The 71,281-nt window shown below is 39.3% G+C and overlaps 8 protein-coding genes across 10 annotated transcripts in view; 4 read left to right on the forward strand and 4 right to left on the reverse strand.

The window, feature by feature from the left end:
- Positions 1-847: 847 nt before the first annotated feature.
- On the forward strand, positions 848-1,645 carry LOC117137423. Its single transcript, XM_033298855.1, has 2 exons — positions 848-864; positions 1,192-1,645. Exons 1-2 carry the CDS (start codon positions 848-850, stop codon positions 1,643-1,645), a joined length of 471 nt encoding a protein of 156 aa, XP_033154746.1.
- Positions 1,646-6,587: 4,942 nt separating this feature from the next.
- Positions 6,588-7,676, reverse strand: LOC117150212 (vitamin K-dependent protein C). The gene is made up of 4 exons (XM_033317009.1): positions 7,484-7,676; positions 7,383-7,428; positions 7,165-7,325; positions 6,588-7,072 (listed from the first exon to the last, which is right to left on the reverse strand). Exons 1-4 carry the CDS (start codon positions 7,674-7,676, stop codon positions 6,588-6,590), a joined length of 885 nt encoding a protein of 294 aa, XP_033172900.1.
- A 6,627-nt stretch (positions 7,677-14,303) lies between these two features.
- On the reverse strand, positions 14,304-15,609 carry LOC117137432 (serine protease grass-like). Its single transcript, XM_033298867.1, has 4 exons — positions 15,549-15,609; positions 15,447-15,492; positions 15,219-15,397; positions 14,304-15,141 (listed from the first exon to the last, which is right to left on the reverse strand). The coding sequence occupies exons 1-4, from the start codon at positions 15,607-15,609 to the stop codon at positions 14,348-14,350; spliced, it is 1,080 nt and encodes a 359-aa protein (XP_033154758.1). The 3' UTR covers positions 14,304-14,347.
- A 334-nt stretch (positions 15,610-15,943) lies between these two features.
- Positions 15,944-17,220, reverse strand: LOC117147056 (serine protease grass-like). The gene is made up of 4 exons (XM_033313813.1): positions 16,986-17,220; positions 16,863-16,908; positions 16,626-16,801; positions 15,944-16,570 (listed from the first exon to the last, which is right to left on the reverse strand). The coding sequence occupies exons 1-4, from the start codon at positions 17,218-17,220 to the stop codon at positions 15,987-15,989; spliced, it is 1,041 nt and encodes a 346-aa protein (XP_033169704.1). The 3' UTR covers positions 15,944-15,986.
- A 10,140-nt stretch (positions 17,221-27,360) lies between these two features.
- On the reverse strand, positions 27,361-29,432 carry LOC117150564 (serine protease grass). Its single transcript, XM_033317515.1, is given in 5 exon segments — positions 27,361-28,725; positions 28,822-28,973; positions 29,036-29,081; positions 29,203-29,326; positions 29,328-29,432. Coding segments are annotated over 5 exon segments (894 nt in total). The 3' UTR covers positions 27,361-28,258.
- Positions 29,433-35,296: 5,864 nt separating this feature from the next.
- LOC117150563 lies at positions 35,297-36,235 on the forward strand. The gene is made up of 2 exons (XM_033317514.1): positions 35,297-35,926; positions 35,978-36,235. The coding sequence occupies exons 1-2, from the start codon at positions 35,399-35,401 to the stop codon at positions 36,020-36,022; spliced, it is 573 nt and encodes a 190-aa protein (XP_033173405.1). The 5' UTR covers positions 35,297-35,398; the 3' UTR covers positions 36,023-36,235.
- Positions 36,236-38,552: 2,317 nt separating this feature from the next.
- LOC117150561 lies at positions 38,553-40,449 on the forward strand. Of its 3 annotated transcripts, XM_033317512.1 has the most exons (3): positions 38,553-38,629; positions 38,700-39,204; positions 39,269-39,340. In XM_033317512.1, exons 1-3 carry the CDS (start codon positions 38,624-38,626, stop codon positions 39,292-39,294), a joined length of 537 nt encoding a protein of 178 aa, XP_033173403.1. In that variant the 5' UTR covers positions 38,553-38,623; the 3' UTR covers positions 39,295-39,340. The 3 variants fall into 3 exon arrangements, with proteins under 3 accessions (XP_033173403.1, XP_033173401.1, XP_033173402.1); XM_033317510.1 differs by having other exon boundaries at positions 38,700-40,449; XM_033317511.1 differs by lacking the exon at positions 38,553-38,629 and having other exon boundaries at positions 39,121-39,204; positions 39,269-40,449.
- A 30,395-nt stretch (positions 40,450-70,844) lies between these two features.
- The window catches only part of LOC117150562, a 1,268-nt gene continuing 831 nt past the window's right edge, over positions 70,845-71,281 (forward strand). The window contains exons 1-2 of the mRNA XM_033317513.1: positions 70,845-70,930; positions 71,009-71,281. The exon at positions 71,009-71,281 is cut by the window's right edge and continues 831 nt beyond it. Of these exons, the coding sequence (XP_033173404.1) occupies positions 70,867-70,930; positions 71,009-71,281 (337 nt within the window). The 5' untranslated portion in view covers positions 70,845-70,866. The remainder of the gene's footprint in view (positions 70,931-71,008) is intronic.

The raw sequence follows: 71,281 nt of genomic DNA on the forward strand, positions 1-71,281 counted from the left end.
TGCTATTTTGTCATGCAAATTGTATTTATTGCGGCCAAAAACCAACAACAACACCGAAGCCGCACAGAGATATGGGGGCGTAGACGGCCTCGCCCCGCCTCCTGTAATTGTTTGCTATTTGTCATTGTGTGCGTGTGTGAATGGGGTTGGGTGTGGGTTGTGGGGCTGCGTATGTGTGCCCTATTGTAAACAAGAAAATTGACTGCCGCTGGTGACCTGTAAACTTGGGAGCACTCTTTCGAGTTCCCCGAAACGCCATGGACTTCCCTAAATTCAATGGAGATTCTCTAAATAAAAGAAGATCCTAAATAGAAATCTGGAGAACCGGATTATATTTCTGTTAACTCAATTTCAAAAGATCTTTTCAAGAGTAATAAGGGTTAGACAAAATCCCAGTTGATTGTGTCTTGATAGCTTTCGAATTCAGCGAGCTTATTTCCCTTTTTTTCTTGATAAGCATATACTTATGTCGATCATAAAAAACTGAGAGCTTCGTCCGATCGAACGACAGTATCGCGATGAAAGCACAACTAATCGCAATGCCAGTAGTTAGTATTCTTCTATTGATGTGTATACCCTCTTCAGTTTTAAACCAATTTCTCACCCAATTGTGGTGTTCAGCAAAATGGACGGACAGTAAATCGTGCCTCGAATCCCGGGATAGCATTCCTCCACACGACTGATTTGATATTCGTGTGTACTGGAACTTTGATCTCTCACAGTTCGTAATAAAAGCTATATTAGCTTGTAAGTATCACATATTCCCATGTACATATATGATTGATTGCCTAATGATAATACGGAATTCCTGTTTTTAGATCTGATACTAACTGCTGCGCATTGCGTAATGTCCAACTCGAAACTGTAAGGAGCTGCTCAAATCGATAAAAAAATCGTATTTGAATAGATGTTTATTTTCCAGAGTAGCTCGGCTTGGAGAGTTTATGGTAGGAGAAGAAAAAAATTTACCACTTTTGCACGATGTGAGGGAAGCCAGCAAACATCCCTATTTTGATATGATAACACATGCGTTTGATATAGCCGTTCTTGAGCTTGCAACAAAAGTTGTTTACACAGGTGAATATATATGATTCTATTCGCATATGAAGAGTGGTTTTGCTAGAAAATCTTTTAACATGAATCAATTAGATTTTTAAAGAGAACATGTTTTCTTGGAATAGACAACATCAGACCGATCTGCATTGTGTGGGATCGTTCGTGGAAACGCTATATCGATAGCATTCAGATACTAAGTGGCTCTGTACGGGGCAAGCCAGAGAACGAGAATGACGGTGGAAACAGAATCCTGGACATCCGACGCCAGCCACCAGAATGGTGTCACAACTATATGAGCACCTTTAGGGAGAACACATCGAGCAGCATGATCTGCGCTGGGGACACGAAAAGTAATCTATGCAACGCGGACTCCAGTAGTCCTCTGGGAGCCATGGTGGTTCACAAAAAGATACAGAGATATGTCCAGATCGGCATTGCCACAATGAATCAAAGGTGCAACATGCCCAGTATATACACGGATGTGCTAAGCCACATGGACTTTATCCTGCGAGCATGGCGGTATTATAGCAAAGGTCACAGTTCCTCAGAATCTAGTTCAGCGAAAAAGTCACCGACTAATAAAAAATGAATTCCGGTTGAATTAAAAACTTTCAGTGATGTCTTTAATATTTCAGATAAAGGATAACAATTTTTGTATATGTAAATTTTGCTTATTACTGACATATCAGGGATGGCAAAATACTCTTTGAAATGTCATCCGGGGTAAACGGATTTGGCCAACTAATTTGATTGTCAACAAAATTTACGTTTACGATTGTATGCGCCGTTTAGCTTGACTGTTTTATGTAAATCGCTGTAATAAAATCAAATGCAGCTGTGGCGTCTTCACAATTGCCTACTAGATGGCATAATTGAGCCAAGAGAAACTTTTGGAGAAGGATTTTAACAGCCAGCAGCAAAAAACAATTAATTTAGTAATGCGCTGAGGCAAAGTCATGTGAAACTGAAAGCTTACAGTCGATAAACTTTAATGATTCACTCTGCTAGCTAATTCAAAGAGCACCAAATTACAGAGGACTTTACTATTCAAATACATGTAATTTTGGAGAATATGAGGGCGACGATTTTTCACCTGCTTTCTGCTTTTGAATTTAAATTGACGTGTGGTTTTCGCCTGATTAAATTATTTACCTCTTGCAACTTATCAGATAGCTTAAATATTAATTTATCTAATAGCTTAAATATTAATTTCATTAGCCCTCCAGTTGGCTATTTCAATTAAAATGTGTACTTCCGCAAGCCACTTGACAATTAACACACTCTTTAAATGACAATTTCTTTGCCTCGGCTGTTGATAAACTGCATAATTTATGTAATTTGCTTCACCAACAGACACACTCACGAGCACTTATTGATGACAATTATTTGAAATACTTTTAAGTGAGTGGGCAAAAATTTATTGAATTAATAATTAACTGCAATTGCGCAATACAAAATTTATTTTATTGCTGTCATCAAGTGGCTGGGAGAAGCCAAACCGGGATGGCCCTGTGCATCATTAAATAATTTTAGTCGCATTCATAATTTAATTGATTTAAATGGGAATAGCGATTTCTCTGTCAATTATCGCACCCCATGTGCACGAATGTGCTGTTTTAGAATAATTGATGACATTTAATATTAATTACACTTTACAATCCAACTTGAAACCTTTATTTGTAAAGGGCACATTCTATTTTTTCCCGTTGCATGCCGGCAGTTCTCGAGGCTTTAACTAATTTTATTACTGTGCATTAATCATGCACCGCATGTTAATAAATATTAATGTCCTTCAGCTAGCCAGCGAGCTGCCAATTTTAGCCATAAAATTTCCGGAAAATTTTGCATAAAAGTGTACTGATTTATGATATTGCCAAACAAAAAAAACAAACAAGTTCATTCAGCCAGTGGGTTTGCAAAAAAATCCTGCACAAATTGCAATTAATTATCTAGTAATGAAACGAAAATGCTTAATTAAACATTGAATCGACTTTAATGTACCTTTTAAAAGTGCAGTTTGTTGCACAGATATATATGTTTTGAACAATAAGAACATATAACAATTGCATTCAAAGGATTATGCCCACCATAGCTTTTAAATTTTGAAGTATATTAGCAGAACTAATCAAAATACTGTATATGAAATACTGTACCGATATGCCATCTTTTTTTCTATTAAAAGAGTATTCTTTTCGTGGTTCCTGTGGCCATTTGTTGCATTCGCTGCAATCCTGGATGTTTCAGTCTTTTGGTCATTAAACGCATCTGTGTGACAAAATAAAAAAATGGTGGAAAAAACTATTAAACTCCTTTGTAAGGACACAAAAAAATGAGAGACAAAATAGACGTTGGTAAGGGGTAAAGGGGAATGTTGGGACTTCAGTCTTTTGAGGGAAATGGCAAAATCTGTGCTTTTGCGCACGACCATTTCTATTTCCTTTGGCCATTTCTAAAATTTGCATTTTTCATGCCACAATGTATAAAATTCATATTTATAAATCTTTTAACTGCACACACCACACCAAACACAAAATGGGACACATCAAAAAGCCAAAGCACAGACAGAAGTAAAAATGTGAAAATAGGAAATGAAAACGAAAAAAATAAACAAAAAACGAATATCGTTCAGTCAGGCCGACTACAAACAACTCTCTACTTTAACAATTCAATATTGTATGAATATACCTTTATAAATGACTGCAGAGAAGTTCTTAGATGAAATCAATGAACGCAAGTCTATTTTAGTTGTTATCCTTAATTGGCTGCATATTTGAAAGCAAGGTGCGGTTCCAAAAAGTTGGGTTTACAATAAATTTCGAATAAGTGTATATGAGAAACTTGGATAAAAATACAAAACCATTCACACTCTTTGCCCAGAAAAAGAGCAACACCAAAGGAGAAGATATAAAAATGTGTTGCAAGTCAGAAGTGAATGAATGAATGTGAATGAATATGACTTTGCCACACCGAGCAGAACACAATAAAAATGTTAGGACCTCGCTGGCCAGTGGGTGAGCGGAACCCAAAAGGCAGGAAGCGGAAGAGAATGCGGGGAAAGCGGAAGTGGGGCGCACGGAATGAGACACCGCTACACGGCGCTGTGATTTTTCATTTGGAGCGATTTTCCTTGGACTGCCTTGGGCAACAGTTGTGGCCAAAAGTGGTGGGGGAACTGAACGCGTGCGGCATGCAACTGCAAAGTGACCAAGCCACCACGTCTGCTGCTGCATGTATTAAAAAAATTACTTAGCCTTTCAGCCTCTCACTTCTGAATATATAACGGAATCCCTTATTTTTGGCCTTTGAATAATAAATAAGTCTCTGAATTTTGGGGCTTTTATATCATGTACTCGTACAGAGGGTTGCCGATGAACATTTTAATCTTTAAAATAAAAGCAAATATTTTATAAATTTTTATACATATTGTTAGATATTTTAGTGCGATTGTTAGTCATTTAGACTATTTTATATTTTTATAATAATTTGTATTTGTATTTGTCTGTATGATATAAGTAAGTTAACATACAAAAAGTTTTAAAAATTGTATCAACTTAGAACGTATAACTTTTTGCAGAAGCCTGCGCAAATTTGGTCGCATACCTTGCAGCGCACGCCACCTTTTATTTGCTGCTGATTCAGAAAGCATCTCTGGCGTTGCTATTTTAATTTTAGCCTGCCACGCGTTTGCTGAAATTAGCGTGATGCACTTCCCCCATTACCCACCTCACTGCTGCTACTCAGATACATTTAACGTTGGGTCTACGTTCGAGGCGTTGACGTTGCATTTTTACTTGCACGCTTAAGAACTTTGCTGCGCCAAAGTTGTTCAAATAAAATGGTAGAAAGGAAGTTTGGCACGGAGGCTGGAAGTCAAGAAGGCGCCCCTCATCAAGTTTGCCTGGCTGGCACAAAATTTTCAGCACTGAAAATAAGTACGCACGACTTTTTTTGATTCTATTTAAAATATTAAAACATTTATTTTCAAATGTGGGTTTTATGTGGTACATCTTAATTTTGTATTTGTATAATTTGTGTGACAATTTCTTTTTATAAATACCTTGTTAACAACATCCCATTTTTCTGAGTGCAGGATGTGGGATGCTGCAGATGACTATCCCTGCTACTTGGTTTCCTCTACCTGTCTCTGGCATTCTAATTAGCGTCGACTCGACCCACCTGCTTCCTTCTGCCAGAAAACTGCGACTTCTTCGCCGATCATGGAGCACTTCGTTAGTCGCGTGCGTGTGACATTGTGTACATGAAACAATTATGCAACATTTACGCGGAACTCATAAAAATGTCCGTGTGTGCTCATGAGCTCGTTTTATTTATATCAAAGAAAGCTGATTTCAGTCAACACGAGCCTTTTGGTAATGCAAAGGGTTGGAAATTGAGTTTGATATTAGGGAACTCAAGCACCGCGTTATTAGACCAGTATTTTTGTGCTTAATATGAGCCGTAAAATATTTTGTAATAGTTGACAGTATTCTTTGAGAACAAAGAAACTAGCTCAACTAATTTTAAACACTTCACCCAAATTATTAGCGTAAAGTTTAAGCAAAGCGGAATTAAAAATGAATTGCATAAAAGAGAACGCCAAATGCGGGAAATCTTTTCCCCCAATCGGAAAACTCCACCCGCCAAGCTCAATAATTGCTAGCCCAGCGTAAAATTTTGCGCTGACTTCATTAAAAAAAAAACAAAAAAAAAAAATGTCTAACAAAAAAGAAAAGAAAAATAAAATTGCAAGCAAAATGAATGAGTCTGGGCCACAGAGTGTAGAGCGGGAATGGCATCGATTGAGTTCAATTGGCGGGCATCGGATGGCGGGGAGGCAATTGTAAAATGGTCAGACCATGAGCTAAGCCAATAATCAAGGGTCTGGAGTCGGGGACCACCAGTGTCTGGCAGGTGGGCGGGGGTTCGGTTCATTTGGCGGTTGTTCAAGGGGCGGGGCCGGGCTTTGCGGTCCGGGAGGCGGCAGCTAATTTATTACGAGCATTTAACAAGCATACTCCTGGGGTCTCTCACGAGTCCGCTTTGATTTATTAGGTGTTTGGTGAAAAAAAGCAAGGCAACGAAATGAAAAGCACAAGAGGACGAGCACGAGCAGGCCGAATTGAGGAACCAGGAAGAAGGAACACGGCACACGGAGCAAGGACCAAGGAACCGACCGGATGGGCAGGCTGCAAAATTCCGAAACACTAATGTGAATGTAATTTGTAGTTAATGTGCTGTCGGTTGGCATGTGGGCGGGCACCTCGGCTATTCAGGCATTTTAATTGTTCAAACAAAATCGGGATTTTCCGGAAGTTTCGAAGGCCTTCCTATTTTTCGCAGTACCGCCTCCGTCAAAATGGACGCTTTCATTTATGCAGGCTAACGGTGAGAAGGTTGCGGCATTTTTTGCTTTTAAAAGTAATTTTGTATTATTTTAAAATTCTTAAAGTAAGAACCACATTTTAAAACATTTTGTTCAGTGATTGTACTTTTTTATTAATACTTAATATGCTGCAAAAGCTTAAATACTATTAATCTTCTGAATTAGCATTCAATGTAGTATTTTCCACATCGTAATTATTTTGCAGATCCCACGTTTTGGGAGATCTTTCACTTTTGTGGTACTGTCGCCATACTGAAAGAATAAAATCGGTGTGACTTAGGACATCCGTATAAACGCTTGCCCTTTTACATTTTTGGTTAGTGGTTGCAATGCCGATTAGAACATAGCGCCGAAAGTTCTTGAAGGATATAATGGCTCCCAGAGGACTGCTAAAGTCTACGTTGCAGAGTTTGGAATCCGAGTCTCCAGCGCAAAACTGACTGCTTAAAATTGCAGTTCCGTTTTGGGTAGAACACATATTTGCTGGTTGACGTCTGATCTCTATAATTCTAAATGCATCGCTTTCATTTTGATAATTGGGTAGACCCCATTGTGCACCGCTTAGCACCTGGATGTTGTCGATATAGTTTCTCCAAATGGTCCACCACACTATGCAAATAGGCCTAATGGTTTCTACGAAGAGAACCAATTCGAATTAAGCAAATGCAATATACTTCGGATTCTTAATAGATTAAAAAGAAAGGAAATGCAATAAATAAACTCACTTGAGAACACAATATCTGTAGCCAAGCCGAGAATAGCTATGTCATTGGCGTTTGTAGTCGTATTGTATAAGGGATGTATAAAGGTTTGGCTTACTTGGTGCTCGGATAACATCGTGTCATTAGCATCTTCCGTTCCCATAAACTCTCCAACATGAGCTACTCTGTAAGCATATATATTAAAAGAAATTTATTGTTGGTAAATATTTAAAATCACGTGCAATTGTTCGTTGGCCCTTGTGCAATGCGCTGCAGTCAGAACTAGTTCTGTAATATAAAAGAATATGTATCTGAATTCGAGGAAGTGATTGCATTGACGAACTTTCAGTTATCACAGTTCCGCCGCACACGTATAGCAATTCCGAAGTATGAAGATAAGCCATCCACGGACTCGAGATATTATTCGCAATCTTCCCATTCGACAGAAGTCCGCACCTTCCGTCGAGATATTGCGATGATCCCGGGACGGGGAGCAGAAACAGCAGTGCTGAGATTCCAATTACAACTGAATCCATTACGCTACTGCGGATCAATCGGTAGTGCATTTCTTTTTAATAAGCTGGACAATCGGTCTTATCAGGCTATTTATTCCGAGAATTTTGAGTCATTATTATATCAATATACTGCATTGCAGTTGAACTTGATCATTGAACATAATCATTAGCACCGTTGCTAATATCTTAAGATCACAATATATTTAATAAAATTAAGTAATTTCCCTATATAAATAATAAAGAAATGCAAGAAAAGATAATCCCTAAGCCGCACTTAATTAAAAGCAATAATATGTAATTCGTTGCACATTATTTCTATTAAGAATGATGTCTTTTCTCTGATTAACTTCAAGGCACACCAGTCACCACAATTTCCGCATTTATTGCTGCCTTTTCTCACTTCGTTTTTTGTTTCACATTTTTTGCAGCTGCCCAATGTTAAATGTTAAATTTTCATTGTCGAATTCCTTCTTCCTTTATTGTTCAACAACGACGGCCTTCGCATCACAAGCTTTTCCATCGGCGGCCATTAAAGGTCATAAATCACAACATAGCATAGAAATAAATCAACCCTTTATTATCAACACATCGCAATGTTTGTTATCGAAAGGGTTATTTATAGTTCTCCTGGGAGCGAAGGGCCAAAGAATCGGCCGGAGCCAGCCGGAATTTGTGAATATATTTACCGGAATTAACTACGGCTCACAGATTGAGTTCAAGGTTGAAATTCGCTGACCGAATTGCCTACTTATCGGTGTTTGTATGTGTTGTGTGCTTTTTTTGTGTCCTGGCAAGCTCATTAAGCAAATCGCATTATTTGCTCATACGAATTCAAGTATCTTTCCAGTGCACTAAGCACACAGAACGCTCTGACAGCCCCACAAGGAGCTTCATTTGCCGGCAATTGAAAGCCTGAAAAGACACACTGGGGAGGAGCAAGAGCTGCACATAGAAAATGAATACATCATTAGCTGCATAAAATGTCCTTGCCAACTCAAACGTACTGATGCACAGTAAAAATAGTTTTGTTCAAAGGTTACAACACATGCGTTTGGGTTTAGAGCAATTGGAACTTATATGTCGACCCAAATTGGTTTACAATTCCACATTATTTCGTATGTTTAAATACACTAGTAAACTATAAGGACTTATAAAAGCAGGCAATTAATTGAGTAAATTTTAAATAAAAATTATTACTCATAGTTAGTCTTGGGATGGACGTTTAACCTTTGCCTATTTTTCTTATATCATTAAACCTTATAGAGAAAACTATAATTTTTATCCGTGTAGATACCCGTATACACGTTTATACGAACGTGTACGTTAGCTACAAGTGGACAAAGCCGACTATAAGTGGCAGAAGAACGAAAACCCGAAAGGAGGACGAAAACATCAACGCTCCATGGCTACTTAAACGGCTTAGGTCTGAGGACTTATGCAACTTGTTAACTAATTACGTGCACAGTACCATAAAGTGGCTTAAAACACACGCACCTGAGGCCACTTAGGCATCGAACACAGAGGGAATTTTTCATAATGCCCTGGCAATAACATCAAATAAGCTGATAAGACCGAACTGATAATTTTATGGAAATACGTTATAATCTCTCAATGATCATTCACATTATGGCCTTCACATTAGGTCCTTATTAGGAAGTGTGGTGAAGATACAGCTAATTCCAATCAATGAGTTATGCTATTTTATATGTAAATAAATAAATACATAAATATTTCATTAAATAGAAACCAAATATCACTGTTAAATTACAGAAATATACACCACGTCAAGGCTTATTGATTGAAATATTTTGAATTTCACAATTTATTGATAAGTATTCCATTTATTCCTTACAAGGAAACGAAGTTAATAATTTTAGCTTTTCGATCATACTCTCTTTTCATATTTTGATATCAAAGAGTATGAGAGTTCTGATTTCCCTTTAGATTTTTTTACTTGATAATTTTTTCTTTTTCCTTCCTGTTTATTTTAACTGGATATCCATTGGTGTTATTTCTAGACTTTTTAATTAAGTTTTAATCACCATCAAAGTTGATGGAACGTTCCGAGAATTGTATGCGTTTGGCAGGTGTTCAATAAGCTAATTTCCTGTCTGATTACTGATTATTCGTCACTGTTGCATTTAACAAGGTGGTGGTTATTGAGAAAGATTTAAATTAATCTCATTTTGTTAACTATGCTTTTTATATAATTTAATTTAATTTTAAAGTCCTTTAGGCAAACGTCGTTTAGCATAGACAAATACATTTCATTTCGATTTGTCTGGAAAGAAAAATCTTTTTGGAAGCAATATAAAATACAAAAGTTTGCAGACAACAAAAGGCAAAACATAAGGAAATCAAGAGCAGAAAGGGGTCCAAAAGGAGTTGGAAAAAGGCCAAAAGGAGTGATGAACCAAACAGCCATTGAATATAATAAATCACACCTTTGTCACTCAATGCGAAAACGTATTTTTCCAATTAAAAGCCAAAGAACGGTCCCCTGCAAATTACTTTAACCTTTCGTCGGCCATCAGGTTGCCGACATGTAATTAGTTGACAAAGGTGTTCGTGCCAGTTGTTTTTAGTGTGCTTGGGACGGGCTTAATTGAATTTTTATCTTGGCCAATGTGGCTTCTTTCCACGTGTACTTCAAAAAAGTGTAGACAGAAAAATCCCTAGTAACAAAAAGTAAAATGGCGAAAACGAAAGAATATGCAAATTTAAATGAATTGATCAATTTTTTTAATCTAGTGTAGTAGCAAAAGGTTAACGAGTTAGCTAACCAATTTTAAGGGAAATTTTCTTCTCGGCTGATTAGGACTATGGATAAGTGAAAGAAGATTATAAATTTCTATTTTAAAAGCATTATTTAATTGCAATAAACTTGGTACTTCCGTGCCTCGCCCAAGCACGAATCTATATCTGTCAACATTGTTGATTTTCCGAAGAGCTCTTCTTTGTTTCGCATTGGGAAGATATGCTCGGTGATTGTTGTTGGCTTTGGGTGATTGTTGTTGGCAGGTGGTCAAAGGGAAAGGTCCTGGGAGTGGCAACAAACCGCAGCAATGTCAACAGAATAAGCCGATTGCGTGGAATTCCGCCATTGTCCCCTTCGATCGCTTCTAGGGGATTGGCTGCTCCGCCAGTCAAATGATAAGTCAATTGTTTGGCTTGAAATTTCCGTTGCCACAGCAACTACGCCTCCAGCACTCAGAAAAATAAATACAAATCAAATTATGGAACAGTAAAAAAATAGAAACAGGAATTGGAAATTTAGTTCCTACTTTATTGTGGACTAAATAAAATAAGTTTAATTATGTAAAAATTATAGGTAAACAAAAGTAATGAAAGAAAAAAGCATATTAATACTTTTATTATTTATTAAAAGTTATAACGTATACTTGTAATTATTTACATATTTAAATGACTAAAAGGCGATAATTGCGTTTTAGTGTACAGGCCACTAGCAATTCATTGAAAAAATGCAAATAACTGCAGCTAAGGGTTTGCCTATTATTAGCCCCATTTAGTTTCAATTTGTGGTCGAAACGATCTAATTATTTATTATCCGTGGCCCTTCCCTGCTTTGTTGACCATTCCTTCAAGCCAAGCGCGGTGGCTTTTATGGCCACCAATTGCGCTTAAGTGGGAAAGCAGCAGCTTTACGAGCATTCCCCATAGCTGCTCCCACTCAAGCCACCTCCGATTCGATTCAAATTGGCACGCAAGCCAAATGAAGTTATGAGTTTGGCCAACGGAGAGGGTCTTGGAGCGAGTGTGTGGTCCTTATTCAAGCTCCTTGTTGCTTCAGATTTGCTTGGCTGAAGTCTGGAGAAATCGGTACAACAAGTGTGCGCTTTGGGCAGATACTTAAACACCGCAGTGTGGGTACCCTTATTTAAAATAATTTGCATTAAAGCAATGCGAATTTATGTTTAATATAAAAATCACCAAGCTTTTAAGCGCCTTTAACTATGTTGTGATATAATAAATTTATCTCTTATACTTCATATCTAAGAATTATAATTAAAAGAAGACAGGGCTTAAAAATTTTCATTAATATTTTTTAAAACAATATACTAATTCAGTAACTACAAAATATACACTCCTGCAGATATCGTACATACTCTGCGCCCTTCGACAAGCTGGCCAACACTTGCAGAACAAACAGTCGCCGTGGGAAATTATTAGAGACAAATAAATTAAATTTTATAGCTTGGGTGCGCTAACACGGAAGGAAGCCAGGACAGACGGTAGCAGGAGTCAATGGACGGATCCCAATTTGATTGACGATTGTTTGGGGGCAATTATAGATTTGGCTGGCTTGTTTTCTGCGAGCTTATAGTGGTGGAGCTGGCTAATGGCTGGCTATCCCATTCCCAGCAGGACAATGGACACTTCAATTTCCTTCAGCTCCATTTATGGCTGAAACATGCAAACTAAAAGTTAAGTTCTGTGCGAACTCCGACCCCAGCAGAGTAACAACAAAAGCCGCTCGACTCGATGGCGTTTAACAAAGTTATTGGCTTTCCCTCGCTTCCGCTACCCAGCGTTCTTGGCCATCATCAACACTGTCTGTCCGATGCGCCAACTCACCCACTCTGGGTGCCCCGTTTTCTTGCCACCTTTTGTTTTTTACAAGCACTTTGCAAATATTTATGGCTGAAAGCAGCGTAAACAATAAACTCATAAACTGCAGCGACGACGTCTGCGTCACAGGACACAGGACACTGGACACAGAACCCAGCGGGTAAATCGATTTTTAAAATGAATTATGTTTGCAGTTATGCAATATGTATACACATTTATGGACACAAGTATGTAACCGTCCTGAAGCGATATGATACCGGATATTGTGTATAACATTTAATAAAGAAACGATTGAATGTGTGCTACAAGCTCCGTAGAAAATAAGTGCCTATTAGTTCATTAAAAAATTAAGCATTAAAAGAATAAAGATATTTGTTTATTTTCCTACGATAATGAAGAGAAATTTCCTTTCAGTCGTTTTCAGGCTTTTAATTTTATAAAGCAGGCATATATTGTCAATTAAATTGACTGCTGTTTGACCAGCACTTGTGCTTCACATGCCTTTGTTGGTCGAAAACCTCAACAAAAAATGGGCATATGTGTACGCGTCGATGAAAAGGGACAGTATGTGCAATTTATAAATTAGCTAAATATTTTGGTAGAGATTCCACCACCACCTCCTGCTGCTTCTGTTCAAACAATACGCATGCACATGCATTCTGGAACTCTATTTGCTCAAAATTTTGACTGCAGAAATTGCAGCAGTGCTGGGAACTGTACTGCCAGTTGTTGAGCAAACATTTACCAGAGAAGGGAATTTCATCAATGAAATTAGAGTCTACATTGAAATTAGCAGGCGACGCAGCGTAAGCTATGTCCCAAAATTCAGAGGTAAATATGAAACGAAAGTCGGCATATCAGTGCGATAAATATATAAACAATATATTATGGTGCACTGAAATCAAATAGGGTTTATTAATTAATGTTTCGCACAAAGGAAATTTTACAATATATTTCCTTGTAGTGTAGAAGATTTCTGCTCTGTTAATTTAATATTTATTTATATACCACGAATATTTATTTATTAGGACCCATCGGCTAAAAACAAAATTAATATCCTTGTCAGATTATTAAATTTTTTTAAAATGTTGAAAGCTTGTTTACAACTTTTGAGGGGTTTTTGAATTTTTGCAGGCAGTAAAAATATTTATTACATTTCTTTGAATACGTCAATCCATTGATTGCTAGAGGCAGTTTAGCTCACAGCCGGAATCATCAATTAAAAAATAGAATTGACTGTTATCTGTTTTTATATTTCTACACATTCACATGAGATGTCTCCGCTTTTTCCGACAATTGTCGACTGCAAACTCTTGTAATCCTAATGAATCCAGCACCTATTTATTTTTCATTGTGGGAAATTGTGCAAATGCCATGACAACAGTTCGCTTTTGGGGGGTCGAATGCCACGCATACACATGGCCACATGGTCTGACCATCATACGGATACGAGTGTGTTCAATTGTTTAAATGTGCCGTAACAACAGTGCAAAAAAGTACACAAAACCTGAAAGAAATTCTGGCTTTCGCAACACCATTTTGGAGTGCCCTTCAGTGAAGTAAATGATGTTACTTAAAAAAGTATGTGAAATATATATATAATTAGCTAAATTGTACATTTACCAGGATGCTGCGCACACTTCTGGTTTTCATTTTTTCAATATAACAAGGTACGCAAAACGTTCTGGAGCCCCCACAGATACATAAACGGATGTATCTGCAGACTGGTAAGGGTATTTCGAACAAGACAGATACTGATGTAGATTCACTCCTGCCCGTTGTTTGCATACATCAGTCTGAGCTCGGGGAATAGGCAGAAGTGTACAGGGTGGATTGCTGACAGATAGGCAGTATTTGCTGCTATTTTGTTACTGCTTGTTACTGTTTCACATGAGGCTTTGTCTCTCATCAGTTTAATTAGTTGGCAATGCTTTTGCTTTGCTTTTTGCCAGCCCCTTCACACGAACCCCCATGGAAAACAAAAGCTTAGCTGGAACAAAAATAATTTTGTCTATGGCATTGCATGTAAAGCTGACACATATATTTCTGTACTTCTTAACATTGATTTAAATATTTTGTTTTGCGAACATATAGGCTTTCAGCTAAAAAATCATTGGAAAGTTTCCTGGATATCTATGTCTATACTCGTGCGAATCGCTCTCTGGGCTATAATCATTATACCAGTCATAGTCCACTTTCCCGTAATGACCTTCATGGGAGTCCCAAACCGAATCATAATTGATGTCCCAATGTCCTGGCATGGGATCTATAAAGTTAGGTTCCGGAATCGGGGGTATGACAGGTGGCATGGAAGGAGGATTCGGTGCTGGTGGGGTGATAATAGGTGGACTCGGTGGAATCGGTGGACTCGGTGGACTCGTCGGACTCGGCGGACGAGTTGGTGGTCTAGTTGGCGGTCGGGTTGGTGGTCTGGTTAGCGGTCCCGTTGAAGGTCTGACCTGAGGTCTATTTGAAACTGTCTTTTTGTGACCGTTGCCGAAGTTACGCCAAACCTTGAGAATAAAGCCGATGTGGCTTATAACGTCCGTGTACACACTAACATATTTGCATTGTCGGTTTGTAAAGCTGGCAATACCGATTTGGACGTAGCGTTTCGAGTTCTTAAAGGGAATTAAGGCACCTAGAGGACCACCGGAATCGCCATTGCACAGATTACTGTTCGAGTTTCCCGCGCAGAACTGATTTCCCACGATATTAGCACCGATATACTGGAGGCACATTTGCGGTGGCTGCCGCCTTATGTCTAGGGTCCTGAGCGCATCGCTGTCGGTTCCGTGTTCGGTCTTGCCCCAACCAGTTCCGGTTAGTATCGGAATTTTATCGATATACTTCTTCCATTTAGGATTCAACAAAATACAGATGGGCCTAATGTTATCTAGTCAAGCATACAAAAAGTTAAAAAGTTGGATTTGCCTTTTGTGTGGAAAACTGAAGTTATATTATAAAGCCCACCTCTGTAAACCACTGGTTTTTCTAGTCGCAGAATGGCTATGTCGTTCCAGAACATTTTGTTGTGAAATAGCCGTGGCTTGAAAGCCTCGTCCACTTTGTGCTTTGCTCGGACATGGCAGTAACTTCCAACGCATTTGTCATCTTTTTCACTTCTTATGTACTCCCCCAGACGAGCAAATCTGAGAAAAAAAGATATATAATATTTTTCATTGGATGGATGTCACTTACAATGTCTGGTTCGGTTTTAGGCAATGCGCTGCAGTCAGTACCAGACCTGCAATGACATTTTATAATATAAACGTATATATACAAAACAATTTCTGTACGAACTGTTTGTGATCAAAGTTCCGCCGCACACGAAATCACCATCAGTTGATTTAAGAAATACCATCCACGGACTCGAGTTATATTTCGCTATTTTGCCATTAACGACCCTTAGAAGACTTTTTGATTCAGTTATAGTTCCACAATTCGGGTCAAGAAACTGACAATATCCTGGAAGTGGTAGAATAAATAGCATAGCTACAATGGCTAATGCTAGGAACTTCATAACTGCGGTCTTAATTGCTCGAATGTCGGGTGATCGATCGAAGATCTCTGCTTTATAACGTCGCCAATGGGCTTATCAAGAATGGATTCCCGGTAATTTGTATGTAGGTATATGTAAATTTTTATAGTAAGTCGAGCATTTCTTGATTATATTAACTTTTAATTAATATGTATGTATGTTTTATTTATATAAATGTACTTAAAATATTCTAACAACTTTTACCAGGTTGAAATATAAAAGTAGCCTCCAGGATACCACTCGGGACTGTAGTTCCAATCCCAATGCGATCCATGATTGGTGTCATAATCGTAGTCTTGGAAAGTCTGTTTTGGAGTATGCCACCATGTAGGTGGACGGGTGGTCGTTGTGGGTTTCTTTGGGATCGGTAACCTTTGACCCTTGCCGTACATCCTCCACACTCGAAGGATAAATTCGGCATGGCTCAGAACGTCAGTGAAAACACTTGCCTTTTGGCAATTTCTGTTCGTATAGCTGGCTATACCGATTTGGAGAAAGCGCTGTGTGTTTTTATGCGTTATCATTGCTCCCAATGGACCACCGGAATCGCCATTGCAGAGATTACTGTCCCAGTTTCCTGCGCAGAATTGGTTACCAGCGATGGTCTGGCCGATGAACCTAGCACACACCTCTGGTGGCTGGCGACGAATGTCCAACGTCTGAAGAGCATCACTGTCACTTTCCATTTCGGTCTTTCCCCATCCAGTTGCAGTTAGCAAATCGATGTTGTCTATATACTGCCTCCACTTATGATCCCACACAACGCAAATGGGCCTGATGTTGTCTACAAAAATAATCTTTTATAAAATGATTTTATTCTCAAACACCGAGGTTGCTACCTCTGTACACGACACTCTTGGCCAACCGCAGAATGGCAATGTCGTTAGCATGTGTTTTTGGATCATACAACTTGTGCTTGAAGCCCGCATCTACCATGTGCTCCTCTCGAAAATTGCAGTAATATCCGATGCATTCTTCACTCCTCGTTCTTTCATACTCCCCCAGCCTGGCTACTCTATTAGGGTATGCATTTGAGTGCTTGAAAGTCTATGCGTATTGTTTTTATTGCTACTTACAAATGCTGATTTGCAATGAAGCAATGAGCTGCAGTTAGTACTAGTTCTATTGAAAGGTGCCAAGATTAAATACAGTTCTGAGAAATTTACAACCAATGACATTAGAGTCCAATGAATACGCACTGTTCGTAATGAGAGATCCGCCGCACACAAACATATCTGTAGTCGAGTGCAGAAAAACCATCCAGGGGCTCGAGTTATATTTAGCTGTATGGCCATTGATTATGCGATGCGCAGTCCTCGATTGTGTTCGAATTCCGCAGGCTGGGTCGAGAAATTGACTGCATCCGGGGTGTAGAAGCTGGAACATCAGAATAATTCCAACGAATGCTGGAACTCCGATTACTGCGGTGTGCATTGCGCGAGTGCTTGACGATTAATTCTGAGGCTCGGCTTTATAATCCAGCTTATCAGGCGGGTACTCGTATCAAAAATAGTATTAAAGTTCTTAAATCGTATTACAGAAAGTGTAAAGAAGTGTCACTTTAAGCAGCTATGAATTGCATTAAAAACTGCATCGCAGTAAAGAGGACAGTTTCGGTCATAAAGAGTACATACATATTTATATTTAATATTGATCTTTTCAACAGCCATGTCGATATAGCCATGTTCGTCTATCCAGATCTCTTAGTAAAATCATAAAAAACACAGTTTCTCAGTTTTCAATCAGACATCGGTATTTTTTTTTGATTTATAATTACTGTGAGGGTATATAATCTTCGGGTTGCTGAAGCTAATTTTCTTTCGTGCTATTATTGTTTACATTGTTTACCATTTACAGCGAAATAACATTGGTATCTAGCTAAACACTTATATGTTGGATGTTATAATTGAAAAGCATGAAAAGGGAAATAACATAATACAAATAAAAATTTTGCTAACTCGAAATGGAAAGCAGGAAATTCGTTCACAAACGGAAATGTGCATTTAATGGGTTGCAATTTCTAGCTGCAGTTCGAAGCAATTCAGAAATTGGCGTAGATTCGTTTTAACTGCCTCGTTAGTGAAGGCAGCGAAATATCTACGAAAGAATGAAAACGAAACCGCTTTCCTTGCCAAACACAGCCGCAACTCCCGTAGTCATCATCATCATCGGACTACCCATAGATTTATCGTTTTTATTCGCTGAAAATCACATTAGGTGAGGGTAAAACCAAGAGGAGCGAATAAAAATTGGCCGGCATCAGAGAACGGAGAGTGCATAGCTCCACCACTCCAACTCTGGCCGAACAATCCCCAATACAAGATACCCCAGAATAGAGATGCCTTATACTGGGTGTTCATTAAAATAATTTAACGGTACCATCCCATTTAAAGATGAGATCGAACGTATAAACAGGAAATACAACGCAATTGTAAATAGCATTAACATTTATTTTTGAATATCATATTTAACTGGAGTGCCAATTATATTACTACCCTGTTTTTCAGAGAGATGCACTTTGCGTCTGCCGTAAAATCATTTGGATGGAGACCAGAGGTAAAACGTGATGCAGGGGGCGGAGTTGGAAGAAAAAGGTGGTATATTGGGTGGAAATGGGGGGCGCTTAGCGAAGACAACGGCTAAAATAAAAAGTGTTTGAAATTATAACTTTCAGGCGGCTTACCCGCTCCTTTCATCTGGCGTTCAATTCCATCCAACCGCGCGAAGAAAGTGCAGGACTCTGTTGACTAAGTGGGGCAAGTGGGAGAATTTGTGGGTGGGTTGCACATGAAATATGAGTTAAGAAAATTGATGACAAACATTTCAACGTTTATTGCATAAAATTACCATAAAATATTGCATGCAAGTAGTTTGTGTCTCTCCCTTCCTCTGTGTACTTTCACGAACTCAGCTCGTTATAAAAATTTTCCCTTTGATTTGAAAGGAGGTAAACGCCAGCATGATTGCAATACGAGTTGGCGTAGTAGTTGAGAATTAAGCTAAGATTAAAGTGGATTATTTTATTACAATTGATGGCGCATAACTTTTATTTATATATATCGATACTATTATATAAATCACCAAGGAATTTCCCATGAGTAAGAAGGGTGGATCCATCTGATCGGTATCTCTGGATTTGCTAGAAAGCTATGTTTAAATACTAGTTAATATATAAATAGGTAAAGTACTTTACTCTCCAATTTTGTACTTCCCAACCATATCATCGCTAGAATGCGGCCATTGTTCCGTCTTGGGCATAATTAAAATTGATGAAGAGAACGTTGGGATGGAATGCAGCACTTGCTGCAGCACTTGCTGCCTTCCACAACTACATTCTTCGCAGCTGCCTTTTGGGTCTGTGCGCTGGCCATGTCAAATTTATCACTATACCTTCTTCGGTGGCCACTATAAATTGTTGCCTTTTGCCGGTGAAGATGCTGGCTTTGGCATCCTTTTTGCGTCGCTCCTCTGGGCAACCCGTTCTTCTTTGCCATCGCTTTATGTTTTGAGTCCTGGACAGCGCCGCAGGCAACATTATTTGACGTAACCAAAGTAATTTTAATTTTCACCGCAGCACTCGCAAAACATCAGCGTCGGGCCGCCCCAGGACGCAAAAGAGGGCCCAGGACCACCAAGTGGCACTACAATGCACTCTCTGGAGTTGTGGGTGGGTCGGCGGCGGTGGGTGTTGCTGGTGCAGTGGAACTGGATGCCCGGGAAACTGGGGATTGGGAGTCTGGTTACTTAAGCATATTGCAAATAGACTGCATAATGAGCTACGCTTTGCTTTTCAAGACACTCAGGTGGAAATCGAGTGAACGAAGGCTAACGAGAAATGGCTGAAAAAGCATTGAACCAAAAGATGGCTGGGGCTCGTTTATAAAAGTGAGTTTTTTACGAAAGTTACCTGAGAGGAAAATGAGATGAAACGAAAATTATAAGCGTGCCGCTTTTATTTTCTTTATCAGTTAATGTAATCGATAATGTTTTATGTGTAATTTAATCCAAATACTTTTTTTCCCTTAATAGAAAAAACGTTTACACTTAAAGATTAAAAACTTAAAAAATTAAAAAAAAATAAATAAATTTCCGAAACGCATATCCTTAAATTGACACCAAAGGGAACTTGGGGGGTAGAATACAAATGCTAGTTTCATTATCTCTGGTCTGGGCCTCTCCTCCAAATAAACCTCATTCACTTCTAGAGATTTCTAACATTCTGTATACTATAAACACATTTGCATGAACATAAACTTGCACCGAAATTTACATAAATTTAAAATGTATTCTGTATTCAGTAACGCCATAATTTAATTTAGTACCGCAATCAAGTGGTTCAAGCTGAAATCGTTTATTTTTTGCGAGAAATGTTTGGAAATTCGAAATGACAAGCGACGAGACCAACAAACACACACGTCCGGCGGAGTGAGACGGATAGTCCTTCAATTTGGGTGATCTGCTCGTAAATTGGTAGCCAAGGCAAACTCTTTCCCTATATTCAGTCGTAAAGCCAACGTATGCAAATTTCGTATTCACTTTGTCACACATGCACACAAATAGACAAATACACACGCACGGAGGGATGTCCGTTTTATTCGAACTCACACACACACACACACTCGCACAGGCACATCCTTGTGCATTCATCATCAGCCACATCATCATTTATACATTGTATTTGTCTGCCGTTGTTGTTGTTGCTGCTGCCGGTGGTCTGCAGTACATAAAACTGCTGACATTTGTTGTTTCCAATTTAGGGCAGTGCATCCCCTGCCGCACAAGCCCCTCTGGCGCACAAAAAATTCGAAGTTTTCGGATAGAGCTTAACATTAATTGATTTAGAATTTGTGGAATTGAAATTATGTTGAGTTGACAGTTTAGGGATAGAGCCGCACACAAGCGTTCTGATGAATGTGTTTCAGCTAAATGGATAAAGGTATCGCCGACGGCTTATAGAAATTAATAGGGTGTATAAGGGAATGTAGGCTGGAGACTAAATAGACTCAATTAAAGTGACATGTTGAAGCCCTAATTTATACATAATATTAGGTTTAAATAGTTTGGAACTTTTTAATCATTATTTAATAATAAAAATAATAAAGAAGTTTTTGCATTTCGGTAGGAAAATAAAATAAATTGCTAGTTTTTTAAATAATATATTGCAATAATACAAGCCTAAGAAAGTCTACGTAATATGCAAGTAAAATCATTGCATTAAAAAAATTTAATTATATTATTTTTTTAAATAATATTAATATTACAACATAAGTAAAGTGTTGTTTATTAATAGATATTGAATAAAACATTTATAAAAACTGTGGACGTAACAGCTTTTTGCAGAAAAATACAAAAAAATGTATGATGTATAGTTTCAAAAAATACTTCAAATCTCCTGTTAAAAAATAAAAAATATGGAAAGCACTGGAAATTAGTCCACATTCGTACACTTTTTCTTTACTGTACCAGAGCTGGCTGGCAATTCTTCAGTGAAAAGGCCACAAGCTGTGCTAATTAGCGCAGACAAAAGGCTCGAAAAACTGAGCGAAGCGCCGCAGAGGCGATACAAGGAGTTGCCAGGCCACGAAGTGTGGAAAACCCAGAACAAGCTCTGACCGAAAAGAAAGACCAGAAGTATGTGTGTTTCTATACAAATTTATATATATATGTATATATACATGTATATATATGTATGAATGTCGGAACGATATGGCTGAAGGTAAAGCAAAAGAAAAGCAACGACGGTAGCGGTAGCAGTAGCAATAATTACAACCGTCGGCACACAAAAGACTTCAACACAAATACACACTGGCAGGCATATGTATGGACAAAAAGTGGAAACATTACGCATACGCCCCGTTGCACGACTGAACCCTGCGCCGCTGCGGCTCCGCGGCGTCTGTTTCGGTTGTTGTTGCCCAAACAAAAGCCTCAGCGCACAGAGATAAAGAGAAAGCAAGCCCCTTTCGACTCGGTTTGGACAATACGTCTGCGAAGAACAGAGAAAGCTGGAAAACTGGGTGGTGCAGAAATGCTTAAAATGGGTGGAGAGATGGTCCTGCGTGGCACGGATAAAAGCTTATTTACAAAGATTGTGTTAATGCAGCCCGCGGCTATGCAGCACGGACTTTAGTGGCGTCATTTCAGAGTTTTTCCCTTTTTTTCGCTGCAGACACCGACACAGATAGGAAAAAAATATTGGGATAACAAAGCAATCGGATGGAAACAATGAACAAAAAGCAAGGATTAACTTACTGAACTTAATTAATTGATTTTATTGATCGGAAACAAAATACTTACGAATATGAAGCGAATCATTATATATTAATACTTATTTAACTTTTTTTCGTATTTAATCAACCCTTCAAGGTATGCAAGTAAGTTAGACAATTCTGATCTTATGAGAAGAAGGATGTTAATTTTTAAATTTAAGAATTTATTTTGATAACGATTTATGTAGGTAGATATAAATTTATCATAGTTTCCTGCTTTCGCTAATTATTCTCCAACCTATTATTCCTACCGCCATGCAGGAATAGTATAAATATAGCATATATCTGGAATATCTGTATTACATCCGCCATTACACCATTTCCGTTTCTTGAGCAATCCCTCACCAACTGTTGGATGCTTGCATTGTGCGTATAAATTATGCAGGAGTAGCAAGGAATCCATAGACGAAATCAGATTTTCCTGAAATTTGCATTTGCACCTAGGCAAAAATGCGAGATGCGGAACCAAAGCAAAGTCGTAGGGCGTCAACGAATCACGTTCCACCAGAACCAGCGGTGATATAGTGGGTCCAGGACCACCAAAAGGCAGGAGAGCAGGGGGGCATGGGCTGCGGGCATCCCATCCACCAGAGGAGATGCCTAAGCTTAAGTGCCATTAGGCACTAGCACCGAAGGCTCCTCCCCAACCTCACGATCCCCTAGGTCGGTTCCAAACCTCTGTCTCGGGGCGTGCTACAAATGTACATAATGCATATTTAAAGAGTTGGCTGGCAAGTGCCAGAAATCGAATATTTTAACCGGGGAGGTCTGTCGGGATCTCGGTAGGCAGCAGCAAATGCCTGCAGCAGGGGAATCTCCCACTGGGATGCGAAAAACTGCCACTTACGGCGAAATGGCAACAGTTTCCCCTCTCGTGCATCGCCCTAAGTTTGTTTGGTTTTTTTGGCATTAAGCTTAAAAGTGGTAAGTTCTATCAGATATATAGTATAGTCGTTTGGCTAGTAGTTAAATGTAGAAACAAAATTGGTGCTCTCTAAAATGCCACTGAAAAGACCTTCCTATATATATATAATAAATATAATTTCCGCTTAATATCATTTAACTCATTTGTCTTTTCACAATCAACCGTTAAGGAAAACTCATGACAACAGGGGATATAAAATCAAGGAAAATGTTTCATTGTTCTTACAGATTTTCAGTTGTTCTGGTCACCCGTCCTTGGACATTCTTGGCGAATGTTCATGCTCCTGCTCGACATGAAAGTCACATGGGAAAAAATTATATTCAATGGCCATAAATTCACCCACACACACACATGTGTATGTGTATAGTAATCCGCTCCCAATACTAACTTCTTTCCGGACGTTTTTTATGTGCCTGCCACTTGAGTAATTAAATTCAGCATCAGCGTAAAGGGGGAAGCTGCGGCCATTGGGCGTGGCATTAACTCTTTTGCGGCTTGACATTTTTGCGGTTAAATGAATTTAAAACGCGCAGTCCAGCGCACAACTTCACAGGTGCCAAATGACAACAACAAATTGCCCGATTGCCTTCGCTACTGGGCAAAAGTGTTGTCCTTTCCGCTCCTGTCGATGACGATGTCGACATATGGAAATGCTGATGGATGCATTTTGGGCGCGGCCAGGAAAACGGGTTGAATCGCTGCCCATTGATATGCAAATTAAAAAGACAACTGAAACAACATAACGATCAGAGACACTCAGAAGCGGAAATATATTTGTGGATTTTTACGAACGAATATTACAAAGCCCTCGGGATATACAGGTTTCTGAAATTACTGAAATTAGTATCGGATACCGAAGAACATAAATTTTTAATGTGCAGAAAAGAAAATTACATACAAAAATAAATAATTAAACACCATTTTCATAGAGCCATAATATAAAAAATTTAGGAGTCTCTTCGTAACTCCAAGTGGCATCTACCTTTCCGACGCATTTAATACCAAATATTTTCAGTGGGTGTTCTCTGATGAACTTATTTCGACAGGACTGGCATTAAATTCTCGCTGTCTACAACATCGTTCAGTTTCCCCTGCCTATTTTAATGTAATTTATTTGCAGCAGTAATTGTTGTCGTGGAAAAAGTTAAAATGAAAATAAAAATCGTTTAAAATCGAATGCAAATTGTTTCTTTAATTGAATCATTTAAGGGAAGCGACAGTTTGAAACGACAACATTTGACATTTAACATTTATTTTCAATAATTTGCGCTTATCGCAAGCCTGCTATAATTAAAATAGAACCATAAAACACCAATATAAAAAAGAAGTAATGATATGAATAATTAAGTATAAAATTTTTGAAAAAGTTCTTTTTCAGTGAAATTTAAAGCAATAAAGGTGTATCTTCATATAATAAATAATACAGAAGTTAAATATTTGGGTATAAATGTGTTAAAATATAAAATTTTAAAATGGCTTTAAAATATAAAATTGTTCTTTATTTATACATGCAAAGACAGATTAACCAACCACATTTTGCTCAGTTAAGGCTTAAACCCTTACAATAACCCATCTATGCGAGTCCTTTTAATTTTGTACAAGCAGCGGAATATAAGAAACACTCTTTTTACTACTCCAGTCTGCGCAAACTAAAAACATACAGGAGCAAACTAAAAAGCTTTCCGTCGTCAACTTCCTAGGCAAGTTGCATCTCTGCATAATAAATGTGGTTTTTGACGTGTCTATGTGAGATGTAAAGGATTTGCTGACAGTTAGCGAACCTGAATTCGCGGATGTGTGTGTGCAAATTGTGTGGTGCTTTTAGGGAGTAACGAAACATAATGTGAAATGCTTCATTTGTTACAAAAACAGGAAAAAGAATATAACAGGACTTCAAAACAACAACCTACATAGAAAGTTTGTTCAACTCCCACATTTCCTTGTCCCAATTGCTAGGAAAAACAATTTAAATGTAGTCTACTTTAAATACTTCGAGCCGATTGATCTGTAATTATACAAGCTTGAACTGTCTAAAGATGTTACAAATTGTGGATCAAGTGCATCTCTTAAGAAATGCATTTAATTATACTAATACTTAAGCTTAAACTGACCTTATAAGAAACCCTTTATCCCATTAAATATGTATATATTGTTTTAGCAGCCTGGCAAGCACAGTCAACACCTTTGTTTCTGGCACTTGGCCCAAATAACACAGCCGAAAATTAGCGCTTGGTGTCTTTCAGATTAGACACAAGCTCGGATCGTTGCCAATTGTGTTTCCAAGTGTGTAAACACGATTAACCTTAAAAGTATTTTCAGCTGGGATCTATGTATTATCCTTTGTTTCACTTTATACTCAGGAATCCAAAATAATTATTTTATTTACTGACAACATGCTTATATAATATAAGTTTATATTGCTGAAATCGGAGATCTACTTTACCTATTCTTATCAAATGTAGATCACTTTTCACGAATTTTTTGTTGTCTTTCGTGAAAATGAATATCTGGATTGGTCCTTTTTCTTGTTTCGTTTCGCAGCCGTTGGCGTGGGTCATATTGCCTTGTGGAAGATGTGAGGAGAAACTCATTCGCGTAGTACCAATTATCGTGATACTAGGACTGGATTCGTTTCACTGTTTGCTGCAGTTGCCCGCGAGGTCCTTGTTCTTGTTGTGATTGGGATTGTCACGGCAACTGCGATGGACACACCAGCTCCGTCACACACTCACATAGCGATATGGCCATATATGGGAATACCTCGGGAAAATCAGAGGACCCGCCGCCAAACGTTCGCATACGTGGCTCTGGCTTTTTCCGATACTGATGCTCTTACTTCCCATTTTTTCTTTGTTTTCGCTGCTTGTACATCCTACGTGATGTTAGAATTTCACTTTTGTTGCAACGCGCTGGGAGAAAATTGCAACATATTGTTGCGCTTCCTTCAGCGTCTCCCCCTTCATTTATGAAAGTGTTTTTCACGTTGTTTTCCTACGGTTTTTTGCCCGATTTCCCGGACTTGTTTTGGTCTATATTTTGATGTGCTTGTTGACAGTGGTTGAATAGAATTGAAACGAATGGTGGTAGGTTATGCTGTTATGCTTTTAATTGAAGAACAAATGCGGAAAGCCGTTAACTTATTGCTGTAAACTCAAAATTATGTAGTCTTAAGCAAGAAACTAGTTCACATCTGGTTTTAATTTCTGGCCATGAGGAGACATATTTTTGACTGTTTTCATAAAAAAAGTTGTAAGCTATATTTTGTTTAAAAAAATGGTTTTCTTTTAATTTGAATAATGTCGTACCAACCCAATACATAGCTACCATTTTACCTTTTTGTTATGAATATGTATTCAACATTTTGATAAATGTCCTTACATTGGGACGCAGAGCACAAGCTCAGCGGCAGGACTCAAAGCTCTTCTAGTTAAGCTTTGAAATACATTTGAAATTTATTAAAAATATATTCCTCGTCTGCCATTTTCTGCTTCCTGTCTATCTATCACTCACTAATCTGTCACGTAAATTTGTAACGTTTTCTTGATGAAAATGCGAATGATGAACCAACATCTATATTTATTTATTCTGCCCACAATATATACATGCGGCTTTTCATTATGCGAATAAAGCAAAAACCGAAAAATAAATTCTACAAAAACCGAAGAAAAAGGGGGGGGGGGGGGGGGGGGGGGGGGGGCCAAAGAGAATCAATTTAATTTTACAATATCCGCTTTATACCTGAAACCGACGACGTGACCAATTTACTCAAGTAACAAATATTTCTGGGCTACGAGTATTTATTTTGCTGCGAAATCAACTTTCCGCAGTGGTTGGTTATCTGCGGGGAGGAAAACATTATGACACCGAACATCTGTGTCCTTGTGGTAATAGGCGTTTAGGAATAATTAAGTCATAATTTGATTTCGTTTTTATGTTTCTTCAGGTTCTGTAGCTACTTTACTAAATGGGTTTGTTCATTTAACGTGGCCTTGAAATATATTCTTAGGTCGTTTAAAATGTATATTCGGTATTATGAATCACTGTCATTCTAATTACGAAGTCCAACGCTTATACTTGTTATGCTTTTTGTTTAATGTGAACAGAACACCTTTTTAACAACTTTCTGACTTTCGACTATTTGATTATGAGTAATTTATACCATTTTTTATGATTTTAAAACGAAATATCAATGTGTGGGCTCTACACCCACGTTGTGCCGTCTAGACAGTCTAGCTTTTTGTGCGTCCAATGAAACAAAAGTAAACATAAACAATAATAATATTAAAAAAATTTATTGTTGCCTGTCAAGAACTTATTTTCTGAGTTTTTTGCAGGCATTGCGCTTACAAAGTTTAAGAAAACGATGCGTTCGTGAGAGAACAATTTGTTTTTAAACACATGCAAGTTAAGGACTTCTTAGAATTGTGATTGTAAGAAGAGCAATAAGAGTAATTTTCCAGGCAGAATCATTCTGCATACGCTCGACACAAATCCCATTCCTCTGTCTCAATTAACATGCATCCAGGACGACACTTTCCTTCTTTTGTCTCCTCCATCGTCTAATCAGCGCCTTTGTTGGCCCTTTCACTTGCATTGCTCTTTTCAGTTTTGGGGATCAGACGGATGCACTCTGCCAAAGTCATTTTTCAATGACTCTTCACCATAAAGTCCTGGCAAAGGTGAAATTGCAGACCCATTTAAGGGTTGTTAGCCCCCTTTTCACAGACCATTTTTTTTTCTGCAGCTTTTCCACCTTCTGCCGGATACTCGAGGTCGCCGCTGCTAGGGAAGCATTGTCAAAAATTCATTATTGAACACTTTCTGCCTTCGACGGAGATGATAGTACGGGAATATGCATGAGGTTACCACACAGAGGGTGTGGATGGGCAAGTGCTTTTGCCGAAGAGCATTTGGCCAACTGAATATGCTCGTCGTTAATAATTCAAGAGCTTTTAATGCCATGAATATTCATCAAATTTTGAGCATGATTTGATTTTATTGCGTATTTTCAATGACGTGGCAAAAAATCCCTCACGTTCTATTAAGGGGTTAGCCACCATATTGGCAGCAGGCTTAAATATTTGGGCTTAAATGCAAGCAAACGGACTTGGAGCATCTATAGCTTCTGTAATTTTGGTTTTTTGCTCATCAACTTAACAAAAATTAAAAATTCTTCGATGCAACACATTCAGGTCAGCATATCAGATGGTAGTTTGATGAGCATAACATTATTTTATGACCTCTTAAATATGATATGAACACATTATTTGTAAGAGGCCTACAAGAGTATAGGATAAGGATTATTCCAATCGAATTCCGGCTCTTTATCTGGCTTTGGTGTCGACTGGATCCTATCGTTGCCGTTCTGCGACAAAAATATACGACGGATAAAGTCGATATGGCCCATGACATCAGTATATACACTAGGTCTCTGGCACCTTTGGTTAGTTATGGCTATACCTACTTGAACAAAGCGGTATGCATTTCTATATCTAACCATTGCTCCCACAGGACCACCAGTATCGCAAAGATTGCTGTTCCAATTTCCGGCACAAAACTGATTGCTCAAAACGCTGCCAAAAGCGCACATTTTTGAAGGCTGACGCGAAATGTCCAGTGTCCTGAGCTCACTGCTGTCATGCATCGATTCAGTTCTTCCCCATCCAGTACCAGTTAACACTTTAATGCTATCGATATGATGTTTCCACGACACATCCCACATAATGCAAATAGGCCTGATGCTCGCTATTAAAGAAAATCAGTTAAAAATCCATACGGTTCCTTGGAGGTTAAAAATAAAAGACTACATTTAAATATATATTGTATTTCAAACAAACCTACCTTTATAAACTACATTGGACAGCAGTCGCAGTAGGGCTATATCATTGGCATGCGTGTTTTGATCGTAAAGGCGGTGCTGAAAGGTCCTATCCACTTGATGCTCCTCTCGATATCCTTTTAGCCTTCTATTAAACTCGCCCAGACGAACAACGCTGCAGAGGACAACCACATATTAATTTTTATCCATATTTATATTCGCTTTAACAAAACTTACATTGTGGTATTCGGAATAAAACAGTGAGCTGCAGTGAGTACCAGTCCTTAAAAAAAATAGAATCAATATTTTCACAACTTGGAAACCACACAACTTTTATGAGAACGAAACATTGATAAAATTATTCGTAAATTAAAATTTCTTTAGGATAATGTATATTTACTCACTGCGAGATATAAGAGTTCCGCCGCAAATGAATTGATTACTCGACGTATGCAAAAAAGCCATCCAAGGACTAGAGTTTCTACTCGCGACTTTGCCGTTAACTACACGAGGTCCAAGCTTCAATGGAAGCTTGTGTACCACATGCCGAATCAAGAAATTGCGTTGACCCCAGAAGGGGAAAAACTGCCAATAGCAGCAGAATAAATGCCATTGCGATTACAACGATCTCCATTGACGGAATGCCAACTGATCAGTTGGGTAAGTCGCTTTTATAAATGCTTATCATGCGTACAATTCAAAGAATTTGAGATCACGCAATAAAGGCGCATTTCTGAAACTGCATATGTAGTCATTTGTCGCCATTGCTTGGTGATAAGAGGGTTGCCCTTTTTTAAATATAATCTGTTTTTCCAGTTATGCCACTACGTTTTTTAAGAATAAGCTAAGCTTCATATGAGGCGATTAAAAAGTCATCATTTAAAAAATAATATGTAAAATAATATTGGCTGTTTTTATGTTATGTTCAAATAACATTAAAATGGTCGATAATATTGCCTTACTATATGATTAACAAGTGAAGCTAAATCTAGGTCAGGCAACCTAAAATACATTTGCGGAATACAATCGACGTCTAACGTACATTCGGTGTACCAGTTTTTATGGCCACACGTGGCTGTCTGTTTTGTCGTCAACCTGTCCCACAATGTAAGCTCTTATTTCCACATAACCATCCCCTCATTTTTATTTCAAAACTTTTCATTTTGGCGCATCGTAAACTTGCTTGAAAATGCATCATAAAATATTATATATTGATAGATGCATATATCGATGGTGTGTGGTTTGGGGTACCTTGTGCCATCATCGATTTTTCTACTACCCAGAATATAATAAGCCTGATAGACAGAACAAAAAAAACTTAGCTCCTAACCTAATTCACAGCTAATCACTCTGATTACTTTGAGTATTCAGTTCAGGCCCATTAAATGGCTATTTGCTTATCAATGCCGTCTCAACCCATTGGAGCACCTCTCCAACACCCCACCCCAATGACCTGTGACTGACCCTTGACACTCACTCATCAACTGCTGCCCCTTAGGTCCAGTCATTTTGGACCTCGGACCTAAAGGCTCATCCATGCATGGAGTACGTGAGACAAGTCTAAGTGTCACCAGCTAGAATGCAAAGCAGGGAGCTTCGCCAAATGAAATCAAATGATTTGCCGTTCAGCTGATTTATGTTTAATTTATAGAGCATACTCCAAGGGGCAAGGCCTGACCGGCATGCAAATAAATTGCCAGCAGACCCAATCCGATGAAGACATAAACTCAAACTGACACAGAGCGGCATGGCGAACAAGGCCCAAGCGCCACGAGAACATTTTTGGGGAAATGAGAGAAAATGGGGACAAAAGAGAGCAGATTCAGCGAGTCTAGGGAAACAGCTGAATGTGGAGAGGCGGAAAATGTTGACCAAGTTTCTACTTGCGGTAGGCCAAGGAAAAATCGGCTGCCAACGAAGCCAATAAGTGGAGCAACAGACAGGCCAACTGGAGCTAAAAGCCGGCAACAGGACTCTTAAAAACCCGCATATAAGAGAGCAGAACATGTATTCGAAGAGATACAGAAAATGGTAAAATGGTATAAATTTATAACACTTTTATACGATTTGGCGATGGTTTGGAATAATTTACATTAAGTCTAAGGGATTGGGGCAATGTTAAATTTAAATAACTTTTAAATATGAATAACGAAAGAAAAATTCGATAAATAATTTTCAAAATGTGTTATTTTGCATATTGCCTCCCAATCAAATGCTATGTAACTATGAATACAAAGCTAGCAAAATTATAATTCGTTAATTTGTATTTATTATATTATTATTAAGCTTTTACAAACGAAAAATTTAAAAAGTGCAATTCAATTCAACGGATCTTGTTCGAACCGCTCAGTTCTTTTTCTAACGAAAACGGCATCTATTGCAAATAAAATTCAGGAGTAGATGGCTGGTATATTTGGCGGGGGAAATGTGGGGTGCAGCAAATCAAGAGTGCCAAATTCAATTGCAAATAGTGAAACACATTGTTCTCGTGTCTCGCTATTTCGTTGAACATTTTTTAGTTTTTATTATTTTTCGCTTCGTTTCGATGAGAGATAGAACAGCGGAACGGAGGGCCGTCATAGTAAGAGTTAGAGAAACGTCGTCGACACTGTGGGAATTTATTGAAAATGCTTCGATTTATGTTTAGTGCGATATTTGCATTTTGGCTGACGAACGGAATGGCGACAAATGCAGCAGAAATATGTTTTCAGCTATAAATGTGTTAGCGGGGGGAGATGAAAGTACAAGGATACTTGCAAATAAGTAGATGGGGGTGGAAAGGGATGTCGCCAGGGGAATGCGATTGTTTGCGATGACAGGATAGATACAACCTTGAGCTCCTTTTTAAGGATTATTATTTGAGGTGTGCAAAACATCTTGCTTAAGATGGTAGTTCCGATATCGTGGCATCTTTAAAATGCATGTTTATACCATAACTCAATAGCTGAAAAATGCAGATAAAAATTGAATTTTAGACCCTAAAAGGGATAACTGTATACCTTTCTGCCAGTTGGAAAGTGGAATCCATAAAAAGCAATTCGACTTTGCGGCTCCTGGAACTGATTGTAAGAGATGCCGCAAACAAATGAAGTTGTCACCAGAATGTATTCACATACATATAGGCAGACCGCGAAAAGCCGCAAATGGAAAATTGAGCTGGCGAGTGGAAAAAGGAAATGGGAAATACTGCACTCGCAGACCCACTAACGAATGTCTTTAATCTTCTTAAGTGAGACTGCCCTCGCATCGGGCACAGCTGCGGTGCCAGTGGAGGACTGTCATCAGAGGAGAATGTGAGTTGGTAATAAAGCAAGCCAAGAAGCTAACTCGCCAAGAAGCATTCAGATCCTTCTAGCGCAGCTTTTATAGCTTTCTGCTTTCTTCCTAAAACATCACTGGTTCAGATGGTATAAACAGCTTATTTCGATGTACATAGAAAGCCTTTGATTGATTACCCCGAATTTGGAAAACTCAGCGAATATCCATATGGGAATCATTTGACCGCTGGTTCTATCATCCCAAGTTCATTTTTCTTTTGGAAATCAAATTTGTGAACAACTAAACTCATTACCAGGTTGTAGCCTTCCCTTTTCTTGTATGTTGCATTTACTTTTCTGGAAAACTAGTGTTTACTATACTGAGAATTACAAACGTCACAGAGATGACTTTATTACAAATGGTCTCAGCTATTTATAATTCAATATTTATTGAGCTCTAAAATAAGTTATAAAGTATACAAGTGGTTTATATTTTAGGTCAGAACTAATTTTTACCGAAAGAAAAGGGTTAACTCATGATCAATGGGTATTATATAGCTGCTTCCTTATCTTTCATTTCTTTTTGCTGGTTTTGGTTTCGTCTGATGTAGCATTGGCTTTGCATGCGAACAGGGCAGCGAAAGTAATTACTTTAATGCGACCATTTGCCGCTTTAGTTGCTGCTGATGTAGCTTCTGCTGCTGCGAGTTGCTGCGTTGGCCGAGATAAAGATAAACTTTTGCAATTACAAGAGGCGAGAGTGAGCGAAGCAGAAACAAGCAATTGGATGGGAGAATGTAAGTAGTCGCAACCCGATAGCATCGAATCGAGTTTACGTTTAGTGCGTTGCGTTTCCCATTGGCATTGGCTAATTAGCTGAAACAGCGCCCCGACTTTTCCCCAAAACCCCAACTTAAATTATGCCCACTTAAATGGACTCTAGAGTGAGAAGACTTTAAAAGTTGTGCCCAACTTGCGAGCGTTGAAAATTTCTCTGTTAACATATGCAAAGGAAAAAAATCAGAGAGCTGGCAAAATGCTGTGTGCTTCGACTTAGGTGGGTCCGCCTAAAAGAACTTTTGATGACTTTTTGAAAGTTTTACGCTTCACCAGAAGTAAAACGCAAATTACCCGAACCGGCATTACTTATGGCCAACAATAACAAGAGCAAGAAGATCGACATCCGGCAGGAGCTACTGCCAAAGATATAAAGTTGTGACCCTCACTTCGCTCCTCATCATAATTTGATGGTCGAGACTTCGGGACTTTTGGTCCCCAACAAGTGAGTGCAACAAATGAGCCAAAATTGCGACTAATTGGGCCACAGCTCGGGGTGGCTCTAATGTAATGGGTCAATTGGTGGGTTATGCAAGCTTAAAATTTAAGCTTAAGGTAATTGACATGTACTTATGTGTATTTATTTAATTTAATTTATTAAAACATAAAATGTCGTTCACTTATAATCAATCACATTTAATTGCGAGCGCTAATTATAATCATTTCATTGTAAGTAGATGATAATTATTTCAGCGTTATATGAGCCAAGCGGAGGTGATGAATTGCAACGTTAATGAACCCAACTCCACATATACACGCGCTTTAATTCAATATTCCACCGCGGGCCTAAGCCGCAGTTCGAAATACAACTGGTATACGAAAGATAAAAACTCGCCGCAGAGTCACATGCAAAAATTCGTGGGCATTTCGATGTTTTTTCTAGCTGCTCCTGCTGCCGCTGACCAACCAAACATTTTGTTTGTGCAAAAATTCTGTGTGATTTCCCCACGGAAATTGATGATGGTGTTTGCTGAGTCGCAAACGTGTTGGCGGAGCTAAGCGGGATGAGTTTGGGGACAGGACAGCGCCATCCCGTCGCTGGGCCCACCTACAGTGAATTTGTCATTTCCAGTTCTAAACGTGCGGACAAACACTGAATCACTCGTGCCCGAGGTTACGGGGATACGACGATACGGGAATCGGTATTCGCAGAGGGCCGGACAGACCCACCAGGAGATGGAACACGGAAACCCGAGCCAAGCTGTGCCTGCTCAATGCCGATTCCAGTGTGCGTTGCTCATAGAGATGATTGCGTGATGCGTACTTTGATAATGGAGATAAAATTACTATTGCAATTAAGCTATTTAGTTTATTACCAATAAAATTTCTCTTTGTGTAAATAATCGAACGTATAATTTGAAGAACAGAGCTTTGCCACAAATGTGGTTTATATTTGTAAGCTTATAATATTTAAGCTTATCAATCCATTTAATAATAGAATATGACCTATAACATTTAATCTTTTGATTGTTGAATATGTATATTATTCCTGTGACTCCACATGTTATGACATGTAGTCAGCACTTTGGATGATCCTCCTTTATGTAGACTCATGATCGCTGTTCAGCCATTCGTGAGTCCGTCTCTTGTTTGGGCTTCTGTTGGCATGGTTGTCAGCAGCCGTGCCAAAGGACTGGTGACTGGATTCAGCTCGAGGACGAGGACGAGGACGACGACGAGGACCAGAGCACAGTGCGTGTCGCTTTAACAAACCGGAAGTTACATGCGATGTAATGAAAAAGGACAGGGCGGAAGTCGCAGCGGGGCTACCCATTTCAGCAAGGGGGCCCAGTGGGCCCGGTTCTGATTCAGGACCTCGAACTACGGCCCTTTCCGAATGAGTTTGCTTTAACGCTGCTGGTATTTATAGACAATTGGTTCGTGATTGTTGACAGCGCTCAGCGTCCCGCTGAACTCTCCACGGACCCGGCCATCGACATACACCATCGACCACTCGAATCGAATTGACTCGGCTGGGCTCGAGTCAGCTCTGCCCTGGCAATTTTTTGCATGCTCCATAAAAATGGTACAAAATATGGTTGACTGTGGGCAGAGGCGAGTCGGAACCAGATGAGTGGGTTTAAGTGAATGGTTGCGCACTGCATGCAGGAAATAGCGGGCAGTTTCCCATTTAGGCAATTGAGTTAGGCCCCGAGGCCCAGGAATAAATCAGTGAAATCTGCAAAGGATTTTTGGTAGAAAATTGCATTCAACACGAACTGTACATGAAAAAAAACAACGTCAATTTTGACGGTCGCAAAGCTCTTAGGCGTAATATTTTGTAAGGTGATTTTATGTTAATCTATATTTGCTTCAGTCTACACAAAAAGAAAAAACGAAATATTAATCAAGCACAAAAAAATTATAGAATAGGGGATGTTCAATTAAACTGTCTCCAACTTTACGATAGCTCAGAAAAATTTGTCAGTTTTAATTTCAAAATAATTAACTCCTACAAAATTTTTGTGTTCAAAATTAATTTTAATTTTATCCCTTTGGCCAAAATATGTCGGAAACAAATAATACTTGTACAAATGATGACATCGCGTTGGAGAAAGAAGAATCACTTATCGATAGCAGTTCTCTGAAGGCTCAGTCAGATTTAAGCACTTCCGAATTGGAGGCAATCGTGAGGAACACCGTGAAAGAGATTCCAACACCTCCAAACTATGTCGACCTAACTGTGAATAGCATTGTAAATGCAATTCTGCCCAAAATAAAAAACAAATATGATGCGATCGAAATGAAGGTTGATAGTATCCAAAAATCTCTGGACACGTATAGCCAGCAAGCGGAAGCAATGGATCGGGACATAGCTGAAATATTTTTGGACTTGCACACTATTTATAATAAGCTCGAAAAACTCGATAAAAGTGGCAGTAAGTTATGCTGCACGAAAAAAGCAATTTTATTAAGACATGTTAAGAAGTCTGAAGACTTGCTGAACCGTTCGCGCCATTACCTCACAAACGATCCCAAAGAGTTGAGTGCCCATCTTGTTGGTCCACCAACGGAAGTCCCATCGACTCAAAAGGTACGTGATCGATTTCAAAGTTAATAAGCCCAACTAACAATCGCTATCAAGGAGCACACAACAAACTCGGACGGCAGAACGACAGAAAGTATCTAAACCATCAAACAGCAAGGTGGGATAAGCGTGTCTTTCTTATCAACATGTTAATGATATTCACCTCAATCGGTAAAAAAAAAATACTTCATAGACGCCAAGCGCATATTAAATTGGGACTGCAACTAAAAAACATTTATCAAATTGTCAACTATTTATAACAAATATCTGTTTGAACATTTTATTAAATTCAATAAAAAGTATTACGTTGGATAGCCTGACTTAACTGTAAATAACCTGTAGGACCTTTCCATTCTACCTTTTTCAATTGCAGGTCTCACTTGCTCCCCAATTTCTTTGTTATCTCTCTGTTTTTCCTTCAATGGCTTTGTAAACAAAGCAAAGTGCAAATTTATGTGGTAAACCACTTGAAATCGAACATTTTTTCCATCAGAGGAGATGCCCTGAATGCAAAGCTTTGATTGTTGCTTAAAATGTATCTTGAACTGTATCTGTATCTCACTTCTTGCCCTCACCGAATTCGAATCCGAGCCCGCAACTGTTGTGCAAATGTAAATGTTGGCAAAGTGGCAAGTCAGGTGGTTGGATGATGTTCTTCATTCCATTCCATTAGCCTCAAGTTAAAGCTTGGGCTGAGCTGATGACTGTTAAAGTTGAAATGTACATTTGAATTTGGGTCTAAACCGATATACGTCAGGTGTGTGAAAATTGAGCTTAATCAGTAGTTATTTTGCCTGCCTTAATTCATGTTCCCCTCACGATTTGATAAAAGCAGGTTTAGCTAACTCCATCGCTGGTTGATATTGTTCAGGCAAAACGGGGTTAATTCGATTATCGTCAATCGGTGTGTGGTAGTTCTTAATTGATTTGAGCAAACGCTGCAAACGAGATTAATTGATGAGACAGGGAAACCGAAGCCCAAATGGGCAATGCCAAAGCCCCCAATCTAAAATGGACAATTCAAATTGAATGTATGCCCATTCAGAGATCCATTCTAAATTGTGTTGTCTTCTTTACTGCAGCAGGTTGTGTGCACTCAAAATAATAGAGCGCAGCATAGAGCAAATACGACAAAGGGACAAAACGCAAACTGAAAGCTAAAAACTCGGTAGGAGGATCCAAGGATCTCTGACTGCTGTGCTCTGCCTGTGTAATAGCAGCGTTTACTCAATTTTAGTACGTAGTAAACGTATTTCTTTTATGGCCCCGTAGGTTATTTGTGCATCGCTCTGACTCGCTGGCACGGTCTACATTCCGGGATGCTAGCGTACATTCAGACAAACAATTCAGAAAAGATATATATCCCTGACACAATAAACGAAGTTCGTTTCCTGAGTGGCCATTTTACTGCGAGGCCTTTCAGTCGGAGTGGCCCCACCCAAACCATCTTTCCCAGCTACTCAACCCCTATCTTGGGGCCAGAACTAAGCAAATATTCGCACACAAATATGATGAAGTATCGGGGGAGTGGGTGGAGGTGGGCAGAGTTGGGTGTATATGTTTGGATTCCTGCTTCTGGTTTGCTTTTAATTGCTTTCAAGTAAACAGAGTGCCCCTTGGTAAATGGGAACATAAATATAATTGCCAGGTTGGTTCGCATTGCTTTAAAATTTCCACTCTTGAGGCCATATGTGCCAGAGTCAAACATTTGCCTGTCCAGATTTCCTTCCTTAGTTCCAGTTGCTAGAGGCTTGGGTTACGTTTTGCACTGCCGAAGGTGTTACTTAATTTAATACCGTGATTTGTTTGCCACCCTGATTATTGTGGTCGCCATTCTGGGCCTTTGATTTGCCTCCTAAACTGGCAAACACAACAAGCGTACTCAGCGAGAACAAGCAATCTTCTTGGTTGGGAGTACTAATGTGTCATTTTCATTATTAATATTAAGTTAGAAGTAAATGAAAAATCGGAGATTATTAGTCATAAAATAAAATCGCTTTATGAATTATGTGCAGCATTTAAAGCATTGCATTATTTTCTAAACTATGTTTGTGGTATTAATATTTGCATATAATGCAAATCACTTATGTTGCATTGTGTTATTTACATAACTGCCAGCCCGCAGTGTGAATGATTTTTCGCATAGTCCTTTTTTGTTGCTGAATCGCCTTTGGGAGAGTATTGGTCAAGTGCCAGCTGCATTAGGCCATAAATTTGCCAAAAAGTAAACAGTAAACATTTTATTGTTGTTCGTTCCCGCACAACCCTCCCATTTGACTGTTTTAAATAATTATTTAACATTTTACATTGTTTAGCTCGCGTTTTCGTGTCGCTATGCGGGCGAGCTCGATGTAGGGGGCGGCTTTTGTTTGTTGTAAAGATTTGCACGATTTGCATTTGTGCCAAAACGATTCATGAATGATTCATGTGCGCCAGACCAGAAGCAGATGTCGACAATACTCATCCCAGTTCGATTTATGCATCGGGCACGTGCCAACCGTTTGTCAGTGATGACGGTGATGCTTTAAAAGGATTTCAAATTTTATAAAAGGGGCTCGCTTAGAGATGAGTACCCGAAAACAAGTGGTACGCATTCTGAACTTTAAAGATTTCGCTTTCATTTCATAGATGCCTACTTTTTGCGGCAAGGCTTGATTTTTCTATCACTAGCAATCGTAGGATATACATAAACCAAATCAAAACATGCCGGTAAGTTACAAATTTTGAATTTTTGTTTCATTTATTTTCATTTGCTCAATAGATTTTCATTTGTTAACAGATAATAGCCAACGAGACAATAAGGAACAGAAAAGAGGTTAAGGGTCAAACAATTAAGAAAACACCCACTTGCAATGTAAGCCATGGTCTAGGTCGAAGGCAATCGCTGACTGGCGTCAGCCAGAAAGTAAAAAATGTCAAAAACTATAAACTTAGCGAGGAAGGTGCAACGACTTGGCTAAATTGCCATAGTCAAACTATTGGCGTACAGAAAAAACACATCACGGACTTGGGAATAGACGTAAATAATTTTTTTGAAGGACCGGTCATGAAAAATCGTCCGACACCTTTAACTCCGAAAAACAACATTTCAGATACACGATATGAATCGAAGTTGTGTAATGATACCAATGATCCTGGATGTTATAATAATATGGTAACGCGGCAACAACCTAATAAAATATTCAGCCACGATAATAAGGTACATATTCTATTGAATCCCGAGATTGTTAAACCGATAGATAAAGGCATTCTAGACAAGTTAAAGAAATTGCCGCGACGCGCCAGTAAGTCCCGAAATTGCCGAGTGCAGAAGAGTAACACAAGTCATTTATCGAAACCTTTATATAGCAGAAGCAAAAGAAGAAGTGAAATAAGGATGTCTAAGGAAAATCTTGAATATGATAATATAACACTGTGCAACTTCGAAGACATAATACCCAGGTATTATCTACTGTATAATGACAGTGAAAAATGCAACAGCTCTGACACAGGCAGCGATGACACGATAACCGAAAGCAGTCTAATAGATAATAACGATATCTTCACTTCAGAGGAAGAAGATGATCAAAGTCGAACAGGGTATGAATCGGGTATATCCACAGGTGATGAAGATCAGTATGAATTTGATAGTCATAGGCAACTGCTTGCAGAGGATAAGGATGATAGTGATATCTTTCTATCAAAGGAAGAAGTTTATATCCAAGGACATAAGGCTAGTGAATTGAGAAACCACTCAAAAAAAGACGAGAGACTGCTTCCGGAAAATTACTTCATTGTAGACAACGATTTCAAAAATGATGCACAGTATGGCGAAGACATTAAATGCATCGATCAACTATTCCGTGGGGTCAATCCAACTTGGAAGGTACGACAAGCATATGTGACCATTTTACAAATTGCTACTCCTTGTTGGCCTCACATAGATGCCTCACTATTGACGACAATTCTGTTAAGCTTTGATAAACAGTTGACAAAGCAGGTCAATCATATTTGGATGGTGCATAAACCATGTGTGTACATTTTGCAAGTTATTCGCCCTAGTCGGCATGATTCTTATACATCACATCTGCATTTTAATATGGCAATTCGTCCCGGAGAGTGGAACAACTATGATGATCCCCATCCAACTCTAGTGGTGAAAATGCAGTTAAGTTCGCTGCTATGTAACGAAGAGGAGGAATCATACTTCGAACAGACGCAAGAGGAAATGTTGGCCGATGGCTCCAATCATATAAGCCCTATGGAAGTGAACCACTATAAGCAGTTAATGAATAATATTTACCGCAGAAGAATATTGCTTGAATTGCGGGTTGAAGAGGAAATGCCCAATGCAGATAGGCGGAGGGAATTTGTGATATTTGAATTCAGCGTAATATGTAATATCTTAAGTGCAATTGCCATCACCACTTCGTTCTTAATCTTTCAAGATATATTTTCGGTGCGACCGAATCTAACGTTTTGGCAGAGAATATTGGTATGTTTTGGTATCGATAAATCTGATAATTTCAATTATATTTTTTAAATGAATAAAATAAGACCTGACAAAAAGTATTTATTTAAGTTTAATCTTGGGAAAAATGTAATGGTAAATCCACTCCACCCGTTTATTAAAAGTGACTTTTATACGTTTTGTGCCCTTGTTGCGAAATGCACGTGTCTCAGAAACAAGCTTTTTAAGTATTTAGTACCAAGTCGATTACGAGTATTTCCCGCTTAGTCCTTTTCCAAATTCCCCGGTTTCAGATGAAGATGGAAATGGCAGCCTTCCCGGCAGCCAATCGCGCCAGTGAGCGTCAGCAAATGCAAATTTAATGGTCTATGAAAAAGGTAGCCGGGCAAATGCTTTTAACCACATCCGCTGCTATTAGTTCACCGTCGGAACCATCAGAGCCGTTGCTAAACAACAAGAGCGACGGATAACAATGGAAAATGACGCCAGTAGAAATGCGAAAATCAATGCGCATTAGTGGATGGTGTTATTTCATCTTATTCTGCTGGAGAATTGGCCATATCCCTAGCAAACCCTAGCGTAAATTTTAGATTAGCCGAACGGGATGTGAAGCTCAGGAACCACCGCAAAAATGTACCACTCTGATGAGCATTGAATATCTAATGTCTCGAAAGTGTACACTTTAGTATAGGTTTGTAATGTTGAAGAATATTTAAGGTGGGTACACTTGCCTAAACAACCACTGTTTTTAGGCATCGAATTCGAGATATTCTGTAGTATATATAGAGGGTAGCCAAATAATGCCGACAAAGCTAAGCCTGCGCTTTGGATTGGTTTTGTGCGCTGCAATCACAGAAGATAGGTGTGTGTCCAACCGACATTTACGGTAATTGTTCTGCTCATTCCCGTATAGATCGCCAAACTGACAACCGACAACGACCGCAGTCAAATATGAGCAATGGCCCGGATCGGATCACACGCTTTCAAGCAAATGCTGACTGGGCGGAGGACGCTCGTCAGCTGCAATCCGCAGAGGGGATTTTTGTGTGTCGCTTTTTCTTTGGCATTTCCTGCCGTGTCCTGTTATTCGTGCATGCAATCCAAAACACACAGATACTAGCACTGCCACACTCACACTCACAGCCAGAACAACCTGACTACTCACACAGATACGAGCACAAGCACTCATTGAGGGGCAATGCATTCAAGCGCAAATTAAGCTTGACAAGCAAAAATTAAACTGTGTGTATCTGTGTGGCAGGGTGTATTTGTATCTGGTAGATACATTCCGCTCTCAGTGTGTCTCCATGCTTGTTGGGCAAAATATAATTTCTTCATGTTCAGTTCATTAAACAGAGCAAACCAACTCGGAAAAGCACTTACCATGAATAGATTTTAAGGGGCCCAACAGCCATACAGCTGACGAGAAAGCCAACGAAGGCTAGAGAAATGGTCTACCCAATTCAAATAAATATGCAAATCGCAAAATGGTACGATACAAATGAATTTGAAATATCACTGCACTTCTTAATGAACTATTTGTGTTTGCGTGTTTTGCTTTTATTTGCTTAATTCGATGCTGTAGAATTGCTGGCATTATGTTTTCAATTTATTTGTGCCAAACAATTGCATCTTCAAAATCGCTTGTCTGTTTAGGAAAGTAAATTATTTTCGCTGTTAGTTAATAAATATTTTATAATCAGTGCTCGCTTTTTACCATTTCCTTTTATACTTCTTTTGATAACTTAGTTTTCAGCAGCAATGGACAACCAATTATGTATAGTCTTTTCGCTTAGAGTTTGGTTGAGAAATTGAAGTCTAAATAATCTAAAAGGAAACCAGACATGAATTCATCATGCCAAAGAAAAAGGCTCTGCGGCAGATAGAAGATAATACAATATTACATTTTGGCTGGCCGAGGAAATGACAACGCAGGAGCCATTGTACCGAGTTAGTGGCGTCAAATCACTTAAACGCCGCCCAGACAAAGGCCAAATCTCCGGCAAAAAAATCTCGAAACCGATTGGCGTGGCCGAAAGCAATTCCCAAAGATGACAGTCACAAAGTGATGAACTCTGTTTTTGAGACCGGTTGTCAAATGAGGGTCGTATTCTACATTATGTGCGCTGCTATATAAAAATTTAAGTATATATTTATGTTTCTTATTTTAGCAATTTGATACTGAGTCGCATTAACTTTGACATTCGCATGATTATGACTCTTGAGAGATTTTTCCGCCCCCTCTTCGGCTGTGCATGACTTTTGCACTTTGGCAAGGTTGATGAAATTAATATTAGGCTGTACTCAAGAGCCACTTGGAAGTTGCAAGCTCATTCATTGCCTGCTTATCAGTGGCGAGGTATTGATAGGCAAAAATCCATGCTGCGTTCATGACAGTGACGCCGTATAAAAGTCAAATGATGTGGGATGGTTATTTAAGTAAAGATATATGAAATGAAGGTATTTTATATGTACTCATTAATCAAAAACTAAGATAATATAAGAATTACGTCATTACATTTAATGTTTGCCCAAAATACTTCTCGTATTAATTTGCAAAGTATGAATTTATAAATAAAAACCCTTACAGATCGATTCTTAAGTGCTCTCCTCAATACCAAATATGCGCCACATTCATGATTTGAGAATCACATTGGCCTGATTACACCAAGTCAAACATAAAATTCTCATCTGGTGATGTGCCTCTGTAAATACTCACTAGACAAATGCTATCTATATGCAATCAGCAAATATGTGCTCAAAGGACCTCGGCATCAGCGCTACAAAGCCCATAACGAAGGCATCTCATCCGTCCCATCTTTTCAATGCATTATGCAGGCACTTTTGCAGGCAAGTGGAAATTATGTCAAAACAAAACGTGCAAGTCAAGTCACTCGTTAGTCTGAGAGGCATTTCAATTAAAGGTTCGCAATGTGCAAGATGGCATAGGAACACATCCAGAAAAATACACATAAATGAGAATTGCGGGTACAAAAGATCAACTAATACGATATGCACAGAAGAGTGAAATGTTCAGTTGGCGGTATAAAAAGCAGGAATGTAAGCTTGCATAAAAACTAGCCACAAGTTAATTCTAACACTCCTAGTTTTCCAAAATAAGCCAGCTAATTTGGGCACTTTGTTAAAAACAAATTCACTGCAATTTAATTTGTAAAATAATAAATTTATGACATTATATTATCCTTAATTTGGGTTTGATGACACACAAATATCTCAAACCATGTAATTTTATGTTAGGATCCTTAGTTGTTAGTATTTATCGAAAGTCGTTTTGGAATAAAGAGCATTCATACATATGATATATCTCCTCGCTGTGCATTCGAATTTCTTTTCTTTGGTTTTTCTGTGCATACATATGTCTGGGCAGCATTTGTAAGGATTTTCCATGTCTTCCTTTCTTTCCAATGTGTCTGTGGGTGTGTGTGAGCGTGTGTGTTTGCGTGCTTTGCGAGTCGACTTCATTCATTCATTCAAAAAAAGTTAATTCATAAATCGCACAAAGCGCGCTGATACGAAAGACGTACACATGGCAACCCTTATTGCTCACAGCCCCCATGCAAAGTGCATTTAAGGGGAAGGTTGGATGCGCCAGTTTCCTCGTCTCCTGTTCAAATAAAAGATTTCTATCAGGTGGCTCTTATGGCGCATAAAAGTACTTAAATTTGTTTGACTTTTGGCCAGATCTCAGTGGCTGATGGCATGGGTTCTTTTGCCTCGTTATGGAAAACTGCTGAGGGAACTCACGGTCCTTGCAACTTGCTTAATTGTTCACCCATCGCCGAGCACGGCGACAAAAACGTTTTGTTTGCGAATGCGTTTAGCGAGATTGCTCCGCTACGATATGGGATAAGGTTACTAAATCAGAAATGTATATACGGTAAAATCACAACGACATTATCGAGGGTAGGTACAGGGAATTGTTGTTATTAGGAGTTTTTCAATAGCGCAGTTATTACTTAACGTAAAAATAAAAATTAATGCTTAAAAATTTTTACAAAACCAAAAGTAGTATGCATATAAGTTGATTTTTTAAAGAGAATTTATTAGTATTACTTTAAAACGAACTTACAAAGCTAATCCTCTGCCGACTTGGATCTGAAAGAATAGCGTTGAATAGAGTAGATAATAGCAAAAATAGGAAAGGTTAAAGATCATAAAATAAGTTTTAAACGAGGTATCAATTTTCAAAAAGAAGCGAGAGAAACGTGCGAGCACAAGTAGTTTTTCTACAACTTCGAGCATTAAGTGCACCTGGAGCCAAACATTACGATTGACCCTCGGTGACCTCACCTGCCGGTAGTCAGCCATGAAATTGAACGCCTTCTTGGCGGCATTTTCAATCAGTGGGCGCGGCCAAAGGACCGTGGCTAAACACCCGTGAAATGGTGACAAAACCCGCCTCAACTCCGCCGAATGCACTCGGCGCACATGTGACTTTATCAAGTTCTGTAAACTGCTTATTTCTCACCACTTCAGAGCCATCTCAAGTGCCACCGATGGGGGGATTTAAAAGGGCTTTAAGGGGATGGCAGGCAGGGAGGAGGTGGGCGTGGTGACGCATCGACAACAACAACAGCAGCAACATCACTTGAGGCAGACAACAAAATGGCGCAAGCGTTTCCTTTTGTTGGGCGTAAAACTTAAGGCTTAAGCCTTTCTGGAGAGCCCAGCGCCCGAGGAGGCAGTACGTGATTTTATCAAAGGGAAAGCGAAACGGGGATCTCAGCCACCCACTAAGCCACCCACCGCGAACACCACTCCACTGCAGCCCACTCCAGGACCCATCGACACCCTTGGGCTGCGTCAAAATATGCCGCAATCAGGCTGCAAAACATTTTCATTTATATTTAAATACAAAAAACGCAGAAGAAAAGACAGCATCGTCAGGGGGCAAGAGGAGTGGTTCGGAATATGGATTTCGAAACGGTGAAGTGGGGTAAGTGGATTGTGGGGCGCGGAAGGAAACGGAAACGCGTTTTCGATTATGTTTAGCCGCTTTTCGGGCAGCTTATCGACGCCAACGCATATGGGCCATCCTCCCTGCATTCCATATTTATTGCGAACCATGATTTATTATAATTTTATGCATGAATCTCGTTTCGACATTGCCGTGCGTGTGTGGTCGTGCGTGGGCGTCGTGTGCATTGTGGGCGTGGATCCACTTCAGGTAAAATGAGTCTGCTCGATTACGTATCCGAATGTCTATCAAAGTGTTGACTCACTCGGCCGTTATTCACTGAATTACTCAGTAGCTTCAATCAGTTATCAGAATTATAGATGGAACATTTTCCGACAAATTCATAATTGTTTTAGTTTAAAATATATGAATTATGAAAAATATGTTATTATTTTAAATTAGCCCCTTAAATTCTTTTCATTAATTCCTTCAAAACTCGGAAATGGGAACATTTGAAACCCATTTGAATGAAACGAAATTGTTCGATGGGTTTCACTCAAAGAGGGAAAATTGGTGCATCATTTACGGCCGGCCCATATGGGGTGCATGAATATTTCAAGCGGACAGAACCACTTCGGCCAAAGTGAAAGGAGGAAAGCGAAAGCGAAACGGCCTTCGGATTATCACACTCGATAGTGCCGTTCCGTTCGATTCCTGACTGATTTTGCCCCACCCCGACCCACTTTAATGCTCTTATTGTTGTCGCCGACCGAACCGTCTGCTCATTAATTCATACGATGGCACTTTGCTTCATTGGCAATTCAATTGCAAACTCTCCGGAGACACCGGTAAGGAGCAAGAAGTTTGCGGGTCGTGGTCGGGGTTAAGTGCCAACTTGCTCACGTATTTCCCCTGGCCACCCATCGACCTCAATTGTCCGCCGAAATGACCATTTTGTTTATGCATGCATAATTGCTCGACTCTGACCGCCATACGTATATAACACCTCTGGTTGAAGCTAAGAAATTTACCTGATCAGTTGATAAAAAAAAATCTAGAATACCCTCTTAGTCTACGAGTAATGATAATGGAATCAGTGAACCCCTAGAATACAGTTGGTATATCTAAAGGCACCAAACTTAGTCATAAGTAGTTTAGAGTTCATCCCAGACTCGTATTTCAAGGGAAAACTGTTCCACATATTTCCGACCACAAAAACACTCAATAAATTTTCATCACAATCAGGACTGGCATTCAATCTATTCTTTCTTGTGTACATATTATTCACTAACCTCGCACTCGGCACCTCCCACGATTGGCGCATTTCCCATAAATAACCAAAAATAAATATAAATTATCCAACATTAGCGGGAAAACTACAATGGGAAACTCGAAATAAGCCAAGCAAACAGAAATAAGCGGGGTGGAAAAAACAACGGCCCCGTTGACTAATTAGGGGCATTAGTCAACAGTGGCAGACCGGCAGTTCATTGCCAAATCGAATGTAAAGCCTGGCGATAAGAAACTGGATGGTACAACTGTAGTTCACTGTCGATGAATCCAAATCCAAAAGATACTGGTTTGTGGTTTTGCTTGGTTGGTGGGAGGGGAGAGGCGCGATTATGAATGATAAGCAAAGAAAACTCACACAATTACGACAATTGCTGATAGGACTGGCCACGCCCACAGCTCGGACCGCCCAAATCAAATCCGTTGAAGCCGCAGTAACTAACGGTTGCAATTTAGGAAATTCAATTATGTCCCCACGACCAGGCCAAATCGAGCAACTTTGTCAATTCCTCAGTCGGCAGTGAAGCGTGCGGGAAGCGGATGAGCCGAAGGATATAGTGGGTGATTGGGTGGTTGGGCCGACGGTGGGTCGATGGGTCAATTGTGCCGGCTGAGGTCCTTTGCCCACATTGCATGTAATCAAACAGTTTGCGTAGCAATTTTCGATTATCGTTTGACTGATTTCGTGTTAAATCAATTAAGACGTTGCACAGTCCGTCCGTCCATCGTGTCCCGTATCCCGTATACCGTATATCGTATTCCGTGCCGTGGGCCTATTTATCTAATGTCCTGTCCGCCGACATCCGCATACTCGCACAACCGCAAGGACGCACAATTAAGCCGTCTTGTGCCGCCCTATTGATTTCTGGCCAAAGCCGAGCTTGCCGAAATAGATACATTTTTCGTTACGCGGCCCTTTCACTTCACTTCTCACTCCCCTTTGATTTGGGGACCAAAAATTTGCAATTTTAAATTTATGAAAAATGTTTTGCTTTACTTTCCGCCACTCTTGCCAGCTGCCAACTGCAGAAGTTTTTGTGACTCAAAGTAAAGTTTGTCAAAACAAAAAAAAAGAAAAGAAACCGAAAACTTTGCTTTGCTTCATTTTGTAGCCGCATAAACACTTTGAAATAGACCAAGATCCAAGTATCGTGGGCGGGGATAGAGGCTGCAAAACTTTGCTCTCAGTAAATGGTCGTTAACAAGCCGAAAAGATTGCAACTGAAAATTTAAATTGAAAATTTTTCACCGTTGCAAATACTTGTTTTCCTTTCCTATTTTCTCGAAAAAAGTGCGTTGCTCACTTAAGCTAGAAGAAAAATAAAATGAATTTGCGACGTCAAAGTTAATATAGAAGTTTTGTTAATATGCGGTACAGTTTAGACTTTTAATTTTAAAATTCATACTAGTTTTTTACTTGTACTCCATATGCTCATTAGTGCACCTAAAAGCTACTGATTAATTATAATTAAATTATAATAATACTTTATACCAGCAATGGTGGACTTTTTCTGGCTTTCGCCAACAAACAAATGACCATCCACTTGTGGCATGTCAATAAGCTATTTGGTGCAGGTTTCGCTTAATTTCGGAAACAGCGCCTCAATGATTTCGTGTTAAATTAATTAAACCCAATGCGTGTTGCCGAAACATTTGCCCAGTGAACCCGATAGTGAAGTTTGGCGAATTAAATCAGCCATAAATCGGAAATTGACCACGACAATATTACGCGGTTATTTGCTGACCATTTCCACCCAAGGTTTTATTAGGGTCTTCAATTAACGAGGTCTTGTTTTAAATGTAAAAAAATCGAATCGCTTTTTTCGATGAAATGTTGGATTGAATTAACGAGTTTATTAATTTGAAAATTGAAATTCATTAAATTGTACTTGTTACCGAGAAGATTATCCAAGTTAATGAATAATGAATTAATCTCGCTACCGTAGGCATAAAGTGCAATAAAAATTAATTAGAATTGTCGTAAGCAATGTGTGAAGCTCTCCCCAATTGGTAAAACATAGAATTCTCTTCAATAAAATGTGGTTTTTATGTTAAAAAACAATGCTCTTATTGCTCCGCTAAAAATATTTTGATTTGAAAAAATAAACAAGTTTAATTGATATATAGCTATATTTATTTTTGGTTTGGTTAATATAAAAACGGTTTTCGGATGTATGCGGTCGACTATCTGCAAACTGGCCATCCTCATATTTTCGCAAGCACCTCTCTTGATTGTTTGCTTATTTGCAGCAGCTGTTCAAATTTCTATACCGCACTGAATGCGTTTTCCATTCCACACACACACACAGAAACGCACTCGGATGCCACCATGAATTTTAGTTTTCCCAGCCATTGGCGAGTAATTAAATTTAACGCTTAAAACAACAGCGGGCGAAAAAGAGAGCATACAAAAAAGTGGAGGAATTGACCACGCAAACAGAAAACAGACCTGCAAATGCAATTGTTAACGGCAGCCGACAGTTGGTTTTGCAAATCGTTTGACAAGCCAGAGGGAAAAAATTGAAAAAATGTATAAATATAGCGTGTATATAGAATAAATATTCTGCGGTCGCGTTCGCATTGCAAACAAATGATGCGTAGAGCGAAAGTATAAGCCGGATGGCTCCTGGTTTGCCAAAAGGTCGCCCAGTGTTTTTGGTTTTAAATTGCTTGTGAATTACGTGCTAAATGCATTCAGGCCAGAGCCAACAAAGCCTTTCAAAGTTGCGGTCTCTGCGAAATGATTATTAATACTATATGGCCTTTTTTCGGAGCTTTCCACACTGATGATTATTAATATTTATCGCAACTTACAACTTTGCATTGGCTTAATGACAGGCGCTGCGGTTAATTGGAATTAGCCGCATTAGCGGAATTTAAATATGGCATTACAATCAATTGACACTGGATGCGGTTTTGGCCAACCTCACAGGAATTGAAACTATATTTATGGGTTATAAATAAATTAATCATTCTAAGCCTGAATATATAACGAAGCACACGGTAACATAGATTTTATTACCTAACAATATTTATGCTATATTTTTATTCCCAAAAGTGGATAAACGTTACTCAGAGCAAAATGTTAATCTGCTTTAATTTGTCCCCGAAAACATGTTTAAGTATAGTCCAGATTGTGGAGGACAATTCCTTTAGCTTGCCATTTCCACCGCTCAGCGTTGTCGTCGGTTGAATTGGCCAAACAATTGCCGCTTTTATTGCACTGCATAAAAATCATTAATTACAACAAGACTGAATGAAATTTAAATGTCGAAAAAGGAAAAAGCCAAGTAAGCACAACGAAGAAAAGCGGATGGCACAGGCGACAGAAGCGTAGAAGGAGATGGAGATGGTGGGCACGGAGCACAAATATTGAAGAGCAAATTGAATTTTCATATGCGGAACGCAAAAGGTACAAATGCGTGCGGGCATGGGCGCAAGGGGCGTGGCACCGCCCTACAGGGTCCGAAGTTGTGTTTTTTTTTATTATTTCTGTTCACGTGGAGCACAGCACTCACAGGGAAACTCTCATACTTGCACCTTCAACAGTTTTATTTTATGGTGGGTGGTGGTGGGCCACAGCATTTTTGCTTTTTATGTTCGACAGATTTTCGTGTTGGTATGTGAAACATGCTGATTCCCAGTGATTACAACTGTTGTATTCCTGGACCTAGACCACCGTTCCACTGCCCCAACATCCCGCAAATCGTCCTGGCCCCCTATACTCGATTCCACTCACGGGGTGGCGAAAAGCACACATATACAGATAAATAAAAAAGAACAACAAACACGGAGTTTTCCTGTGTGGGTGAGGCGAGCATTGCGAAAATTTCGTACACGAGACCCTGAGCAAATGGAGCTAAAAATATCATTGTTACGAAACCGACTTGAGCGACATGATATCCTGTAAAGAAGAGCAAGTAAGTTTTCTTACCAAATGTAATTGATTACCTATTGCGTTAATTTTTAAGTTAATGTTAATTACATTACTATTGGTGAAAATAAGAATATTTACATGACAGACAAATTTTGAAATATGCTAAAATATTTTATAATGAGTAAATATATATTTATTGAAATATTTTGTAAGTTATAGCTTCTAAAGCTGATGTGGAAGATACTGAAGAGCACGTCAACACCGTGTCCTTACCCAACAAGTACCTGAACAAAAAAGAGAAAGTTTTCCACTGCTCGTTACAATTTTCGTGATGTTCTGCTGACAACTCAACAGAGATCAAGTTATTATATCCGTATGTGTGCGCTGGTGGGAGATAAAGCTATATATAGATATGCGTAGGGACCAAGTGACAGGGGTATAAATAGAGGGGGATTTTGACGCGGTTGTGGGCATCAGGGCTCAGAACGAGATCGAGCCAGGGACCGTGACCATTGCCGGACCTGCACCGTTGACAATTAAGGTGAATGAATATTTTAATATTGGCAAACAGATTACACATGTGCACAGACATCCAGAGGATGAAACTGTGGAGGTGCGGATACGAGTATGGCTTTATGGAATGGGGCGTACGGGGAGAACGGAGGGCTCTTGGAGTAATGGCGTAAAATTTAATTCAATTGAATTGTTGGCACAATGCACCAAAAGCACGCGAAACGACGCATTCGATCAGGTTTTAAAAAATATTTTTATTATTCTTTTTGCCGGCATCAGCAGAAAAAAAGTTTTAAATGAATATATGTGCGAGAAGAAATGAGATTTTTTCCTTTAATTACGGTGTTACTTTATTTATTCTTTTCTCCAATATGTCCATAATTAAAGGAAGGCAAACTTTGCAGAATTAACTGAGCGGTTTCTGTTATTTAACAGGAACAATGATAATTAAAAAGGCTACAGAAAAAGCGTAAAGTCAACTGAAGAGTCGAAAGAGGAAAGCTGATTTTATAAGACTTTGTATAGATGGAAATTGCATTTTCGGTATTGATTGATTTTATTTTCTTTGAAATTTTAGTCATCATTTTAAGATACTCTTCTCATATTTCATAATATTCAACGAGCCTTGGCTATGGTAGAATATGAAAATATCCTTGTCAAGAACAGGATTGCATTGCGGGAGGCTCGGCTTTGCTGTCCTTTTGAGCCACCAACAGTTATGTGAGTTACCCATCGACGATGATGTCGATGATGATAATGGGACGGAAGTTCCTTTTTCGGGGAGCTGTGTGAAGTGGGCAGTGTTCAACTGGCAGATTAATCTGCACAGAGAAAGAGTGAAGGGGTTCGTGCCGAATTTCTAATCAAAATTGCCGCAAAACAGCAGTTGCAGCAGGCAAAAACGGATTGTTTCGGGGCTGCGCTTTCGAAGAGTGGAAATGGGGTATGAGTGCCTAGTCGTGTGTGTGTGTGCGTTTAAGGGAAAATCAAAAGCGCTTTGGTTGGCACTAAAACTTGATGAAAATCGATTTTAATTACAAAGTCAATGCGCGTAATTGCTTTTGCACCTAACTCAAGTGGGGAGCACTTTGATATGATTTTTCCTGCCACTGGACATCGGAGCGAGTTGGTAGCTTAAAAATTGAATGATTAATTCTCGAAGGGAAGACTTAAATCCTGTTAAAAGCTTTTAATTTAGTTCAAATAACTATACTGTAACTAAAGCTTTTTGGAAATTATGTGGTTGAAGTTGCATAATTTGGTTCGTAAATTATTGCTCAATAGACGAATTATATGTTCGCAGCCAGCAAACGCGCGAACCTAACTTTGGAATGAATTCCAACGGCCTACGTGGCGGGTACTTGATACGCCCAACTCAAAAATTCACCGATGTAGAGGCGCTGGACTGCAAAGGAATATAAGTGGTTGTGGTTGAAAAATTGTGGCCAATAGTACGAACTGAAATTTGGGCCCACTATTTGTTTGTCTACTAATTTGGCCCAAATTCATTGCTGTTTCTATCGCAAATTGTTGGAAAATTTCGCAGTTGCGTATTAAAAAAATATTTATAAATGATTCGGATTCAAACGAAACACCGTGTAAAGTTGCTAAATATGTAGCTTACCTAACTACAGGTTTTTTGTCGGCCTTTTATAGCGGCTTCAACATTCGACCAATAAAATGGGTTATTCGCCTGCTTTTTACGTTTTAATTTGTAAAAATGTCAAAAACCCGCACATAAGCTCTTGCATCAACTAAAAAAAACAGACAAAGCATCGCATTAAGCGTCTGCAGCAGTCTTGATTTAAATGAAATTTAACTTTCTGCATATTAAAAAAGTTTCGCATTATTCATCCGAAATAAGAAAAGTTTTTCGTTCTTTTTCGTTCATTGCCTTGCTGATGGTAAATTTTGTAGTGCTTTTTTATTATTATAGAGAAATAGGATGGCTTACGTTTCCCTTGAATTAGAAGCGGCTATTTGTATTTACCGATAAAAGGTCTGATCGGTTCGAAAGTTATCCAAAATTCAAGATAATTGTCAAATTACTATCACATAAGATGGCTAGATATTCATGCTTTGGTTTCTGATGGTTTTATATAGTTTGTCTTAAGAAAACTTAAGTTTGAAAGAATTAACTTATTTTGCTTTCGCGATTGTAATTTTAAATTTCGCAATTCAAAAAATATCGTTGCACTTCGTCGTGTATCTTTGGTTTTCAGCTAACTTTTCCGAAGCTTTCCCAAAATGTGCGGCAAACTAAAGGAACACTTCCCAGCCACTTGCCAAACTGCAGAGCAGTTGGCTTCGGGTCTACCCTTCTCCAGAATCCCTGCTCTGTGCGTTATATTTTATGTTGAATTATGGCGCCTATTGTGTTTGGCTGTGTGTGGATATCTTCTTCAGGGGCGTGCCATTTGCAACGTGTTTTATTTACAGACGAGGGCGTGCAAAAAATTAGCACTACCACTAACAGTTGTGGGTGGTTGGGAATGGGGGAATGGGGAGCCCAAGCCAAATGGCTGTGCTCAGGTAAAGGTAAACTAACCGAGCCAGCCGAGAGGCTGTGGTTCTGCTCAAACTTGCTTATGAAGATTTATGTGATGTTGTTCTTGCTTCGCTGCCTGCCCCAGACAAGAACAAAAAGGCAAAAATAGCTAAATAAACAAAAGAAAATCTTTCCCTAAAAAGAACAAAAACTATGGCAAAGCAACCGTGAAGACGTGAGTGCTGGGAAAATTTCTTGTCGCCATGCCTTCGCTCGATTTTTCTTCTTCGCATTTATTTCGGTTTTTGGATGAGCATGCAAAATAGGAAATTCAATGTCGTCTTATTGGAGAATGCGTTTGCTACAGTGGTTAGTAAATGTGTAAACAAAACTCGTTTCAAAACTGAAGCATTCTCAACTGAATGCAATATATACATTATGATCTTCCTCTGGGGTATTTAAATGTTTTACCTACATGAAACTATTAGGTGACGTAAGCAGTTAAAATACAAGCGCCACTTTTCCCCTACCTTTTTAACTCTTTTTAAAAGGTTTGAGGCAATTAGTTCAGTCTACAACTTATTTGGTAAGGAGTAAATACACACGTGAACGCCACAACGACTGTTCAGAAAAACAATCAATGAAATGGCTTAAGCCACTTTCCACTGTGCGCAGCGATATCAATTGCAATAAATTCCGAGTCATAAACATGCCCTCAGCCTTGCCTTGGTGTCTGGTTAGTTGGCCCTCGAAACGGAACGGAAACCTGATCGCACTTTTTGTTGGCCCTTTCACACGGAAGTGATTTGCGCTTTTCCCGTTGCCGTTGCCACTTTCGCCAGCTTTCCGCTTTATTCTTTTCTTTTCTCAGCTTTTGATAAATCAAATGCGCTGCTGATGTCAACGATGCGTCGTCATCATTGAACTCCGCTTCGAGCACAACTCATTGTCGTTGGAGAGAAAGGAGCCATTGGATCCCGGGGTTCCCGTAGGAGCAGGGCCAGAGGAGCAGCCGGCGCAGAGGAAGCGGCACGAAATTGAAGCTCTCATTGGAGCCGGCTGTTGTATTGGCACTTGAAAGCCAGCGATAAGGAAGTCAAATTGTATGGCAGCCCTCAACAATGGGCCGCACACTCCGGCGTTTAGTGCATCTGAGGAAAAAGGCATTAGCCCCCGCCACGCGCTCTAATGCTCAAGTGCACTTCCCTTCCTGCCAATCTGCCCCGGTCTCGAGTCCAGTCTAGCGTTATTTTCAGTAACCCTCAAGGGTTGTATCTCCTGCTCCTGTAAAACACACCTCCTAGGCGACATGGAGAAGTCGGACTTTAAGTTTGTGAAACCCTTCAATTCTTAAGCATATAAATAAACTTCTTAAATGTGGCAACTCTTTAAGAAAGCCAATTGTGTGGGCTACATTAGGAAGCTAACTCAAATAATTTTTATGAACTTAAATAGTTTAGTTCCTCAAGTTTCCAGTAGTTGCTCATGGTCCCGTAGAAAACCGTAAATCATTGACAAAAATGTTTGCACTGAAAACGGTTTGTCTCGATTTCCGATGCTTGCGTCATAAATCTCTCACTGACTGGCACTTTATTAATTCACGATTAGAGCGGAGAGTGAGAGAGGAAGTTGTGCACCGATTGTAATTAACTGGCAAACTAGAATCGATGTCCGCCTTACCGCCTTAGTCCCGCTTTATTCGGCCACCACACGGATGCACACGATTCGATACGTAAATCATTTTAAATGGCTTTTTGAGCATTCGTAAATGGTTCGATGTTCTCCCCAGACATATCTGCCCTTCCATTCGACCCTGTCCCTCTGCATACGTTCTGACCACTTTCTGCTACGGATCTCCATCTAGCTATTGTTTATTTCAATGTTTGTTTACTTCGTCGCTTTGTTTGAATACCCTGAGCAAACCGTTTTCAACACCTGGCAATTAAAAGTAACCATATTAAATAGGTTTTAGGTTTCATTACGTATTGATATTTACTTAAATTCAGTGTCATTTTTTTTACGTCTAGTTAGCTAAGTTATACATAAAGAAACACAAGATAATTTATTAACACAGGGATTCTGCGAAAAGTGTTTCAACAGTGAATAATGAAGTGCGTGGTAATTATTGTCATCAAATTATTACTCTTTGAAGTCGAAATGTATCACAAATCAAATTACTTATGGCTCATCATGAGAGATTCCCTTGTGCTTGTTCGTAGACGTATACGTGATACACCATGCATATAATTATAAAATTAAAATGTGTGCAGGCCGAGTACACGCGTTGAAAGCAATATCTCACACTCCGAAAAAAGGACATCCAAAGGCCCAAAGTGTTCCTGAAGCAAAACAGAACACCACTTACATGAAGAGGATGGCTTTTCCAAGGGGCGTGGAGGTGTAGGTGACATAAATTTATTTCCGCCACGCACGCGAGCAAACAAATTAAATTGCAAATCATGATTAGCTTTACACGAAGAAGGCAACAACAAGTGATAGACTTTGCTAGAGGAAAATAGAAAGTATAACCACGACTGTAACACAACTGCGCATATAAAATCTGGTAGTATATTTGCTTATTCAAGGTACCACGGAACAATTTTTGTTATGCTTAATTTAACTTTAAAAGGAACTCACAAAGGCGTAATTTGTTGTGAGAATTTTTTATTAATTGCTCATAATAGCATCCAACAAACTTATTTATCTAACGAGTTCTGTTGAATTAAAATACATCAAAATCTATTACAAACCCCCAACTTAACCATTTTGTCCTGTCTACTAATCAAGAATTTATACAAATAAAGCAAATATCTTCAGAATGAATGTCGGCAAAGAAAATTAACATGAAAAAAGCACCTCGAATGCTTTCCAAAAAGTTTTCCCAAATTGAATTAGCGGACACACACAAATTTTGGTATTCGCATGGTTCGCAGCCAGTTGGCCAGATCTTCAGAAGTTGCTACGTTCAAATGGCCGCTGCTCCTAACCTCGGGTAAATATTTACCTTGAGCCCACTGCCACACTGTCTTCACCCATCCAACTCCTCTCGTTTGCACACGTCTCAGGTAGGGAAAACATTCTAATTCTATTCAAATCAGGCCCCAGACTTGGCTCATCTCCTGTTCGGGCCATCTTTCCGAGCACTTTAACATGGGCTGAGCTGCTTTTTGGGATATTTTGTTTGCACTCTGTGTCCAGTTATTGAATTCCACTTGTTTAGCTTTATTTTGTTTCTGCTCGTGCTGCTGTTGTAGGTAGGTATTGTTGTTTTTGGGGCTGAGTAAACGTTGCAAAAAACTTTTGCGTGTTAACAACATTTTTCAATATAAGTTGGCAAACTTTTTGTGCCTCACACACCCGCACACGCCCTCATGCAACCTCCACATGTTTGCCAAAGCCAAAAGTAAAAGTCTATGGGAGGCAGCAAGTCAAGGATGTCAGGAGGTCGACTTCCTTCGTCCTGCCGCCGAGTGTTTGTCTGTCTGTGTGAGCTGCAAGTGGCAGCTAAGATGATCAAATAAAGAAAAACTCTCAAGGGGGTTTTAGTTAAAGAAAATAGAGAAAGGAAAGTAACGAAACGATTCTCTATCTGGGTTTTGCAGTAGGAAAATATCTCTCCCCTTTCAGGTGAAACTTTCGCTTGATGAATTGAATTGTTGACATACGAACGGAGCGGCAAAACAGGAGGAAATTGTGTTTATTCAGTCATGTTACAGGTTACATGGGGTTACCCCAACACCTACTCCTAATGCCGTCTGATTTGGGCCAGGGAATATGTAGTTCGCAGATACAGACGGAAAGTGCTAAAATTTTAATTTGGGCTTCGATATCCAGAGCAATTTAAATGAAAATTAACTTGTTTCTTGATTTAACAACTTATGTAAAACAAAACTGCGTAAAACTATAGAATTTCAGTCAGGAGCATTAAACATACTTAAGCATTAACCAAATATATATAGTAAGCTATTAGGATTCTTTTAACAAGTAGACCGGCCAACTGGTGGCCATCTGCCCTAATATTTACCTGCAGTCACTCGATGCTGTCACAACTTTGTCAGCTCATAATCTAGCCACTTACAAGCGATACTTTCATAAAGCAGCAGAAAGTGCCTCTAGACAACCGCCCAACAAATTGTCTGATGAAGTTTACTTTGCGCCAGGACTCGGAGTGCCGGTTTGAGCTATGCACTATAGGCTGAATGGTACCTTTTTGTGGCCAAAAAGCCATTTTTGAAAAGTCCCTAATACTAAGTTTTGATTATGCCATTATGTTAGTATAAGATTAGACTTTAGTGTTGCGTACCAGAAATTAAAAAAAAATCCCGCACGGTTAAGATATCAGCTGTTTAAAATAGCTGTTCGGAGTGCCGTGCGCACAAACGCTTGTTTACAAACAACACAATCACTTTTAAATTAATAAAAAATAAACAAAGAAACGTTTTTATTAAACAAGTGATAATAGGATCGAAAGAGACTAGTTTGTACTATGTGTTTGTGATTTTGAATTGTTGAATTTCTTGTGCCTGTCTCTGTATTTGAGTGTTGTAAATTGTGCTTTTAGGTGTATGAGCGAGAGGTGTATGAAAGTAATGTTTAACTAGAGATTTAAACATGAACTAACTAACACCTAACTTCACTATAATATATATACTATGTTGTAGGTAATTCAATTCTTGTTAATTTGAATGTAATTTTCAAGTGCACTTTTGCGCACTTTTTTAGTAATTAACGCTTTGGTGCTCTTCTGCGAGTAAACGTGCAAGAGAGAAGATAATACTGGATATATATAAAATCTCAATAGCTGATTCAGTATTTGATGATAATGAGGACAGATTAAAAAAAACATTGCAAAAACATTTGTTATAGATTGTCGCAAAAGTGGACTGCTTGCAAAAGAAATCTGAAGAAAGAAAGTACACAGATTGGTGCCGAACTGGTTCCGTACTGGTCCCGTACTGGTTCCGTACTGGTCCCGTAAACTCAGTAAACTGTAGTGGTGCCATTGGCTCTAGCCCTTTACAAAGTGAAATTTTTTCTTTTGCGTAATAAATATGTATAATTCTTATCTTTTTTGATCAATTGAACCAATTAACACTTAGTGCTAATAATACTAATTTCTGTTGAAATCAACAACCTTTTATTGCCATTTAGCAAATATGAAATCTGATGAATCGGCAACGGTAGATTCATATCATAGGACATTTTGTAAGCCATGGCTACAGTTGGTATCACTGATTGGACAGAGTGAGCAAAAACGGAGTGAAGAGGAGAAAACTATACTCAAACTCGACTCGATTGCATGTAATGGCACTTAAGCTTACAAACCGGTTGGCTCTGTGTATGTTTCGGGCACAGGTGCAAATGCAAATGCATCAAATCTGAATTGGGTGGGGTCACGAAGGGGTTAGAGAGAGGGTATGAATTTGGGCTCAGAGTAAAAACTGTTTCTGAACTCGGCTCTGGACTTACAGGCGGACGCAGTCCTGCGACTTCGTTCTGTTAAAAAGCATTTTCAATTTTCCACAGACACACACAGGCACGCCGTTTTTGCCAACTTGGTTCTTTTACTAATATGCCGGGCCATACCATTTCCATTTCCCCTACCATTCTCGACTTTGAAAGCATTTTGCATCGGTAAAAAAAAATACAAAACAAAAAATTGTGAAAGAAAATTGAGAAGGAGAAACCCGTTGCCAATTGAAGTCCATGCTAAACTTTTCTCTGCACTAAAAAATATCGGCCGTGATTAAAGCGGAAGAAGAAAATATGTATTTTTAAAGTATAATAACGCTTAAGAGGTAAGAACTTCATATATCCGCTTTCTCACTCTTGGCTTATAAACATTTTGATAAATCACACAATAATTGCTTCAGTGTACCTAAGCTTGCCTCTCTTCCAAACATTTGAATTTAAATGATATTGATATTGCAACAAAGAACCGATTATTGCTGCAGTTTCCACATCGATTGCCCTATATCCCTTCCCCTGGACATGACCACGCTATGTGATTAGCAAAGACGTCATGTGGCCAACTAAATATCCGAGAATAAAACACGAGTCGCTGTGGCAAGATTAGATTTCAAAGATTAAAATAAAACGTAAGTTGTATGTATTTAGGATGGATTTCAACGTTCATCAACCTTTTCAAAATTTGTAAGAAATCCCTTTCTGTATAAAATATTATATAAGCTACTAGTTTCCAGTAGTAGTAGTAAAAATAACCAATTATTGTTAATATTTTGCATGAATTTCCAAACTCATCGACCATCCTGCGGCACTCAGCCCCTCTCGAAACCCACTTCCCGTCCTTGTAACCATTGCGGTCTTCGTTCGGCGTAGGTGCTTTGTTATTTTAAGGCATCGTTTTGTTGCATGCAATATTTACACTAACAGTTGTGAAAGTTTGCCAACATGTTGAGCATATTGCGTTCTGTACACAACGGCGCACACATCCACAAATACACCTGCCAGGGGAAACACCGGAACTTTGGGCGTTCTCCATCTAAATGTTTACCCAGGCGCGGATGTGTTTGTTTTTGAAAGCGGTCGCCGCTGTTGCCCAGCGAAATGCAAATTGCTAAATTTTTTTCAGTGCCCATTGGTCGTGCAGATATTATATTGTGGTATATATGAAATATATAACTAATTGAATGCATGGGCTTCGGTCAAGTGGTGATCTCCGGAAGCATTCCTAACTATATCTCCTAACTCTGATTTATCGTCAAACGCGTGTTTTAATCATATTTGTAAAAAATCCAATTATATGCAGCCTATCCCAGAAAAGTCTTGACACTCAATTGTTTACATAGGTCCAATCACTTTGGTGAGCTCTCAAGCGACACTTTCACCCCGAAACAAGAGCAATTCCTGGCCAAGACACTCCATTATTCCCAGTGAGTACTTCACGCAGGAAACACATAACCTCCGAAGCAGGGAGCAGCCACTAAATCGTTTCGGACACTTTAACCATCCGCTGGGATGACCCCCAAAAAATTCTCCGGAAGAAGGAAGGTGAAGTCGTGCGCTCTGTACGTATTAATGCGATGGTAAAGGGGATGTTTAGGTGGGGGTGCTGGTCGCAATTCCACGTATCCGATTCTCCAATTCTATTCCATATGTTTGCACAGACAATTCGGACGAGTGAGCCTGGCAGCAGTGAGGGGCTGATGTCCTGCAAATTCGATACCCCCGAAATTGAAACTGGAGAGACTAGTTGGAACTTTTTTCTCCACCCAACCATCTAACACTCTCTACCAAATAAACTACTTGTTTAGAAGCAAGTGGACGCAGTGCAGCTTTTAGGTGCGGCTGCAAAAGTACTGTGAAAGTAAAATCGGTAAAATGTATAACTCTCTAGCTTTCATGGACCTATTATAGATGTTATATCATATATGTTGTAAACTTTTCGTGGGCGTAAAACTCCAAGACTTAAACAAATATATTATTTTTCGTACGACACAATAGTTTATATACCCTTGTTGGGTACACAAGAAGATACAAGAACAGGCATACAGATGGCTGCTATTTTCATTTGACCAAAACGTGTTCGGAAAATTAAAACTTTCTCTTAAGGGGATGATAGTGGGGGTATTGAAAGTGAAAGTACAGCAACTTTTTTGGTGTCTCGGGTTACGTTGCCGAAATAAATATTTCGGCTTGGGGTTTCTCTGAATGCAATCGCATTGTTTGTTTATCATAAGCAATAAAACTTATTTGACAAGTTTGAAAAATGAAACCAGCAAAGAAGCAAGACAGCGCGCAAAAGAACGCAACTTGAACTTGTTACTCTTCATTAGTTGGTTTGTTTCCGGACTGCTTTCAATAATATCACGCATACGACTAGTTGAACGTGAGTGTGTTCGGAAACGGGCATAAAAGTTTCATAATTTGCATGACATGCATGCTGGTGCCATCTGCCGTCGCCGTTTGTCATAATGCTGCTGTCCAAACAACTCGAAAGTGCCGACCGTGATTAATTTTGCATCGTGGAGCAGCGGAACAGATGGTCCACCATCAGCAAGACAAAAATAATCCAGAGGCAAAACAAAAACTAATATTTAACTTGCTGATTTTCTACAATCCCACGCAGCTCCCAACGTTTTATTAAGAAATCTATTATTTCACTTTTCAGCTCCGCCTGTTAGATTGGCCGACAAAATGGGGCACTCATACCAAAGCATGGTGAATAAAATCTAGTCATATGTGGCAGCCAATTGCTATCAAGTAGGTTTTCATTCAGTACAGTGCAAATGCATTTCAAAACTAGTTTTTCTCACCTCACCCTGAAAGAACAAACAAAAAAAAACACAGAATGCAGAATAATATTTTCATTAACAGGTCCCTTTACTTTTGCATTCATTTTCCCCTTCCACCATCTAGGACTGCTCCCTTTGAGGGCAATTTGTGGAGCCACGCCGGTATTTTTTTGCCATCATATTTGCGAAATGGGAAAGGACCTGGCGTGGGCACGTTGGCGACTCAACGACCACTCAGTGAGAGAATTATTCACGCAATGCACGCGGGTCCTCCGCCTCGTAAATTTTTTAGGCAAATATTGAATGGTTGTCGCTGAGCAAAAAATGAATAAAGGACGAGTGTTTTTTGGTGGGCATGTAAGAAAAACTGTGCGATACAAAAACTGGGTATATTTGATATTTTACAAGAGTTGTGTATACCCTTACAGGTGCTTGATAACTTTGATTATTTGTGAGGATGTAGTAAACAGTTTGGTTTAAATTAAACATGTGTTTCGCTTTGTTAATACGTACACTACATTTAAATTTTAACTATATTTCTAAATTCATTTTTATCGAAATGTAGAATTGGCATTAAAAAAGGGCATTTTATATGCATTAATCATCGAATTCAAACCTCTTTTATTATTATAAATTCGGTTGCAAAAATGGTTGTTGACCATTTTTTCTGAACTTTTTTCTTTACGAAGTTGCAAATATAATTAATAGCGCCAGCTGGCCACGGAGCGAACATGTAGTAAATAATATAAAAATTGTTCTACTCTTTAAAGGTTCAACAATATTGATCCTCCTGCCCTCAGCTCTCAATGCGCGAACCGTTCATTCATGGCATCTTTTCACGCTCGATAAATGCATTTGTGCATATAAATTGCTTATTTATTGTTTGGCGACAGCAAATTTTCCCAATACCGCCCAACGATCAGGAGGGGCAGCAATTTTTTTTAATTGCCATGGAAAATGGCGCCGAATAGAGCGTCGATTCGAATGAAACCTGGACGGCTTAGGCTCGGAGTCACGCAGTCACAGGAAATTGTATCTAAATTCAATTTGTGACTACCCCACCACGCACATGTGTGTCAGTGGGCCGCTGGTACTGGATTCAGTGCTCTGGGTCCTGTGTCCTGGATGCTCGCTCCTGGGTCCTCAAACTCGTGTCCTGGTATTAGCCAGCGAGTGCCGAGGGCACAGAGCCCCACATTAAAAGTACGTGTCAAATTAAATTCTCCGGCTGCAAAAACAATTGAATATCGTGCCGGGTTCCGTCATCAGAGGTTTTCCCAGCCCTCAAACACAATCCGTAACGTTTAGACGGTTAGTGGGCTTGTGTGCTGCCTGATTTTATTTTAGCCCGAGCTAAATGCCAGAGATTTATGTTTATGGTTGCGGCACGTCAGTTTCTGTTCCTACCGTGTGCGTGGGTGTATTTACTTCCAATGTGGGTGCCGGAGCCAAGCTCCTGGGTCTGTCATATTCAATTCCCATTAGGTCACAATTTTGCTTGCAAATATGCTGCATAATACCAATTAATATTGTTTGAAAGATTTAAAGCGCACATTTCGAAATATTAAATTATAATGATTAAGATAATTTATTTATAATATATTAAACCGAGGAATATGCAAATAAATAGGCAAATACAAGCCGAACCAATATCGGCGCATATTTATGCGTATCATTAAGGAGATTATATCTCATAGGATGGTTAGGGATCACAGGAGTTGTCTGTACTTTAATGTCCGAAAACGTTAAATGCTTTTCAATCTCAAACACTGCTGCGAACGATTTCAACCTTTATTTCCAATTTAAAGGACAAGTACTCGAGATGTCGCAACCCTTGAGTCTTCCAACATTTTCGAATCTCAGCCGGGTACTCTCTTTAAGCGGTTTGAAGTGGCCAAAGTGAATGTATTTTTGACAAGTTCTTGGTGAAGAATACGTTGGCCGATTCTCGATTATAGGGAAAGACTGGGTTTTTGCTGGCACCTCCTCGCAGCCTGTCACTCCGTCTGCGGCGTACGTGCCCAACTTTTGTTCGAGAAGTTGTTGATAGATAGTAAACGGGGCCAAGGGTCAGCAGTCGGGAGTCGCCGGCGCCACACCAGGGGACATGGGTAATTATCGAGACAATGCTCGCGTCCTTTCTCCACCTTCCCAGGTCTGCTACCCCTTCCCATCGGCTCCTTCTGGCTCTGGTGTACGATGTTTTTTGCTGTTTGCCCGGGCCAGGAAGTGCAGTAAATTGTGCGACACAAAAATAGTACCTCCAGCAGGACAATGGCGTCGCAAAATGCGCCATGCAGTGCAGCCTGGGGCTGGTGGGAGTTTGATGGCCAGGAGGAGCCGGAGGGAGTGCTAAGGAGATGTCCCGGGAAGGAGGCCAGAGGACATTCAATATGGGGTGTACTGTGCACAACAGACGCTTGTCAACAGCAGACGTGACTAGACGACAACAACAACGGCGACAAGAACAACAGGAACAGCAAGACAAAACCCACATATGTGGACATCGGGACATGGGCGGAAGGAAGGGGATGGGTTGGAATGGGTAGTGGGGCTTTCATAGGTTAAGCCGGGGCAATTGTGCATTAAAGTGCTCTGATCCAGCTGATTCGAATAAACGAGAGCCCTACATTATTACAAAAAAGCTCCGGAGGCTTTTTAAGAACATCTTAAATTATTAAAACACATTTCAGGCTCTTGTTTCCATTTTTAATTATTTTATAAGATTGTTTCTTTCGAAAAAAGAAAAAATTGAATTTAACGGGTTATGTAACGTGTTCTATCATTCAAAACTGATTTATGCGACCTTTTCTTTCTAATTTGCATAATTCAAGTATTAATATTTAAGAATAATATAATTAGGGCAAAAATTGTGTTTCGTGTCCGATGCACCGATGATAGCCAAACCATGCCTATTTAATTCGTTCAGTCAGCTCCATCTTGACTCTACACAACCATCCTTTCTGTCTTACCTTATGCAGCTCAATTTGTTAATTTTCTCAGAATGTAGGAATGAAGGTAGGAGTGACATTTCAATGTAATTGAAGGCAAATGCTGAAAATGAAAGAAAATATTTAATTAGTTTGAATGGGGGATGAAAGGATAATACAAATGAAGTAAGGGTTGAACAAAGGAATTACGTTGAAGCGTTCAATTACAAGAAGCCTTAAACTAGTTGTTAACTAAACTGAGCTCAAAACTATTCATTCAAAAGTTAGGACCTAAAACTCTTAAAGCTACTTATTTCAGAATCAGAAACCAATGAAAGTAATTGAATCCATTAAATTTTCTTAATGCAGCAATCATAAATCCTTGTAAGAGAAACGGTTATCAATAAATTTCTAATAATCAAATAACTGAAGCATGAATAATGCATTCGGCGCATTTGGGGCGTTTGGGAGATTGAATGGCTTGTTGTTTCAAAGGAGTGGGAAGGACGATTCCGGCTTTTATATTAGCGCGTTGATGCAGAAGATGAATAAAGACAAATAGACGGGATTGGACTAGTTCTTTCGCGATTTTCTTGTTGTTTCACTGAAGTTGAATTGCTTGAACCATGACCCTTATATATTGCTATTACTACCACTCTCACTTGAATTTGAATAAACTAATTTTTATTTTGCATTAAATAATGCCAGTCTCAGCTAGTAAGTCAGTTATAAAATTTGTTATTGACTCTATTTCGCTGATTGACATAAATCGTGCTTTTTAATAAATAACGAACCGTCGAAAAGACATAACAAATTTAAAACAAGGCTACGGAATTTCAAGGATGTTAATACTGCATGTGCTTAGTACATATATTTTATATTGATTGCGCAGGAAAATAAATTTAAGCTTTTCCCGTGTACTGTTATTTCACCGTTGTGCCCATATCAAAATCGTAATCCGATTATAAAGGCAATTTCTATATCATACACATGTTCCTGTGGAGTATGTGCTTATATTTATGTTTATGTTGTGTCTTGGCTTTCACGTATGAATTCTGGCTTCTGTCAATTTTTCATTTTATTATTTCTGAATGTGACATGTGACCAATGTTGAATGCATACCTTCAAGCTCTTTAGTTGCCTTGTTAACATGCTAAATACTTTTTAATGCCAATTTATGAACCATTGGAAAATAACATTGAAGCACCGCCACTTATTGTTTGGAAGACCAAAATTTATTCAATGCAAACGAAGGTACTTCATGTGTTCTTAGGCTCAGGAAGCACGAAAAAAAAAATTTTCTTTTACAGAACTCAGTTTCCGGTACCAACTTACAGACTTTTTCTTTGATGGGTGAAATAGATAGTAAGTTATATTCTTACAAGATTATGAACAGTTTCTGCACCGTACAATGTATTCATAATTACAGAGATCCCAAAATATGACAAATAACTCGCTTTGCGTATATTTTCTCCAGAAAATTTCGCTGTTGGCCATGTCAATGGCACCACAAAATATGCAGTTTGGACTGATAAGCGGCGAAAATACCGAAAAGACGACTTCTGGACTACAGCCAGTGAGGGAACTAGGACGAGGACCATTTATAACAAAGCAAGCTGACAGAAAGTGTGCGAGGCAGAGGAGCCATCCTCTCATGCTGCTATTGTGATGCAAGAATTAATGCACCAGACGTGTCGCAGCAGGGGAAGAAGGGCTGAATTGGAGCTCCTGTCACACACAAAGGACTCTGGCTGGCGGAGGAGTGGGGCTGCTCACACAAAACAAACGATGTGGTTGCAAATTAGTAGTAAACCACCAACTACATCAAGCGTGAGAGATCCAGGGCTGCAGTGGCTCGGATCCCAGGATTCCAGGATCCCAGGAGGGAAGTGGAATAAGTCAGCCAGCCAGCCAGGCAGTCAGCCAGTTGGGCGGGCGGGGGAAACAGTGCAACTGGGATCATCACCGCCCACGCCCGTTGAAAGCACGCATACCCAGGACCAAAGGATGCCAGGACCAGCACATCGGGAAAGGGGCCCGCACACACAAATGGAATTATTCCGTGCGTCCTGCAAACGGATGCATGACAGACAGGAGACGAAGAGCGACTCCAGCAGCTAACTTCAAGAAGTAAGCCGTAAATATCAAATCGCACTTAACAAGTCTCATATCATACACTCTATTCGTAAGGCTAGGAACATTTAATCAAAACCAATATATATATCCAATAAGATAGTTGCCTTTGTTATATGATACATATATTTGTATTATAAAAATGTAGAATATTATTCTTTTAACTCCCATTAGTTACTATAAAACTGACTGGCAAGCTTAGACAAAAAACTTAATGTTATTGCGTACAAAAAATTCTCCGATGTCAAATTAATTAAACCTATCGGATGTTAGGGCATCCCAAACTGCATAAGCAGCCTAGACTCTAGGTTCCTAGTAAAGTGAGATGGTTGGTGTTCGACTGCTGCATTCACGAGAGAGTAGTTGGTGGGCAGGATAACGTGTGACAAGGCCGCAGGAACGCTGCGGCCCAGCATCCTTGCTCAGTGAGTGCGACGGAGACATGCGGAGTGTGCAGAACAGGAAGTACCGGATGTCACCGGATGTGGACCTAGCTGCATGTGTGTGTGAGTTTCATGTCGTGTGACTTTGGTCATGGTTATGACTCCTGACTCCTTCTCAGGTGTGTGCCTCCGGTCTCCTGCCCTTCGCCTTTCCCTAGTGTTCACCCTTTACATCCTATTCCCACGCCCGTTTCACATCGGCCACGCATTGTCCCATTGTTCAGTCGCGATGTCAGTTAAATGACAAGAGGATGTGTGAAACTATAATAATTTGCAAACTTAGTTGGTAACTCATTGGGGTCACTACCTATTTATTTCTTTCGAACGTATTAATTTAAAATATAGGTACCTATAGTTTAATATTTATCATTTTATCAGAGCTTATAGAGCACCTTTACGGTCAAATATTGTACGCCGCATACGTTTTACTGTTTAAAGGCAATCGTCACGACTCAAAGCAATAATTAATTTATTGCAGGAAATCAAATGCCGCAAAGTTTCTCACCTAGCGAGCGAATTTCCAAATTCCAATTTCCCACGCCCCGCAAAAATTTTGGGCAAATTGCCAAGTGCCACCTGTGTGCCATCTCTGACTGTTCCCCAGCTTTCTCTATTATTTTGTCAAACGTATATTTATTACCGGAAATGTAAAACAACATGGTAGGGTGGATGGCGAAGGGGATCGGGAAGTTTCAGTGGCGGAGACACGTGAATTGCGACCAAAATGACAACGGTGGCAACAGATGCCAAATGAGCTGGGCTGCTGAACCAGTTCCGCCGCCCACTGGAGGATGAGGGTCTTTGGCGTGCAATGGACAATTTTAATGGGAAATGAATTTAATTGATTTTCGCGTGGCATTTTGTTATTACAACCTAAATGAGATTTCCGTCTCTGAACAAATAAACGTTCAATGGGTTCAAATATTAAAAAATGAATGTGCTTAAATTGGATTGGGTGAGAAAAAATAGTAGACTTTTATTTTGATTGAAAAAATAAAGAACAACACTTAAAGCAAAAATAACTTTGTGGGTTAATTGACTACAGTTGAGATACTGCAGACTTAATATAGAACAAAAAAATGTATTTTAAATTGGTTTGTGCTTTTTAGAAAAAAAAGTGTGCTTTAAGGTCTGGCTCCTGAAATTCGAGACCAATTTCAAAATGGGCGTGGTGCGGAAAGCAGCGAAATACATTTCCGTGTTTTGCTTATTTGTTCAAACAGATGTTGCAGTTATAACCAGTTGCCGTTTGTTGTTGGCCCCATTATTTGTTTCAATGTGGTCGCCATTGGATTGGTTTAGTTTTGTTGTAAAATGTTTATTTCGGCGAAGTTTCTGATTGCGTAGATTGGTGCCCAATTTGGAAGCAAGCCGGCAGCTCAGAGAATATTTGAATATATACAAATTATTCTATTTATATTATAATCCTTGATATAGAAACTATATAGGGACTCTTAGTAAATGTTTAGAGGGAACTCATATCCATTCTGTGAATATATGATAAAGTTGATCTTACAGTCAATGTCACTTTATCTAAAATTATAATATTTTACATTAAAATTTTTTGAAAGTGCACTTTACCTTAACAAGTTGCAAAGTTCGAAAAATTAACTTTTAAGTGGTATGCGAATAAGAGAACATATGAAAACTATGTGTAACTAAAGCCAAACAATTTGGAATAAATGAACACTAAACCACGAGATCCTCGCCACTGCCAGAAGTGGTTTATGCACCACCGAATGGAGCTGCTATCACTGTTAAATTTCGACGGCTACCGCAGCCTATTTATAAACATTTACCCCAGTTTAACGCACATCCTGCGTGGCGAGGGAATGTATAAATGGTATACGTGTGCGGAGGGAAATGGCTATTGGCATTTTGGCCAAAGGCCGCACATCCGCTTGTGGTGGACCACAAACGCTGCGGCTTCTTGGTAGGCCCGCGAATTTCTACCACACCAACGGCATTACCGCTAGATTGTCATTTTGCCCGGCTGGGGTCACCAAAAAAACAAAGAAAAACGTAAATGTCAATAATCACGTGAATGACATTTATCAGACCATTAAAACCATCATTTTTACCGGATCCCTGCTGTTTGTTACGTAATTATAAGTTGGTTAATCTCGTAGACAAAAGCTGCTTAAATGTCACTTCAATCAGTTTACCATGCATAAGAGTAAAAACAAAGAAATAAATTTGCTTACCAGCGCTTAATTTTGTTCAACATGCTCTGTCCTTGACTAGAACTTTATTTATATAAAATATACATTTTGATTGTACAATGGCTTCCGCAATCGAAATTAGTTTACTTGCATAGTTTTATCAAAGCCTTTAGGTGTTGCAAGAAGACAACCCACGCATTAAAAGTAGCAAGTGCCGTGCACAATGCAAACAACAACCGAGGCTGCAAGTTTTGTGTGCTCTGAGCACTATGAAAATTCAATTACTTTATTTTTCTGTATCCTCATCCGATTTTCGCCACCCGCCCATATGTTTCATCGCCATGTGCCGGCCACAAAACAAACACACCCACACATTTCCCACTTCCGCCCACCGGACACACACACACCCAAACGCTATGCACCTGTCAGTTACTCTAAACACCAAACATTTTCCACCTTTTTTTATTCGCGAAATTACGTAGAAATTTTCACCCGAAACTGGCAAAGAGAGCATTTGAAAAAGTCAGAAAACAGGGAAAAAGGATGTCTTCCTCCGGCCCACCTCGCAACTTGTGCCCATTGCACACATTTGCGGCTCTTCGCATGAGCGAGCAACTTTACTTGCCAAATCTCCAAAGAACACACCGAATTTCTTCCAGTCTCCTTTTTTCGCTCTCCTATCCTTTGGTCTATTTCTATGCTGGTTTTCTTTTGCCTGGGCTATTTTTTTTTGTCCACGTTATCTGCGAGGTGGAGTGCGAATGAGTTGGAGATGTGAGCGTGATTGCAAGTAACCGAGTTTGCTGGGTAAATTAAATGTATACAGGAAAGGATGTAGGAAAACTAAAGAATTCGAAATTTAAAATTTCGAAATATATTTGAATTAATTTTCTGGACTTACCGTAGCTAATCAAAAAATTGTTAGCTTTGAAGATTATGCTGATATTAGTGTCCATATCTCCGTAAAGAATCTTTACAGCTTAAATTGAATAACTGAACAGCATTCATCTTTCTATGCCATCCCTAAGTGGTGATTAGTTTTTGGATCCTGCATCTCCCTTTTCCCTGCATGTCTGCGGGTTTTTGGGCAAGACAGATGCATTTGTGAGCATAGGCAAGAAAAACGGTCTCTGGCGAAGGGGAATTCTAGTTTGCCGACTGGCTTCTGTCGGTGCTTTTTAGCTTTTAGTTAAATAGCACTCCGTTTTGAGTCTGCGATACTACCGCCCTATGTACCATTCTGCGAATAGTAGTTTTGGCCTGCAGTTTGCCCAAGTTTTTGGCACTCGGTCTGATTGGCAACATGTCAGCCCTCGGATCGCAACTAAGCAAGATAGGGCGACTGTGGCAAAGAAAGATATTCGGAAATCGTTTCGACTTGGTCGGGAATTGGCTTAACTAATTGCATTTGGACGGGAAACACTTATAGAATTTTTATTTTCATTTGTGGATTGGCACATCTTCTTGGAACAGTTTTGATTGCTGACATGTTCCTAGTGTTAATAATTCTGCGTTTGCTGATGGTTGTCGATGCGGAAAAACTCGATCCTAGTAAGTTGAAGCTATTATATAAAATACATAGCTACCGACAAAGTAAAATATTTTAATAGAGCTTTACACCTTTTTTAGGCCATTGCAAAAAGCGTTTCGTTATCGATTGCAAACTAGGAAAAATAAAATGGTTTCATAACCCAGCGGTTGGAATTTGCCTGCGCAGACTGACTTGTCGAAGCGGATTTGATTATCGATCCGAGTGCGAAAGCACTTGCATTGCCGTCCCAAAAAAGAAGGTAAACGAATCATCCAAGATACTTCAAATGATAGATAGGATGTTGATGAAATATAAAGAAAGTGAAAGGAGAAAAAAGCTGAAAACAACGAAGCCTCCAAAGCTCTCGCCAA

The sequence above is a fragment of the Drosophila mauritiana genome, chromosome 2L (genome assembly GCF_004382145.1).
Source record: "Drosophila mauritiana strain mau12 chromosome 2L, ASM438214v1, whole genome shotgun sequence".
Taxonomy (NCBI): domain Eukaryota; kingdom Metazoa; phylum Arthropoda; class Insecta; order Diptera; family Drosophilidae; genus Drosophila; species Drosophila mauritiana.

Bases quoted from the DNA above. Each gene is read 5' to 3' on its own strand.
- LOC117147056 (XM_033313813.1), bottom strand. From the start codon at position 17,220: ATGCACACCGCAGTAATCGGAGTTCCAGCATTCGTTGGAATTATTCTG. The intron at 16,802-16,862 runs GTAAGTAGCAAT...ATACCCTAATAG, and splicing joins TTCATTGCAAATCAGCATTT to AGTAGCCAGGCTGGGGGAGT. The intron at 16,571-16,625 runs GTAGCAACCTCG...TTATTTTTGTAG, and splicing joins CAAGAGTGTCGTGTACAGAG to ACAACATCAGGCCCATTTGC.
- LOC117150212 (XM_033317009.1), bottom strand. From the start codon at position 7,676: ATGGATTCAGTTGTAATTGGAATCTCAGCACTGCTGTTTCTGCTCCCC. The intron at 7,326-7,382 runs GCACGTGATTTT...ATATGCTTACAG, and splicing joins ACAAGGGCCAACGAACAATT to AGTAGCTCATGTTGGAGAGT. The intron at 7,073-7,164 runs GTGAGTTTATTT...TTCTCTTCGTAG, and splicing joins TACAGATATTGTGTTCTCAA to AAACCATTAGGCCTATTTGC.
- LOC117137432 (XM_033298867.1), bottom strand. From the start codon at position 15,609: ATGGTATTTCTTAAATCAACTGATGGTGATTTCGTGTGCGGCGGAACT. The intron at 15,493-15,548 runs GTTCGTACAGAA...ATGTCATTGCAG, and splicing joins CGGAACTTTGATCACAAACA to GTCTGGTACTGACTGCAGCG. The intron at 15,398-15,446 runs GTAAGTGACATC...TTTTTTTCTCAG, and splicing joins CTAAAACCGAACCAGACATT to ATTTGCTCGTCTGGGGGAGT.
- LOC117150563 (XM_033317514.1), top strand. From the start codon at position 35,399: ATGTCGGAAACAAATAATACTTGTACAAATGATGACATCGCGTTGGAG. The intron at 35,927-35,977 runs GTACGTGATCGA...ATCGCTATCAAG, and splicing joins AAGTCCCATCGACTCAAAAG to GAGCACACAACAAACTCGGA.